Source organism: Malaclemys terrapin, chromosome 1, assembly GCF_027887155.1.
Source record: "Malaclemys terrapin pileata isolate rMalTer1 chromosome 1, rMalTer1.hap1, whole genome shotgun sequence".
Classification (NCBI taxonomy): Eukaryota; Metazoa; Chordata; order Testudines; family Emydidae; genus Malaclemys; species Malaclemys terrapin.
Genome location: NC_071505.1, coordinates 261226251 through 261292304, shown reverse-complemented (window position 1 = coordinate 261292304; position 66054 = coordinate 261226251). Strand labels below are relative to the sequence as shown.

At 44.1% G+C, this 66054-nt stretch overlaps 1 protein-coding gene across 1 annotated transcript; it reads left to right on the top strand.

Annotated features, from left to right (window-relative positions):
- Positions 1 to 20303: 20303 nt before the first annotated feature.
- Positions 20304 to 50607, top strand: DCT (dopachrome tautomerase). The gene is made up of 8 exons (XM_054008195.1): positions 20304 to 20781; positions 27797 to 28096; positions 32657 to 32757; positions 33452 to 33618; positions 37560 to 37739; positions 37856 to 37991; positions 48325 to 48526; positions 49699 to 50607. The coding sequence occupies exons 1-8, from the start codon at positions 20469 to 20471 to the stop codon at positions 49878 to 49880; spliced, it is 1581 nt and encodes a 526-aa protein (XP_053864170.1). The 5' UTR covers positions 20304 to 20468; the 3' UTR covers positions 49881 to 50607.
- The last annotated feature ends 15447 nt before the right edge of the window (positions 50608 to 66054 follow it).

Sequence of the window (66054 nt, the reverse complement as noted above, 5' to 3'; positions counted from 1 at the left end):
CTGAGGAAGCCATAACTTTAGCTAATGAACCTAGTACACTAACAGTCATGTTTATACAGAAATCTGTTTCAGAAATAAAAGATTCTATATGTGAAACAATGATAACATTTATAAGTGTGACCGTGAAAAGAATAATTTTGTTGGCAGTAGTACAACTTTGCCTGCTAGCAATGCTACTTTAAAGGACGTAGTTTATAGGAAAGCTGACCCGCATATAATTTTGCATTTAATAACCCTATGACAAGTGTACTTGAGTTTTTTATACCAGAAAGGCATTTGTGGAAATACTCTATTCTATATAGTATCTTATACCACAGTCATCACCATACAGTCTGAGCACTTTTCAGTAGAGCATTAAGCAATATCACTATATATCTGTTGTGACGGGATCCCCTGGGTGCAACCTGGGACTGTGGAACTGCTGTGCCCCTTTTCTCACTATCTTGGGTTGTCTCTCACACTGCCTTACTGGTGGGAAGCAACAAATGCCTCCAGATGCCGTTTCCACTCAGTTCAACTGCATGTGGAGCCCCACACCCAGCTAGATTGCATGTTTGCTCCCAGAACCACTCACGAATCACACAGAGAAAGACACCAGCCAAATCCCCCCAGCTCCCAGCCTTGTACCCTATGAATATACCATTTTGCATTGTTTAAGACCCTTTCTTGAGCAATGCAAGTTTAATTGGTTCACCACTTAGTCAATGGAAAGTGGATATATACCAGCCTTTGTAACCTAAGCAGATTTACCAGTCACTTAAGTTATACTCAGTGGTAAAGATAAACATTAAAATAAGTTCATTGTTTACAAAAATATAGATTTTAAGTGATTGACTTTTTGCCTGTGTTAGTTATCAAAAGAAAATAAAACATAGGCACACAGTCTAAACATTCAACCCTATTAGACAGGGCAACATCTAGATTAAGCAGTTTTTCTCACCCCAGTGGATATTGCAGTTCATAATACACAGCTTTCACCCTTGAAACTTAGGCAAGTCTCCTCTGTTGTAGTCTTCAGTCTTCTGAGCATTCTTGTTGCTTGCAGTGTGTGTGGGGGGAAGAGGAGAAAAGGCCAAGCATGGGGCCCATGTGTTCTGTTTTATATCTTGAGTCCATGTATTTGGAGAACACAAGTCCAGTCCTGAGACCCCCCACCCCGCAGCTGAAGCCCTGAATGGGGTGTGTGTGTGTGTGTGGAGGGTGCTGGAAAATAGTCTGAGAATTTAAGTTCTGGAGAGGACTGATCTTTGTGGGAGTCCACCAATGAGGAGTCTAGTGGTGAAGGTGCAGAAACTGTCCTATCACTACTTGTTGGGTGCATCCCTGCAGGAAGGACTCAAACCATTTTAGCACTTTATCTTGGATTCCTGCCGCCTTCTCAGGCAAGACAGTAGTGTCTTTTGGTCAGCCATACCGATCATTTGCTCAAATTTCTGTTTCCAAATTTTCAAAAAGTGACCAGTGCTGCTTCTGGCTGTGTGCAGGGACTGCTGCTTCCCGCTGTGCTGAGTGCCTGCTGTGAGGAGGGAGGAGCAGGGACCCAACCCCTCTAAAGCCTTATGAGCCTTATGATCTGATCCTTCACTGATCTGATCCCTCACTCAAGTGAAACTCCAGTTGGGGTCAAGTATTTATATGAAGACTTTTACTTAGCCATACTGAATTCAGGCATTTATATGTTGCTTATCACTATGCTCTCTGGGTGCACAATAAGTCATTTAAATTAAAACAATGGCATTTTCCAGATATACCCTCCTGTCAGCATATAGCCTTTAAAAGGACAGCAATGAGGAACTCTTCCTAGAAGACTAAACAATGTAGCCAGCAGTTATTAAAAAGCATGAAATTATATTCTGCCATCTTAGGTTAAAACTTCCCCAAGGCACAAATTCCTTTCCTTGTCCTTGCTGCCACCACCAAGTGATTTACACAAAAATTCATGGAAGGGTCACTTGGAATCCCCCCAAGTCCCTTCACCCCCTTTCCTGGCAAATCTTGAGAATAATATACCAACCAATTTCCTTAGCAATGTAAGCACAGACCAGACCCTTTGTCTTCAGGACACTGAAATCAATAAGGTTCTTAAAAGAAGACCTTATTTATAAAGAAAAAGTAAAAGAATCACACCTGCAAAATCAGAATGGAAGGTAACTTTACAGGGTAATAAAAAGATTTAAAAACACAGAGGATTCACCCCTGGGCTCAGATTCACAGTACAAAAAACAGGAATAAAACTACCTCTGTAGCATAGAAAAATTCACAAGCCAAAACAAAAGATAACCTAACACATTTCCTTGCCCTACTTACAATTTCTGTGGTTTTAGATGGATTATTCCAAGTATATTTTCAGGAGATGTTGTATGTGCTTTGTTTCTCTCTGCCGGAGAGGGAACAACAAAGAGAGAGCATAAATAAAATCTTCCCCCCTCCTCCCCAAGATCTGAAAGTATCTTTTCCTCATTGGTCCTTCTGGTCAGATGCCAACTAGGTTATTTGAACTACTTAACACCTTACAGGTAAGGCAATTTAGTACATTTAGTACGGCTGCCAAGGAGGGATTTTATGCTACCCTTCTCTCTATATTTATGACACCCCAAAACTATAATTAGATTTCACCAACCGAGTAACAGGGGTGAACTTCTAAAGCACTATAACAGTCTTATCATGGAGTTACAGACAGTCCCCTGGGGCATTCCAGTCTATCTTGCCACCCAGTGATAGATGGTTGCTATACACTAAAGATCACTAGATATTCAGGATACTCCCAGCCCCAAAGGACCAGTCACTTACCCCAGGTCAACTTGTACCTTAGATATCACACCAAAGACAATGCTTGTAGTCAATTCAATAGTAAACTATGTAAGGATTTATTAACTAAGAAAAGAAATGAGAGAGTTATTACAAGGTTAAAGCAGGCAAGCATATATATACACAAATGAGTTACAGCCTATGATTTTAAAAGGTGACAGAACTGTAGTAATCTGTCAGTTCTGAATGTCTTTTAGGGTTAACCCAGGCGGACCCTGGGGATCTTGTCTTCTGTTTTGTAGCTCCGACTTGTGAGAGCCCAAACAGCAAAAGAAATGAAAAATTTTCTTGTTGGCTATTTTTTTATTTCCTTCTTTCAGAATGCAAGCTGATGGGATGAGCCCTTTTGTGCTAGCCCTTTTGAGCTCTTCATGGCTGCAAGGGCGGCAATTAAAAAAGATTGTATTGTGATGTCCCCCAATGGCCCAATTAGTTTTGGTAGGCCTTCTTGATGGGTAGATCCCTTCTGACAGGGTTCACAGTTTCAGAGCAAACATTTTTTCCAGTTACAAAGCAAAAACTTAATTACCTTATAGCAGCTGATAAAGAAATTCTAAGTGAGATTAATGAATGCAGCAATTTACAAGCATTTCATAAAGTCTAAACACTACACACATTGTTATAAGTCCAGAACCCATCTTAACCATACTAACACAAAGGTGAAACAGATTCATGTCCAGCAATGAATTTGTCAGTGGTCAGCTGAGGCCTAACGCCTTGCCAAGAGCTGGCACCTGGTCTGCCAGCATCAATCATACACACCAATAGGGTTATGTTAATAAATAATGCTGTTTGTGATGGGACATACAGGGCTCATACTGGCAGGGGAGGGGGTTAATGAGAGCCTGTGGACTCAATTGGCCCTGCCCTGCCACGCCTGTAGCAGATGTCAGGTGTGGAGACAGGAGTTAAAAGGAAGAGGCCCAGCTCAGTTTGGGGCTGATCAGGCAGTAGATCAGAGCTCTGGTTCTTCCTTGGTGAGGGAAGCCTGTTGTCAGCCAATGGCGTGAGACAGTTTGCTGCCTGGATGAGCCTCCTGGGCCTAGGAGGACTGACTAAAAGTAATGGCTACATGAAGACAAGCCCTAAGTAGGTACGTGGGGTCCCACTGAAGACTCCTTAGATGACCCTAGTTTTGAGTTCATAGTAATCCTTATTTTTGGACTTTAATACCTGGAAAGGGTGTAACTCATGTGTACCTTAGCCAGGGGTCAACGAACATACCTTTAAGTATAAGCCCCATCAAAGATAAAAGGAGTGTGAATATGCCCCAGAGGTGAGTATTTTGGGTGGCGTGAGAGACAGAACACAAAGAAATTGAGAACAGACAAGACTGGGTGAGATACAACCAAAAGGAGCAAATGAAAGCACAGTGACTGACCCTGGAAGAATCCTAGAGAGGTTTATGGATTGGGGTGCAGGCCTGAAAGGGTGTCCTTGATGCTGTGAATTAAAGAAGCTGTTTCCTGCTATTTGAGTACTTCTGCATTCAGAGATATAGGACTGTGCATTCTTTGTAAATAAACAAAACTACATCAAAGAAATACCTGACTGACACCAATTTCTACTGCCAACTGGAACGTTCATTGGGCCTCAAACCTTGACAAAACTTTGGTCAAAAAGGGCATAAGAGGCAACTTGATCATGGTCTACAAGCACAGGGAGAAGATACTAAATGGCTCTTTAATCTAGCAGGCAAATACAGAACAAGATTTAATGACCGAAAACTGAAACTGGAAAAATTCAAACTGTAAATAAAATGCACATTTTTAAAAATATTATAGTAATTTAACAGTTTACCAAGCAATTTGAGATATTCCTCATCACTTGGAATCTTTCAATGAAGATTGGATGTCTTCCTGAAAGACATATTCTAGTTCAGCTACAAGTTATTAAACTCGTTGTAGGATGCGAGTAGAAACATAGGGTACGTCTACACTTACCTCCAGGTCCGGCGGCAGGCAATCGATGTTCTGGAATCGATTTATCGCGTCTGGTCTAGATGCAATAAATCGATCCCGGAAGTGCTCGCTGTCGACGCCGGTACTCCAGCTCGGCGAGAGGAGTACACGGCATCGACGGGGGAGCCTCCCTGCCGAGTCTGGACCCACGGTAAATTCGGACTAAGGTACTTCGAATTCAGCTACGTTATTAACGTAGCTGAATTTGTGTACCTTAGTCCGAAGTGGGGGGTTAGTGTGGACCAGGCCATAGGAACAGCCATATTGGGTCAGAGTCATGGTCCATTTAGTCCAGTTTTCTGTCTCCAAATGACTCATACCAGATGCATAAGAGGAAGGTGCAAGAAAATCCACAGTAAGCAGATATGGAGTAATCTGAGCCCCATAAAAATCTCATCCTAATCCCTAATAATTAGAGCAGGAGTGGGCAAACTATGGCCTGTGGGCCGGATCCGGCCCATCAGGGCTTTGGATCCGGCCTGCAGGATTGCCACCCCCGTGGCGCTGTGGGCCCCGCGCCACTCTCGGAAGTGGCTGGCACCATGTCCCTGTGGCCCCTGGGGGGAAAGGGGGAGGGAAGAGGGTTCTGTGCACTGCCCTCACCTGCAGGCACTGCCCCTCCCCCTCGCAGCTCCCATTGGCCACAGTTCCCCATTCCTGGCCAATGGGAGCTTTGGGGGAGGTATCCACAAGCAAGGCAGTGCACGGAGCCCTCTTCCCCTCCTCCCCAGGGGCCGCCGGGATGTGGTGCCAGCCATTTCCGGGAGTGGTGCAGGGCCAGGACAGGCAGGCAGGAAGCCTGCCCTGACCCCGCTGCATGCCGCTGCCACCCCGGAGTCGCTCCAGGTAAGCGGCGCCAGGCCGGAGCCCACACCCCGAACTCCTCCTGTGCCCCTATCCCAAGCCCCTCCCCTAAGCCCTCTGCCGCACCCTGCCTGCACCCCAACCCTCTGCCACACCCCACACCCCTCCTGCACCTCAACCCCCTGCCATACCCCACAACCCTCCTGAACCCCAATTCCCTGCCCTGAGCCCCATCCCACACCCCTCATGCACCTCAACCCCCTTCCCTGAGCCCCCTTGTACACCCTGCACCCCTCCTCTGCCCCAATCCCTTGCCCTGAGACCCCTTCCTGCACCCCAACCCCCTGCCTCAGCCCTACATTCATGGCCCTGCATGCAATTTCCCCACCCAGATGTGGCCCTCAGGCAAAAGGTTTGCCCACCCCTGAGTTAGGATCAACCACTGGCTCTTCTCTCCTTCCCCCTCAAAGTTTAGATGCGTATTGTGATCACATTTTAAAAAGGAAAATTATTGCATGGAGAAGGAGTGTGTTCGGAATGTCTTTATCAGTGTGGCATGGGGAAAAAACCCTCCTCCCTCCCTCAACACTACCAGCCATGTTCTCTCTTCTTCTCTCCTCCCCTGCCATTCCCTCCTAAACTTAAAAATGAAAAATCAGAACACTTTACAATAAAGGGTGTGTTGGCTGAGAGGAACAGTAATTTCCACTCAGTGGCCCTCTACTGGGTTCTCCTAACTCAGGGGTGGCAAACTTTTTGTGCCAAGGGCCACAGCTGGGTGAGGAAATTGTATGCAAGGCTGGGGTAGAGGGTTTGGGTGTGGGAGGGAGTACAGGGTGTGGGAGGGGGTGCAGGAAGGGGCTCAGGGCAAGGGATTGGGTCAGAGGAGGGGTGCATGAGGGGGCTCAGGGAAGGGGGTTGGGGTGCAGGAGGGGTGCGGGGTATACAAAGGGGCTCAGGGCAGGGAGTTGGGGTGCAGGAGGGGTGTGAGGTGCAGGCAGGGGGCTTAGGGAAGGGAGTTGGGGGGTGGGGTGCAGGAGGAGTTTGGGCTCCAGCCTGGCGCCGCTTACCTAAAGCGGCTCTGGGATGGCAGTAGTGTGCACCAGGGCCAGGGCAGGCTCCCTGCATGCCTGCCCTGTCCCCGGCCCCACGCCATTCCAGGAAGCACTGTGGCTCCTGGGGGAGCAGGGCTCCGCGTGCTCTGCCCTTGCTGCGCCTCCAGGTACCTCCCCCGAAGCTCCCATTGGCCGCAGTTCCCCATTCCTGGCCAATTGGAGCTGTGGGGGGCAGTGCCTGGAGGCAAGGGCAATGCCCAGAGCCCTCTGCCCTCCTGCCCGGGGGCCACAGGGATGTGGTGCCGGCTGCTTCTGAGAGCGGCACAGGGCCCACGGCGCCACAGGGGGCAATCCTGAGGGCCGGATCCAAAGCCCTGAGGGTCTGGATCCGGCCCATGGGACGTAGTTTGCCCACCCCTGTCCTAACTGGACCTTGTAAGGCTTGCTCATCATAACTTTCTGTGATTTATTTTGCACAATTATGAGTTGTCTCATTAAATTAAAATATAATCTATTTAGTGCCAAAACCAGAGAAAATAAAACTTGATCTCATCGTCAAACCACCTTTAGGGCAGGACACTATGAATACAGCATAAACAAACCACTCTGCTCTTATGTACTATTGTATTACAATAATGCATGATGGGAGGAAAGCAGGCTGATTTGCCCTAGTAAGTTATTTGACGTTTAACCAAATAATAAGGCTTAATTTATTGTCATGACGTAGCCTGTCGTGAAAACAAAAAACCTATACAAAACAAATCCTTGCTTTCATGAAACTTTTAGGACTGTTCTTCTTAGCCTCATAGTTTCTCGACTTCATTGTAGTCATTGCCATGGGAATGGATTAATTTTGTCATTACCCTTTCTCACTTTCCTTCTTTGATCAGAAAAAAAGAGAGTAAATTATGTGCCAGTTCTCAAGACAGCCAGACATCAGCATTTTAATTCTTGATATATTGTGAACTGGAAGTAGTTAATTAAGACCTACAGATTAGAGAAGGGTTTGGGGTTTTTTGGTCAAGAGCTTGTTCTGGGATGTTAAACTGTGAGGGGAAAAAATGGTCTTTTCCTTTTTTTAACTGCTTAAAGAAAAACAATTTCCTGAATTAAAGTCTTGAACATATGTATATTTCTAGGATGTGATCCATATAGTATATTTGAAATGTTGCTGTATGCATCCTGACAGCATCACAAGCTCTTGAGGACAATTTAAGTTGCTGTCATGGATGGGTGTTAATAAATAAACTCAGGACGTGAAGGCTGAGACTTCCTTACTGCTATAAAATGTTTTATTATTTATATTGCAGTAGAGCCTAACATAACTTAGTCATGGACCAAGGCCTCATTGTGCTAAGCACTGTACAAACATAGAACATGAAGATGATCCCTGCCCCAGGCGCTTACAATCAACTATAAGACAAGCAACAACAAGTGGATGCAGATAGGCAGAAAGGGGGAGCCTCAGGAAACACTCAGAAAATGAACTTTTGAAAGTCATTCAGGAGCTATTTTCATGCTTTGTGTGGGTGTTCATACTGTTTATCTCTCTAAATGTACTGAGTCTAAATCTTCCTTGCAACCCCAGTGACTTCACTTTCATGGGTGTAGCTGAAGGGAGAATTTGCCCTTCAGAATTCAAGTAACCTAAAGGATGCTAATTACTGCAGAATCTGGCCACCTCATAGACGAAACAAACACCATATATCAAACACAAAAATGATCTAAGTGCTGAAATATCCTGAGGTGCAGGCAGCTTACATATCAGTTGGCATCAGACCGATGTCCATGGATGCCTAGCTCCATCCCTAAATATGTCATTTTTTGTTGGAGCATCTGAGCCTTGGTTGGGCTAATGATGAACCCAGTCTCCTGCACCTTCTTTAATACATCATTCAGGACTTTCAGGTTCTCTCTGGTTACTGTGGCTATTAAAATATCATCCATGTAACTTATGATCATTTTGCTGTTGTTGAAGCGCTCTCACATTCTAGACATGCACTTGTGGCACAACAATGGCATGTTGTGGTACCCCTGGGGTACCCAACTGAACATGAGCTGACGGTTGTCGTAGGTGAACGTGAATTTGTACCAGGCACTAGAGTATAGAGGAATTGAAGAGAAGGCATTTAACAGCTCAAGAATGGTAAACCATTGTGCATCTGCAGCAATGGCCACCATGATCTCTTGGAACTTTGCCCCTACTGGAGTTAACCTTGGTGTAACATGGTTCACTTCTTGGTAGTCAGCTGTTAGTCTCCAGGTGGTCTTACCTGCCTTCAATACAGGCCTGATAGGCGAGTTACAGGTGTTTGCTGTTTCAACCAGCACTTCTTGTTCCAGGAGGAAGTTGATGGTATCCCGGATCCCCTCCTTGGCTTCCGAGAGTACTGATTCTGTTTCTGTGTTTTGGGACTCTCAACCATCAGCTCCACTTTAATTTTCCCACATCGGAGTGTGTTATTGGCAAAAGCTCTTGGGTACTGGCTGCTGGTTATCTGTACAACTGCTTCCTCCCATCTAGGTGTTTCCATTCTCTCCAGGGCCTTCAGGGCTGCAACTCTAAGCAATGCAGGTACAGCGAAGCCACCTTCTTTACCTTCAGATTTGATCAGCATTCGGTTAGGTAAGTTGACCACTAAATCCAATTTCTTTAATATGTCCATTCCGATGATGCCATGTCCGTCTAATGCTTGCATCCTGAATGTGGCTTCTGTAATCTGTGTGCCTATTATGCATGAGATAGGCTTCAGAAAGGGGACTGCACTCTCCTTTCCATTCTGCCCCTCCAGTATCCTAACCTCTTGGACAGGAAGTCTTTTAATCTCTGGAGCTGCTTTAGTACATATTAATGACATAGTGGCACCTGTCACTTGTTTAATTTCTCCAAACTCTCCCCTTAGGATGGTTTCAGTTGCTGGCCTCCCCTGTACATCATTCTCAATGAGTGCCACAAAGGAGGGAGGTGGGAGAGCCTGGCGTCCTCAGAGCAGGCTTTCTTGTTGCTCTTGCAGCTCTGGCTGCCTCGATGAAGCTGCCGCTGAAGAACTGCCATGTCCATCTTCGTACCTAGCCAGCATTCTAAACAGTTCCTCTGTAGGAAGATGATCGATCTGATCCCTTTTCTTGTATTTGAGCAGTCTTTTCCATAATACTGATCAAAATCCCCTCATTTCAGCTGCAGTACCGTTGTACTCCCGATTTCTGGCTGGCGGGGAAGGCTCCTTTCAGCTGCTGCTGCTTGATTTTTTGCTTTCAAAGCAGCTTCCTTTTCCCTTCAGCTCTCTGGCTTTACACTGTTTGCATACTTTGCAGCAGCAATTTTCTTCTTGTTCCAGTGGCTTGGGAAAGCCTCACGCTGCAGCTCGAATGCATCTCGGATCCTGTCCTCCAGCTCTCGAAGTGTGACAGTTTTAGGGTTGACTGGCCCCAAGGTGATTTTCAAAGTGGGGGATAGTCCTTGCACAAAAGCTTCTTTACATTCCTGTGTCTTGCAAGTTGCCATCCCATGGATGGTCGGGGACTCGGGAACATACCAGACAGACAGTATAATAGGCTCTTTCTAGCTAAGAACCTGTCAGGCCTTTCTCCTGACCTCTGTCTTTTGGAATAGAATTTTCCCCAAATATTTTCATGTGGGAAGTAAATCTTAAATACTGCACCATATATCGCTGCCATCTCTCCCATATTGGCTACTTGTACTTCACCCAGCAGACCCCCAAAGTCTTCCCATTCATACACTCTTAGGAGAGCCAGTGTCTCCCTTACTAATCGCAGCCATGCTGCTGATCTTGGCTAGCCAATCCAAGGCAGTCTCTTTATTGAGGGGTACCAGATTTTTCCTTATTGCCCTGGCCTGGTCAGGTCCATATGGCCTGGTCTCGTACGGTGTCTCTGTTGGCCTATTAGGGCCATAGTTCACCACGGTTGTGATGACTGGTGCCACTGGGATGTGTTGCTGTATCCCCTCCTCCCTTAGATCAGATCCCACTAACTCTTGAGGAGCAGAATGTTGAGTCTGTAGCATTGTTTCTTCCCATAGATTCAAACCATCATCTAATTCTTCTCCTTCAGAATCAGAACCTTTAGACTCATACATCCTTAAGGGGTCCATGTTCAGGGCACTAACCATTCCTTGGATTTCTTAACTTTTCTTTTAAAACATTGATTTTATAATTAACAGAAGAGTGATTCCCAGAATCTTCATTTGTATTTTGACCAGTTCCCTAACAGCAGTCTGGGAATCTTCCATTTTCTTTACTAAAATAAAGTTGTCTTTATCTCTCTTTGTTAAATCCATATTGAATTCTTTAATTTGCTGCTCTAATTGATTTATCTGTATGGACTGGTTTAATACCTGGGCTGATAATTTCTCAATTTCAGCCTCTCTGCTACCCACCCACGCTTTTACTTGGGAAACAGCTTTTACTAGGCCATAGATGAGAGCTTGCTTTCTCATCTTTTATTTGGGGTAGGCTTAGCTGTCACAAAGTTTTTCCAACTACTGCACAGTTTTTCCAAAGCATTTTGTCCCAAAAACAAATCGGCCCTGTAATGGGATGCACTCACATCTTGTGAGCACCCCCTTGGCTGAGTGCATGTGCCTGTAGTCTCTTTCTCAGTTTATTCCTGCTCCAGGATATAGCAGTGCCCCAGGGCTCCCTCCCTCCCTCCCTGGAGACAATGTCTTTGCCTTCTTGGGCTTTCTGGCTTCAGCTCTCAGCCTGGCCACTATAGTTCAGTTCCCCCTCTGGGGTGCCTCAACATCCAGGCCACTTCCCCCCAATGGCTAATGGGGGACTGGGAGTGACCCAGGCCCACCCATTACTCCTGGTCCCAGTCCAGGGACCCTGTAGATTGCAGCCACCTGCTGTGTCACTTTAACTATGTCACACAGCTTCTCTAATTCTCTGGGCCACTTCCCCACGCCGACTTCACCCTTACCTGAAGGGCCTTGTCCTAATGGAGTCCCAGCAAACAGCTCAGGGCTCCTTCTCGCTCTCCCTGGCTTCTGGCATCGCTGCCCTGTCCAGGGTTCTGCAGCTCCATCAGCCAGCCACATACCAACCACCCTCCTACAGCTCCAGCAAGGAACTGAACTCCCTCTGGCCCTGCAGCTCTTCTTATACTAGGCTGCTGGGTCCTGATTGGCTGTGTCTGATAGGCAGCTTGGAGGACCCTCTCCACTGCCCTTTTTGGTGTAGGAGACCTCAGAGGGCCTGGTATACTCCATCACAGGCCCATGGATTTTTGCCTTTACCAAATAAATTCATGCTGTGTTCTAGTGAATTTTTATTGATCTACTCGTCCTATCTATTGATTCCAAATGTCCTAACAGCCATCTTTTCTTTAAGTTATAGGTGCCTGGTCCACACAGACACATAACTGCTTTGCAGCGCTTACAGCAGTGCCCACCAGACCTTTTTTTAAAAGTCGGGACTGACAGTACTCAACAAGTTGTGCCGGCCTGCCACAGAGCTACTTAAAGTTCCCTGAATCTCAAGCAGCACCCCAATGCCTTTAAAGCTGGAGCCTGCTCGCACTAACCAGACAGTCACAGCTGGAATGCTAATACAGCAGTGCTCAGTGTTAGTGTTGGCCTACTGTGCCCACAGGGCTTTCCTTGAGACCAGAGTTGACAACACTTACTGGGCCTGCAGGCCCAGAGCTTGCCGATGCTCACTGGTTCTGCTAAGCCAGTGTTTTCTGCGCCCACTGGGCCTTTTGGCCGGAGCGATAACCAAACTCACTGTGCCTTTCTGCCGGAGCCAGAACACAGAGCCACTTCTCCACAGCTCAAGTAGCACACCTCTTTGGTGTCTGCCACTGATCTAGCTTCAGTCCCAGTAGAGAAATCAACTGAACACTGTAGTAAGATGAGGCCCTGAAACATAAACCCTTGATATCAGAGGCCTGGTATGAGGCCTGAGGCCTGAACTAAAGTAATGGTCCAGATTTTGCTAACATAAAGCAAAGTTAAGCTGTGAGCCAGAGACAGGCCTGCTCACAAAAATTGGCAAGAAGAAGGCTGCTAATCGGACGTATACACATATCTAAAGGGTATCAAGCACTAATATGATAAACATGGACCAGGATGGCACCAGAACAGTCTGGTACGAACACATTCCACAGAGACAATGAGGAACAGGCTGACCCATCCTAAAAGTCAGGGTCAAAAGGATAATATGATGGATAGACTTGTTTGTTCAAACCATGTATCAGGAGAAAGACAGCACCCCAACGCGCAGAGGGGTTGTACCTTGCTACATAGAGGGGTTGCATCTCAATATGTCAAGAGTGATGTGTAATTTGTTTGTACCTGTGTATAAGAATGCACACCTGAGGAGTTGTCTTTGTCCAGCCTAGGGGGAAGTGGAGTGTCCCGCCATTGACTGAGCTGTGTCCATTGTCAGGAAGCACATATGTACTAGCAGAACTGTAGACATCTGATCCGGGGAGCTAGAGACTGTGTTTCATTTGGCAATACACCTGGCCGGGTGCCTTCATATCTTATTGGAGTCTGTGGTCATTGGGGGTTCTCTTGGGGTCTACTGTGTTGGCGATCTGCAGAGCTGGAGGGAACACACGCACACAGCCGACTGTTATCAACATTGGATAGAGCAGAACACCACACCACTAGCGTCTGACAACAAACACTATCAGTGCTTCCCACCCACCAGGTCAGGGGACCTTTCAACAAACCTTAAACTGAGCAAATAATAATAAAATCAAAGCAGGAGAGAATACTGCAACCACCCAGAGTCCTGCCGTGGTCGCCACAACTGGTACCAGAAGAAACTAAAGGGAGATGTTTAAAGACCCCTATTTCCAAATCAAGCTAGATTTCCCTGAATTAGGGTCTATCACCTATTAGTCACAGTAAAGGAAAACTTAAGCACCTTTAAAGGATAAACCAAGAAAGGGTTTTAACAGGGAAGGTAAACAGATATAAAACAGCTTGGTAGTTTTACCAAACACACTGAGCAGGAAGCCCAGACCCAACTAGAATAAATGAGCTAACAAACAAACAGTCTTAACATTACAGTTAGATGACCATAAGCTGGATGGACTCAGCTCACTTCTGTCTCTCTCGCAGGCAAAGGGAACCAGGACCAGGGAATTCTGAGGACCATGACACCAGGGATCAGGAACCGCAGATGTCTGGAGCAGGTAACCATCACCATATGGATTGCAGGTAGGTGGTTGATGTTCTTTCGAAGAACCACTTGACCTGAACGCAGGAACACAGGCTGCCTCCTGGGAGGACAGCAACTTGTCAGGCTGTGTCAGTCCCTTATATCAGTGGTTCTCAAACTATTGTACTGGTGACCCCTTTCACATAGCAAGCCTCTGAGTGCGACCCTCCCCCTTATATATTAAAAATACTTGTTTATATATTTAACACCATTATAAATGATGGAGGCAAAGCAGGGTTTGGGGTGGAGGCTGACAGCTCGCAACCACTCATGTAATAAGCTCCCAACTCCCTGAGGGGTCCCGACCCCCAGTTTGAGAACTCTTGCCTTATATCATGTCCTGTTACCAGGCAGATTACTTAGGATCATGTGACCCTTTCCCACTCTTTTGTTTGCGTTTCCTGCCTTTGCTCAGTTGCTGGGCAGGATTACATAAACATTAATCAAACAAAAATTAGACACCACAAAAAGGGCGCCAAACCAAATATAAAGACAGTGCACCAAAATGGAAGGTAAAAGACAGTGACAAATCAAAATGGCTAAACCCCCGAACAACGTTACATTCTGTTCAACCCCACTGACTTCACGCTTGTCTGAATGCACAATATATGACTCATTTTGTTCTGAACATCTCCCAAGAACAGGCTTTTTCAGGAGAATTCCAGTAGTTCTTGCTTTCAGAGGGGTTGGAAATATGGAAAAAGCTATGCTCAGGGTCTTTCCACTTTCTGACCTAGATGAAACTAGGAAGCTCAGAAGTGCATGAAAATATAGTTTACCAGTGGTTTTGAACCTCAGTAAAAGTTTGGGTTCTATGTGAATTTTGGATGAAAGTTTGCACTGGTTCTTTTTCATTTGATTCATTCTGCGTAATGCTAATTTCTTGTTATGTACACCTCTACCTCGATATAACGCTGTCCTCGGGAGCCAAAAAATCTTACCGCGTTATAGGTGAAACCATGTTAGATTGAACTTGCTTTGATCCACCGGAGTGCGCAGCCCTCCCCCCCCCCCCCCCGAGCACTGCTTTACTACGTTATAGCTGAATTCGTGTTATATCAGGTCACGTTATATCGAGGTAGCGGTGTATATGGAAGGGGTACAGTATAAGATTTTTAAATATATGAAAAATGCACTAAATTAGCATAAATTTGAGTTTTTTATTAATGGATAAGCCTGTGGCCAGCCTTAAAGTATTACTACACAGGGCCAGATTCTTCATTCTCTCCGACCAGCTTTACCCTGATGTAATGACACTCAAGCCACTGGATACCTGGGGTTGAAAACAGTTGTAACAGAATGGAGAAGTAGACTCAATTTTAATTTTAAACAATGGCCCAAATTTCCAAAAGCATCCATCATTTCTGAGTGTCCAACTTGAGACACCTCTGACCTGATTGTAGTGAGCGAGTTTATTTCCCATAATATTAACCCCTCTTGCCCTGTTTTCTCTTGGTGTTTTCAAAACCTTTATTTTTTTGTCTCTAGTGCACACAGTTGTCTCTGTTCTCCCTGATAGTCTGTTTTCCTTGAACTTTAACCTCTATTCTCCCTGCACTCCCCTCTTCTTTTCCACGTGGGAGAATCTTTCTTCTTTTATTTTCATCCATGATTATTGCTTTCAATTCTGCCCCATCACCTGGTCTTGTCTTCTATTTATATATTGATTTTCACTTAAATGTATGCATGGAATATCCTGTCTGTATATTCCACTTGTCCAAAAACCTAAATACATCCCATATGAATCACTTTTCCAGCTTAGTATTTATCTGTCCTTGAGTATGGTAGAGGGAATATATAAAACAATATTGTCTTTGGGAAACTCCTCTTGAGCCTGCTGTCTTCTTGTTTCTCAACATACCTTCAGGAGGATTTCAGATGCAGGAATTCTATGGTTCCCCCTGTGAATCCTGATCACTGATACTTTGCCTGCCTCTGCCAAGAATTCTGTATCCTCCCCCACCTTGCTAAAAATGGTATTTAATCCGGTGTGTTTAATTTACACTATTTTTTATACTGGTGTTTTCCTGACTGTGAGGATGAAAGGCCCCCTTCATCCAGCCCTAGCAAAATATCAGCACTGTTCTTTTTGGTTTTTTTCTGCCAGAAATGTCATCACAAGTATTTGTTTTATTGTTCAATGTCCTGTGAGAGACTGTGCGTCCAGGCCTTTCAGTTTGAAACTGATGTGGTACTGGCAGAACTGGAAATAGACAATTAATCAATGCGACAACTTCACGAACACTGTAGTCCCCACATTTAGAGAGACAGTCTTTCAATTAGTTCTGGGTCTGTGATGTGGCAGCAGATATAAAACTAAGCTACGTGGTGTAGTGATTAAAAAAAAAATCACCTTTCATCTCTATGACCTAGAGTCAGTATTAGCACGCATGTTATGACACTGCTATGAAAGGAGTTTGTCTCAACTGATACCCTCGCAAGTTCATTTCATCCTTAGGGGAGATTCTGTCCCCACATCTGGACTGTTACTGTCCAACCAGTTTGCAAAATTGGACCAAAATGTACCAGGAATGCACAGGAACTCAAATGCCACAGCTGGTGAATCGGATACATGCCAGTTGTGCTTCTTTGCTGACAGTTGAGGAAGGAGCAAGCTCACAAGCTTGATAGAGTGGGTTAATTGGGGGTATGGGCAGAGGCTCTATGGCAGTTGGGTGACTGTGTTAATATTAGAATATTTATCTTGAATATGATCTTGAAACACACAAAGAACCATGGGTATGAGATTGGCAATATGAAGTCAAAATAAATGAACAAATTGATTGAATAAAATTCCAGATCGAATCATCTACCTCCAGTAACTAGAAGCCGTTTACCCAGGTGGTGGCGTAGCCCACTGGTGAATGTATGTTACAGGGTCCCCTCTGTGCCCAGTCCACAGAGGATATGAGTTGTTAGCTTATGCTTTTAGCTCTGGATGTCCCTGATTCAACTGTCTGCCAGAGGGGTGACCATCACATGGGTACAAATGATTTGTTCAAACCCTCTGGTGGTTGGATGTCAGTAGTTTCTCATATCCTGGAACCTGTCACTTGAAAAGTGCTTTGATCCAGAATGGAAAACTACTAACAATAAGGCAAACACCCACCTAGACATGTTAAAAACAAAATCAGAGTTTTGAGAGGGACAGAAAAAAAAATAATACAAATCTTGCTTTCTGAGAGTCTGAAAAGTCATTAGGTTTCAGTGGTAGCCGTGTTAGTCTGTAACAGCAAAAAAACACAAGGAGTCCTTGTGGCACCTTAGAGACTAACATTTATTTGGGCATAAACTTTCATGGACTAGAACCCACTTCATCAGATATTGAGCAGCTACAATAATTGTCCCTTTCTAGGATTCTAATGACTAGGGGTTGTATGAGGATGCCATTGCACTGCTAGCAAAGGCTGACGTTTTATCCAAGTTTAGTCCACTTCCTTCTGCAGTTGTTGTTCAGATTCTCACACAAGTTGTTGTTACATTAAGCCTAAAGAGATCCAAAAAGAAAAAGCAGGGCAAGGGTGGGAGAAAATGTGTGCAAACTGGAAAGAGGAATGCAGAGACAGAGAAGGAGAGACACTGAAGCAATGAAATAGAATTCACTTCCAGAATCATTTGCAGTGGCTGCTCTGGTACCTCTTCTGAAGAATGGCTAAAGCCAGTGCAAAGGCTGCTGGGAACAGCTGAAGGAGTGGTGGGGTGGGAGGCATTACATTTCATCTTTATTTAGTGGGGCAATGCACTTTGGGCCAGCCCTGGTTGGGCAGAGTGGTGTCTAAGAAATGATGGAGTAAAACAAAGGTTGGAGAAGCAAGAAGGGATTAAAGTCCTGATTTAACCAGAAACATAAGCACTGCCTAACTTCAAGGATTTTCAGTAGGCCTACTCTTGTGCCTAAAGCTCAGTACATGCTTAACCCAAGTGGGGAAGAAGATTGGAAAGCAATGAAGGAAGGTGAGGAAAAGACCGAAAAAGGCAGGGAAACTAAAAAGAGAGGGAAACAGATTGGGGGGGCGGGGGGGAGGGGAAAAAAAAGAGGAAAATGTAGGCACCTGTTGTGCAGTGCATGAGGATGGAGGAATGGATAGTCTTCATGGAAGCAAGGTCAGAGAGTAGAGAGGGGAGAAAGGGTAGGAGATGAGTCAATGAATTGTGGGGAAGGTGGAGAAGGGAAACTGCAAAGAGAAGGGCAGTGGGACACAGATAAGTCATTTTAATTTAAACTTTTAAAACTGCACATTTAAAACTACTGTAATGTTAGAGAGATGAAATACCTACAGAATTAATCTCTAACAAATAGAAATGACATTTAATACATTACACATAACAAAAGATCACTGATTTTTATCTATATATATAATTTTAAACATTCACAGCTAAATGCTATCCAAGTATTGCTAAAGCTTTTTAATGCAATATTTTTGGAGGAGCATTTCATACAATTCATTTCAGACCCTATCTAATCAACATAAGTGGACCTGAGTTGGTAGATGCAGGGAGTGGAGCTGCAGAATAGAGAGCCAGCACTTTCCCCTCACACTTCAACTCCTGGTACAACAACTGCTCCAAACCTTTTCACAACTGCTTTCAGAGTAATTTGTTCTAATATTCCAAATGCAACAGCTCCCCAGCTCCTTCTGCTTTTCCCCAGCACTGCTCCACCTCAGGTACCCTTCTCAGCTCCTAGGAAGCCTAATCCTTCTCTCTCAAAAAGCTAGAGAGAGAATGTCCTTTCATCAGGCCCACTGCCCTCTTATAAGGGCCAGCTGGGCCCTGCTAGCCACAGCTGTGGCTGCTTTCTCCATCAGACTACCTTTTCCCAGGTGCGACCGTGTCCAGGGCTGCTTTAGCCCCTTCAGGGTCAGAGTGGGTGACCACCCCGCTACAAGTACCTAATATTTAACAGATACCTAAATATCTCAAGTTATTGTTGATGTACATGTAACTTTGCTAAGTTATAAAAGATGTGTAAATATAATATGCAGATAGCTAGGTATGTACTGCATATATGTTCAACAGAGGAAAAATTGGGCATAGATCAAGGGCTTGTATAATCATCTTAAAAGTGATGGCATTTCAGGACACATTGTTCTAAAAATGGGCAAAATTATACAGAGAAAATTAGAGCCGGCAGAAAGGTAGGTCTTGATCCTGCAAAGTCTTACTCATCTGGAAGTACTTCGGTGAGTTTGAATTTGCATGAAGATAAGATGCATCCATGTTCAGAATGTCTCCTCCCATCCGGGTAACAAATGTTCAGGTGTGATTCTTCCATCTTGATCCCTCCTGAGATTTTAGCAATCATGTCACCCAATGATAGTTTATAGTGTAAGAGCAAATCCTGGGGTGGAAAGGAGTTGGTAGGAGACAATACTATATCCCTTCTTAAAATTGCGAAGTAGTTCAATATTTCTGTGAAGAGGATAGAAGAAACAGGGATGCCTTCTCCATTCCCCACTTAAATACAGTAGAACCTCAGAGTTACGAACACCAGAGTTACAAACTGACTGGTCAACCACTCTCATCATTTTTAGGTGTATGCACTCAGGCAGCAGAGACAAAAAAAAAGAAAGAAAAAAAGAAAAGAAAAGAATGTTCAGTACAGTACTGCATTAAATGAAAACTACTAAAAAAATAAAGAAGTTAAATAAAAAGATTTGACAAGGCAAGGAAACTGTTTCTGTGTTTGTTTCATTTAAATTAAGAGGTTAAAAGCAGCATTTCATTTCTGCATAGTAAAGTTTCAAAGCTGTATTAAGTCAATGTTCAGTTGTAAACTTTTGAAAGAATAACCATAACGTTTTGTTCACAGTTACAAACATTTCAGAGTTACGAACGTTTCAGAGTTACGAATAGCCTCCCTTCCTGAGGCGTTTGTAATTCTGGTGTTCTACTGTATTTACAATTCAAGCCCTCGATACTCTACAGTCATTATCAACAGGATACAGTCCTTTGCTCTAGCTGTTATGAGTGGTTTTGTTATTTTTTTGTTAATTTTGCAACTGTATGGTAAGTGTCTGTGTCTGCTTCATTTTTCTTTGCCTCCAAGGCTCCAAACTGATCCTTTATTGAAGATGCCACAACCTGCCAGTGAATAAACATTTAAAAATCCAGAAAGTTGTTTCACTTCTAATATGTTTATAGGATTTTGATTTAAAAAACAACGGACAAACAAAAAAGCCCTGTATCCCCAACTACCCCAGGCACAATCTGAGGTCAGCAGTTTGGCAAAGCACATGAGACAGACAAGACAAAGAGAAGTAAATCCAAGAATGTGCCTCCTTCACAGAGTTCCAAAGCCCCTAAGGACTCCCCCCCCCCCCAGCTTCTTTTCACCCTTGAAGTCATGTGCTGAACACGAGGATTTAGGCTGTGCTAATCCTCCTAATGAGAGCTTCTCCCACCCTCTATATAAATCTTGGCAAGCACCAAAGAGCAAAGGACATTCATGGCAGTTAGAGTCAAGGATTAAACAAAAAGCCAAATGCCAACTTCATAAGCAGTGAGGGAAATTATCTCAGTCTGCTGAGAATCTGGGAAAAAGTGCGGTCCTCCTCTTGTCCAGAGGCTGTTCATGAAACACCCTCACTCCTGTCATTGATTGCTGGAAGCCAAACCCGGCACAGAGCGTGGTCCCTGCAGCAATGACCTCCCAGCTGCAGTGGGTGAGATGGCTCTGCTCTGCTCTCCTGGGCTACCTGAGCTGCTGCTGCGCTCCGCAGGCTGAGGCGCAGTTCCCCCGTGTCTGCATGACAGTAGAGGCGCTGCTGGCCAAGCGCTGCTGCCCAGCCTTGGGGCAAGAGCCAGGCAATGTGTGTGGCTCCCAGCAGGGCAGGGGATCATGCAGGGAGGTGCAGGTGGACACCAGGCCATGGAGCGGCCCGTACACCCTCCGCAACGTGGATGACCGGGAACGATGGCCCCTGAAGTTCTTCAATCAGAGCTGCCAGTGCACAGGTGAGAAGAGGAGGAAAGGGATGGACTAACTCTGCTCCAGAGAAGAGCAAATCCCTGATTGTAGAAAAGGGATCAGGAAGGGTGATCCCTCCCAGCTGTACTACAAATATGGCCAAGCCGTACTCTACCGGTGAGAGAGGAACATGAACTGGCCTAGACACCAAACAGGTTTAGAGCATGGTTTTCTCTCATGCTTAAATTTTGTTTTTTCCCTCTGTACTCACAGGTCAGGAACTCCCTGCCCAGCGCCCCCCATTATTGGTACATGGTTTGGCCATGAGGCTGTTCCATCCCACCTCTACCCATATTTAAATCTGTTTTGTTAGGTAGGATAGACAGGGTTTGTGACTGTAGAAATGTGTATGGATGAAGCCAGGGCTTTGGAGCAGAGCCCGGAGTTGGAGCTGGAGCGTGGAGCAGCTCCGGAGCAGTGGAGCTGCAGGTTTTTGCCTGGAGCTGGAGCAGAGCCCGAGCATAGCTCCAAAGCCCTGGATGAAGCTGTACACCTATATCAGCACATGTTGAGTTGGGATTAATTACTACCAGAGTAATATTTTGCACTGTCTGCCCTGAAAATTTTATGGATGTCAGGGATCCCAACTGGTAAACTTAGTCCTGCTTTGCAGTGCTGACAGGACCTAATGTTAAGAATTGTGCTAAAGCCAACAGGACTTAGTAGTGCTTTAATAATAGTGCTAAAATTTGGACACATGCCGGGATTTAGTACAATGCTTACAAGATAACTGAGTCCCATCAGCATTGCAAAATAGAACAGTGGTTTTAACTTTGTGGAGAGAAAACTGCTTTGTAGCAGCCGCCAATGCAGTTGAATTTGCAGTGCAGACAGAACCTTAGATAAGGAGTCCCATTGACTTCAAGTCCTGAGTACACTATGTGAACATCAAACCCTCAATATCCTATAGCACACTGACTTCAACGGGATGATTCACCTGACAAAGGAGTGCAGAATTAAGCCTTAATCCTGCAAACACATATACATGTGCCTAACTAACTGTATGTGCATGCATAAGCTTTTAGAAGACTGGGGCATTTGATCGTGAACTCTTGTCTTTTTTCTGTGCTATTATATAGAACTATGTATAAAAGATAATGTTAACAGAACACTATTCAGGTTGAAAAGTCAGACACTCGAAAGTTAGGAAAATGCCAGAATTAAGTCTGCCTGTGCAAACTTAATTTGTCCCCCTCCCTTGTGCGTATGCTTTATGATACAGTCTTTAATTACATGATCACATACTAATTTTTCCACAGGACCCCTGCATCATTCAGTGCACAGGATAGACAGTGCTCACTGAATGAGCAGCTAGTCAATATGTTGGTATATCCTTGTTGTTCAATGTGTGGTCCTAGACCTTATTTACTATACATTATTCAAACCCTTCACTGAAGACAGAATTATTACTTTCCTCATGGGCATGTCTATGGCACTCATCACTGTAGTATCTGAGTGCTTCATAAACATTAATTAAGGTTTCTCCCTAACACCCCTGTGAGGTGTGGGGGTGGTATTATCCCTATTTTACAGATTGGGAACTGAGGCCCAGATCCCAAAAGGTACTTAGGCACCTATGTCTGACTTTTAGGCTTTGCCGTGATCCACCAAACCCCTGCTCAGTTGCTGCCTAACCTCACTTGTGGACTAAATTTCTACTGTTGAAATTCCTTAGTTGCCTAAATTTATGCCGCTGAGCACATGCACTGCTGCCTCACTTGTATGTGGATGCCTATTTCCCACCTAAGCTCCAGTGAAGTCCACAAACTGGGGGAAGATAAGCAGAGGAGTGCCTATGTCACCTGTGGGGCTCAATGTGGTAGGTATGCTCAGAGGCTGCCTACTGGACCAGGTTCCATTCAAAATCCAGCCAGTGGAGCGGGTGCCCCCTCCCTGTAACTTTTAGCTCACTGGTTAGACTGCTTGCCCAGAATGTGGGAGACCCAGGTTTAATTCCCCCTGTGACTGATGAGGAGAAAAGCTTTGAAGAGGGGTAACCACTTCTCAGGAGAGTACTTTAACCACGGAACTATGGGAGATTCTGATGTTTGGGTCTCTCATCTCCTGGTGAAGTTGTTCCACTGTAGAAAAATGATTAACAAGTTATTGGAGCAGGGAGATTGGCTCCAGGTCTCCCTCCTCTTAGGTGAGTACCCTAACCACCAGGCTACAGAGTCATTCTTTCTCTGGCTCCTTTGTTGAGCCAGGCCAGAGAGATTAAGGTTAAAAGTATCCACTAAGTTTGGGTGCCCAGTTTGAGATAATTGGGACCTGATTATTCAGAGTATTTGCATTATGTAGCACTTTATATTTCCAAAGCATAGCTCCCACTGACTTCAGTTGGAGCTGTCTGTGCTCAGTGCTCCTGAGGTCTCACACCCCAGGGTCTCATCTCAGGCATCCAGAAAATGGAATACACAGTTAGTGACCACCTGTGAACTGTCTGGTTTCAGACTTGCCCAGCATTATCCAGGAACTCTGTGACAGAGGCAGAGATAGACTCCAGTTCTCCAGCACAGCATTCAACTGCCTTAACCATGAGCCTGTCCTTTCTCTTTTTTTTTTTTTGATTCGCTGCCTTATTCCCTGCACACCTTCTACCTGCTGCAACAAATGAGACAGAGGTCCAACAAACAACAGCTTCCTTAACTACACAGCCCTGCTCCTTCCCCAGAGCCGGTCCATCCTGCACACTGAATCAGGCAGGAGTACTATGGAAAAAATAGTCTGTGATCATGTTTATAAAGTCTGTATCATAATACCCATGCACAGGCAACCTTAACTCTGGCGTTTCCTAACTTTGGAGAGTTTGACTTTGCAACCTTAATAATGTTCTTTTAATGTTGATTTTGGCTAGACTGATAATATTAATCCAAGTATCGGAGGGTAACCATGTTAGTCTGTATCCACAAAAACAACAAGGAGTCCGGTGGCACCTTAAAGACTAACAGATTTATTTGGGCATAAGCTTTCGTGGGTAAAAAATCTCATTTCTTCAGATGCATATTAATCCAGCATTTCATATTTTCCAAACACTTTACAAATAATAAAATAATAATAAAAAATTACATTACTATCTCTCTTTTTATTTTGGAAGATCCCCAGAAGTTTAGCAAACTAAATTCAGGTATCACAGAGAGCCATTTGGATCGTTATTCAGGCAAGCACTTGGGCATGTGTTTGAGTTTAAGCAAGTGCTTAATACTTTTCTGTACAGGTAGGCTTTCCTGGATAAGGCCCTGGTGCACAGCATGCTTAATTATATTCAATGTGGGGGGTGCACATGGGCAAATGTGAGAGATGGTGTGTGTCTGTGTGTCTGTGTGTGTGTGAGAGAGAGAGAGAGAGAGAGAGAAAGAGAGAATTCTGGCCAAGAATAGCTTTACCAATCTGACTCTTATTGCAAATACCATGGGATTTTAAATGTGCTTTCAGAACAGAGAAGATCTTGTTTTCTAAGATCTCATCCAAATTACCGCTATATAATGATTTATCTGCTGTGGTTAGGAGCTTTGTCTTATATAAGCAATTATATCCCCCTGAAAAAAAAGTCCCGATTGTTCACACTTGCTATTTGGTCACCCTAGTTGTGGTAGAATATCTAAGTTGATTGAAACCTTTAATTCTAAAGAATTTAAGTATTCGAAACCTGATGCTTTAAAGTTTAAGGAATCAAGTCCCCAATCCTACTCATATGCTTAACATTACTCATACGAGAAGCCCCATTGAAGTCAAATCCAGTTGATGTTGGACTACATATGGAAGTAGGGTTACGAGATAGCAGCTGTGAAAAAACGGGACAGGGAGCGGGGGGTAATCGGTTCCTATATAAGAAAAGGTCTCCAAAAACGGGACTGTCCCTTTAAAAATGGGACATGTGGTCACCCTATATGGAAGTAAAGTTAAGCATATGAGTAAGTGTTTACAGGTTTGCGTCCTAAGCTAGCTGACTTATTGTTTAATCCTTTGTTCTTTCTTTGGAGCAGTCATTTTCCTCACATCTTTACATCCAGCTTTTCTCTTTGCCTTCATTAGCGCACGATTTTTCCTCTCTTTTATCTTAGGTTCCTTTATACTCCTCCTCTTTACAGTTTCTATTCTATAAATACAGCAGTGATCAAACACAAAACCAGGAGCAACATTTGCTACTCAAGAGATGACTTTAAGAGAAGTCATCTGGACTCTATTTAGATTCAACCAGATTGATGCTGAATGCAGCAGCTCTTCCAGTGGAATGTTAAAAGATCTGTGCTGACTCAGGAGTCGGATTGGTTTTAATAGTTTCCGCACAGTGATTGTTGGTTGCTGTGTGCATGCTTTTCTTTCATTCTGCAAATTGGTCCAGTTGCTGAGTGTCCAAGTTTGAACATTTTTGGTGGGCAACATTTTGTGTTGTCTTCATCAAGTCTCTTAGGTAGCTAGGGTGTAACTCCATTTGCTGTGTAGATGATTGTATTGGGCTAGAATATGCCCGTTAGGCACAGCACATCATTAGTGGCAATTTGTAAGCAACACTGATGAAAGATTCTCTAAGAGGCAGTGGCCAAGATTTTCAATATCCATACAAAGGTCTTGTCTTTAATACACGCTAGAGTGGTGTACATTGTAGAGCTCTCTAAAGTATTGTGCTCTAACTGCTCTGTGTAGACCCTGCTGCTGACACAGTAAAAGACTCCTAGTGTGTAGTAATGTAGTACTGTTTCAAACGGAACTGCAGCAATATGCACTAGATCCCTTGTAGAGTGCATCTGCAAGATCTCCGCTGGGCAATTAGAGTGCAGCACTTTAGACCACTGTACAGTTTACACCCCTCTGGTGTGCTTTTCTTCACAGTATAGACAAGCCCTTATGTATCCAGATAAATTGCTTGATTTTACTAATTGCTGAGTACCCAATGGCTCCCACTGTGGTCACTTTTGGAAATTTGGCCACATCTTTTAGTTGCCTATTGGGGAGTTGAACTCTTTTGAAAGTATAACAGTTTTGAGAGGTCCAGGATAAGTAATCTAATAGTTTTCTGAAGTTTGATTGAATTTTTTTTGTTGAATCATGCACTTTACTTAAACATATTTTTCTTTACTCATTTTAGTTCTAAGCAGATATAATGCTTTGGTTCTACTTTGTTTAATATGATACTAAACTGTGATCAGTGAAACCCAATGCCTTTCCCCCTTCTTTCCAAAGAGAGTTGTGGTCAAAGAACTTATTGAAAAGCTGCTTTCACAACCTTGCTTTCTGTAAAGGATTGACTTAATATGCTGGTAGATGCAAAAATATCAACTCTTTAAAATGGATGTCAAGTACATTTTGGCGTAAGTCTAATTGAAAGATAACATACAAACATTAGTTATTTTCAGATGTAAACTTTGCATCTGTTGCATGCTTTTTCCAGTTCATTTAAGTGCACCTACTGTACCTATCGTTCGACTCAGTTTTTGCAAATTCTTATAATGGAAAGGAGTGATTGCAATTCTTGAGACAGTTCCTCCATACCAGAGGGGGGAAAGAAGCTCATTCTTATTTGAATAAGCTGTGTATTTTGAATTAGACAAAGCACTTTGCAAGCATGATTTATGAATGGATGCATTAATATGTGGCCCCTGTAAATGGCAATTCACACTAATTATACTTACACTTCAGTTCAAATGAGAAGGGTTTTGTATTTGGGCTAGATTCTGATCTCAGCTACATAAGTGTAAAGCTGAAGTAATTGACAGCAGAATCTGTTATATGATTGTTTAGCCACTAAAAGGGATTATTGTTAAGCGATCACAGCAGTTTCTGGCACAGATCGTGACAGTGGTTGGATAAGGAAGTACTTCAGAATCACTGAAAAGCTATAAGGAGTTATCAGCATTCATTGCTCTTGCCTCTTTTTCAGTTTTCTAAGTTAAATTTCTGTATTTTGAATGTGTGCTGAACTTCTACCCCCAAGTACAATACAGTAAAGTTCAATCCAGGTCTGAAATTAATCACATTATTTTACCATTACAGTTTTCAAAGAAAAGCGGATGGGCTAGTTCATTTGGTGGAAAGAATAATGTTGACATTAACCTGTGGAAGTACAATTGATAATCAGGCTGAGAAAACAGAGCAAGATTTAAATCCCATTATTTAAGTAATTCTAAAAGTATCTAATAAAGCTTAGTAACTGACAGGATTGCCCAGTAGCAATCCTAAAAGCCCTTATGAAGTTGTTGTAGAATAAATTTGCACGTTGTTGTTATAAGGTTATTTGGCTCTAGATTATGTGGCAGTGCTAAAACTGAGCCATATGGGATGACTGTGCTTCCCTATACCATGTATTCCAGAGATCTTCATAATACTGTAAAAACCTGAGTAGACAGCACAGAAAGTACTTGTCAACAGAGGGATGCCTGCCTGTTTTAGAAATAAGGCAATGGGGTGAGAAAAGACCTTTACACATAGTACAATACAATTTTTCATACTTTTACATAGTATCACTGCACCATTGAATGATACCTCAGTGTGCCACCAGCAGTAGCCCTGTGGTTTGTTATTTTAAAAATACTTTTAAAGAGCAGGAGTCTTTGTCAGACATCCTGTCTTTGGGCTTGGTCCTGTACGATGCTGCATACTCTGGGCCCAGTCTAGTAAAGCACTTTATTATCTGCTTAACCTAGGCAGGTGAGTAGTCACATTAAGTTCAATGAGACTATGGGCATATTTAAATGCTTTGCTGGATCAGGGCCAGAGTTCTTAGTACCTTGCAGGATCAAGCCCTTTATCTGGCACTTTATCTTGATAACCAGCCTTCTATGAATCTTGGCCCTGCTGTGTTTCTGGGAAATGAGCCATCATTTTAGTTAAGCAATTGACAAAGCTGCCAATATTCTCAGCTGTTGAACCTTGCCAGAATAGAAATCTCTAGGGAAAAGACAGACTAACCAACTCAATTCCTTTGCATTTCAGTCTCAGTTTCTTTTGTGTATTGATTAATATAGACACATTTTCCTAAACCCAAACTCTTTCTTAATATAGGAAACTTTGCTGGCTATAACTGTGGTGACTGCAAGTTTGGCTGGACTGGCCCCAGCTGTGATGAAAGGAAGCCACTTCTTGTCCGGAAAAATGTCCATGCGTTGACTGCAGCGGAGAAAGAGCAGTTCTTAGATGCTTTAGACCGTGCAAAGAATACCACTCACCCAGACTATGTGATTGCTACACAGCACTGGCTGAGTCTCCTTGGGCCCAATGGAACTGAACCACAAGTTACAAACTGCAGTATTTATAACTGCTTTGTGTGGCTTCATTACTACTCAGTCAGGGACACCCTATTAGGTTGGTACTTTTCTTTACTAAGGCATTTAGAATGTAAAGAAGGTGGTAAAAATGTAATCATTGAACAAAGGTAAGTAAGTTGAAAAGTGATCAAGTCACGGTGAAAGGAAGGATGGTCCAGTGGTTAGGGTGCTAGGGCTTATCTACACTGGCAAGTTTTGTCACCAAAAACTGGCTTTTGGTGACTAAACAGCGATAGCGTACACGCTGCAAGGTCACTTTTTTCGGAGAAAAAAACAATCTCCTAGTTTTGGTGACAAAAAGCTTCCACCCTTACGAGAGACTTTTGTCTTTTCCCCTCCCTTTATTGTTGACAAACAGCCAGGTTTTTTTCCGATTTTATTGGCCTCCAGAAAGTATCCTACAATTCCCATGCTGCCGCTCTGGTCAGCGGTTTGAACTGCGCTGCCCTGCAGCCAACCCGCCCCTCCCTCTTGCAAGCCCCAGGAATTTTAAATCTCATTTCCTGCTTGCTGGCTTCCCAGAGGAGCTTCCCAGGTGGCTTCCCAGGTAAGCATGGCTGGCTATCGCACCAAACATGCTCCTGCTTGGACCATTGCTGAGTTGTTGGATCTGATCAGTATATGGGGAGAGGAGTCTGTTCAGTCGCAGCTGCGAGTGACCCGTAGGGATTGGGACACATATGGGCAAATTTCTCAAGGCTTGTGCGAAAAGGGCTATGATCGGCCCACGCAACAGTGCAGAGCGAAGATAAAGGAGCTGAGGCAGGCATACTATAAGACATGGGAGGCGAAACAACGCTCTGATGGTGCACTTAAGACCTGCCACTTCTATAAGGAGCTGAATGCTATCCTCGGTGGTCACCCCACCTCCATTGCCAATTGCCCCGTGGATACTTCACATGCAGCTGAAAAAGGGGGTAACCCAGAGGCTGAAATTGTGGATGAAGAAGACAAGCTAGAAGAGGTTGTGGTGCTCCTAGCAGGGTCACCCGGTGGGGCAGGCAGCCAGGAACTTTTCTCCACTCCAGAAGTGCTCAATGGGGAGCAGGAAGCAGATGAGACTCCAGGTAAGTTGCTGTGGCTTGTGTAGAGAATAGAAAAGTGGAAGGCAGGTAGTGTTTTCTTTGAGCTGGACATTGCCCTGTGTAGCTAATCTGCAAGGCCAAGCAGGGTGTCGATGGACATCAAGACCTGCAGGGAATCCTCCAGAGAGAGGCTCTGGAAAGTTTCCAAGAGTTACTTGTTAATCCTCTGCCACAGATTCCAAGGGATTGCAGCCTTGTTAGTTCCCCCATTGTAGGAAACTGTACCGTGCCATTTAGCAATCACTGGAGCTGGGACCAAAGCGGTACATAGCTGAGCTGCATATAGCCCGGGGTGGAAGCTGCAAGCTTTCAGCAGCTGAGCCCTGGTTTCTCTGGTCACCTGCAGCAGCGAGATGTCAGCCAGCAAGTTGGCCGCCTGTGAAAAAGTGTGGGATAATTTTAGAATGAATTCCCTGCAAAGCTGCCCTGCAAGCCATGACCTTTTTGTCCATATTGACAACCGCCTTCCCCCCACTCCCGAAACTCACCATTATTGGGGTGTTCGCGGAGCTGTGTGCCTCCTTAGAATCTCAGAGAGAAAGTGATTTATACTAGCAAAATGCCCTTTTTATTAAAATGTTTCAATCGTTTGCTGGAATGTAACAATCCCTCTTCTGTTTAGTACAGACCGTGAAGAACACATCACACACCCCCGCGGACTGGCTGCGGCAGATAAGAAAAAAACCTGGGCACAGCAAAGAAGACATGTTCCGTGAGGTGCTGCAGCGCGATGAGAGACAGACCAGGAGGCAGAGAGTGCTGGGAAGCTGAAAGGCAGGACAGAAAAGAGAATGCTGCTTTTGCTAGGCAAGCAACAGAGCGGATGATAAAAGTTATGGAGGATCAGACAGAGATGCTCAAGTCTCTGATACAGCTGCAGACTGAGCCGATCCGAGTTCGAGCGCCACTGCAGCAGATGCACAATTCCTTGTCAACCCCACCCCCCTCTATGCCCACACATTACTTTTCACTTCACAGCACTCCTGAGTTTCCCTATCACTCCACCCCCTCTCACATCTTGCACAGTGATAGCTGGAGCTACACACCGTTGTGAGGTTTTCCCCTTTTTAACAACAAATAAAGCCTAAGGTGTTTAATGGTACAGCGTTTTTATTCTGTGTTCTACAAAGCGTATAGCAATCAATTCACTCTCGGGAACAGGCTTCTAAAGCATTGTGTTGCACGGATCTTGGGCCCCAAAATTGTACATGGATGTACCAGGAAAGCAACTCCAAAGCAAACGTGTTACTGCCCCTCATTGTCAAATGGTTCCCCAAAGCCTCTCTGATGTTAATAGCAACCTTCTGGGCTCCTCTGACAGCTCTAGCATCTGGCTGTTCAAACTGTGCAGCCAAGCACTCTGCCTCAGTGCTCCACACCTGAGCAAACATTTCACCCTTAGAGTCACACAGATTATGCAAAGTGCAGCACATGGCTATGACCATGGGAATATTATCATTGGTAAGGTCTAGCCTGCCATTTAAACACCTCCAGTGAGCTTTCAAACAGCCAAAGGCCCATTCAACTACCACACGGCACCTGCTCAGCCTGTTGTTAAAACGTTCCATGCTGCTGTCCAGATGCCCTGTGTAAGGTTTCATGAGCCAGGACTGTAAGGGGTAAGCCGGGTCTCCCAGGATTATTATGGGCATTTCCACATCCCCCACTGTGAATTTGTGACCTGGAAAGAAATTCCCTGCCTGCAGCTTTCTGTACAGGCCACTGTTCCTGAAGATGTGTGCGTCATGCACCTTTCCAGATCAGCCTGCATTGTTGTCCGTGAAACACCCCCGGTGATCCACAAGTGCCTGCAACACCATGGAGAAGTATCCCTTCCTCTTGATGTATTCAGAGGCAAGGTGGTCTGGAGCTAAAATTGGAATGTGTGTGCCATCAATCACCCCACCACAGTTAGGGAAACCCACCTCTGCAAAGCATCCACTATTTCATGCACATTTCCCATAGTCACGATCCTATGTAGCAGGATGCGATTTATTGCCCTGCACACTTGGAGTAATACAGCCCCAATAGTGGACTTTCCTACTCCAAATTGATTTGCAACTGACCAGTAGCAGTCTGGATTCGCCAGTGATTGCAACATGCTTCTCTACCGAAAGGGCAGCTCTCAATCTGGTGTCCTGGTGCCGCAGGTCAGGGCCAGCTCAGCACATAGCTCCATGAAGGTTGTTTTACGCATCCTAAAGTTCTGGACCCATGGGTCGTCATCCCACACCTGCATGACAATGCAGTCCCACCAATTGGTGCTTGTTTCCCTAGCCCAAAAGCGACGGTCTACCATATGCAGCTGCTCTGTGAATGCACAAAGCACTGATAAGTTGCTGCCGTCCTTATCACACTCGGGTGCCTGTGATTCATCCTTTGCTAACTTTGCGAGTAACTCTGAGAGTAACTGTGCTGCCATGAGCGATGTCCTCATGACAGCTAACTGCGCATAGAAGAGAAATGCGGGATCCATTCTCTCTCACTGCAGATGCTGGCACGCACTACAAAAGAATGACAGTTGGAAAACAGCGCAAAAGGAAGCCAGAGACCTTTGGAGGGGTGGGACACAAAGTGGTGCATGATGATACATTTTGCACATCCCAGAATGTGCCACACTCCGTTTCTGCATTCCCACAACACCTAGCAATGGATGGTGTCGCCAGGCTGTTGACAAAGGTGCCCCGAATGCGGACACAATCTATCGACACAGGGAGCAAATGCAGACACCCTTTGGTGACTTTGTTTTTGTCAATTTTTCCTTGCTGACATTAGTTTCATCGAAAAAACTTGCCAGTGTAGACAAGCCCTTGATATCTGGATTCAAGTCCTTACTCTGCCATAGATTTCCTCTGTGGCCTTGTGTAAGTCACTTAGTTCCAGATCCTCATAGGTATTTAGGCATCTAACTCCCATTGGCTTAATTAATTTAATTTCAGTGGGAGTTAGGCACCTAAACATTTTGGAGGCTCTAGGCCCGTGGTGGGCAACCTGCAGTCCATGGGCTGCAGGTGGCATATCAGGGTAATCCTCTGGTGGGTTGCCAGACAGTTTGTTTACATTTGCATGGCCGCGCACAGCTCCCAGTAGCTGCGGTTCACCGTTCCCAGCCAATGGGAGCTGCGGGAAGCAGCACTATGTTACCATTGAATAACAGAGTGATGCCATGTTGTACATACGCGACAATAACTATGATTTATGACACAATGAAGATTAATGAAGGGATTCCTTTCAAATTATAGCTGGTCAAACACGGGGAAAATGTGCAAAATGTTGTCTAACTGCCCCCCTTTTTTGGAATGTGAAATTTTGGTGAAAATTTTAATCAATTTAAAAATTTAAAAAAATTCCCACCAACCCTTTTAAAATGTTTATATTTCTGATGGATACCATTCTAGCATGAACTCCATTTAATAAAGCTTTAAACTCATAAAGCCAGTTATGTAAAGTACTCTTTGTCTATTTAACATTAATTGGATGCTATAGTTCTTACTGTGCCTTCCTTTTTGTAGGACCTGACCGCCCATTCACCGCTATAGATTTCTCCCACCAAGGACCTGCCTTTGTTACTTGGCATAGGTACCATTTGCTGCTGCTGGAAAGAGATCTCCAGGTTAGCAACACGTTCTATCTTGGCACATTCAAAGATGCTCACATGACTCTTACTATTGTGATTTTCCCATATTACTTTGAATCTCTATTATGCCAACACAGAGTTCCCTGGCATAACTGAATGTCTGGGCTACATTCCTTAGACAATGACATTTCAGGAATGGTCATTCACTAACCCTGTTTTAAAAGTGAATTTAGCGCTCAGGAGGTCCTGATTGGTTTGAAGACTCCAGTCTTCTATCCCCTGTCCCTCACCCCCTTTAAAAAAAAAACAGGTATTACAAAAGCAGGTGCAATATAATATTTTTACATAGCCAGCATGCCTCAGAGTTCATCAGAAGGTGGTTCAGCCTCTACATTTATTCAGGGTATTTCTGTCGTCATGCTGGGCCGCTCTGTGCCCTTGGTCTCTTTGCCGACTCCCAAGAATGTCAGAATCACCACTTTTTGGGCCATCAGCACTTTCAGTAGGAATCAGAACTAGGAACCACTTAACATACGAGGCCATCAGATGGTACAGTGTATAGTTAAGGTACCGATTTGAATCAGTGACCTTAGGAAGTTGAAACAGTATTCTGAGAAAACTGCAGCGTGGTTTCAAATATTAAAATATAGATGAGCCAGGTATCAGTAACCTCTCTCTCTTTCTCTTTTTAAAGAATGATTTCTTGCTAATAAGTTTCTTTTCATTATAGAGACTGATTGGCAATGAATCCTTTGCATTGCCCTATTGGAATTTTGCCACAGGTAGAAATGAGTGCGATGTGTGCACAGATCAGCTTTTTGGAGCATCAAGACCAGAAGATCCAAGCCTAATAAGTCAGAATTCAAGGTTCTCACGCTGGGCAATAGTGTGCAATAGGTAATAGAATGTGTAGGGGAAACCAGCATTCTAACTAACACTTGTTTTCATTAGCCACTAACAGCATGAACTGCTCTTTCAATTTGCATGAACTGCAAGAAAAAGAACCTAGATTTTCTTGTAAAAATTGTGAAACTTAGTGGATGGGCTAAAGGTGGGGGGTCAATCAAGATTTCCTCAGATATAGTCTGCATTTTTATACTGTTTATTTTTTTTTTATTTGATACAGGACTTTACTTAAAGACAGTAATTTGAAGACTGACTGAGTATTAGACGTGTTTGCCATACTAGAGACTCATTATTTAGAGGAGCAATACTAGTATGTTAGCTCACTTTGCCAACCAAAAGCTCTTGAAAATTCTATCAATAGGAATTTTCCTGTGTGTTTAATAGTGAGCTCGTATTAAACTGAAAAATCTGTGCCTCTTCAGTTGGACTGGAAAATACCAGACATGAGATTCTAGCCCTATTGCAATCAGTGGGAATTTTTGCATTAACTTTAATGAGGCCAGGATGTCACCTCAGATTTAGAAATAGTTTTTAAAAAATGAGATTGAACTGGTTTCTTGCAAAATAAGGCTCTGATCTTGCAATTGACTATAATTAGGCATTTCCCATTTGGTGTCAATGGGGCTTTGTGTGAGTGCAGGGATTCGACTGTGGATTCACATGCAGGATTGGGACTTTAAGATGGACAAGTGGACATTCAGTAACACAGGAAAATATAATACTCCTGTAGCACTTTTCATCCAAGCTTGGAGCGGCATGAAGGCCTTGGGAGCTGCTCAAAACAGGGGCGACAGATTCTTCCTAAAAGTGGGGTTGCCATGAGGCCCCACTCTGTCTGTGGCCCTACCCCATCCCCCGTCTCTGCTCCATGAAGCCCTGCCCCTGACCAAGTTGGAAGCCGGAGCTGGACTGGGGAGCCCGGGCCCCTCCACCTGCCCAGAGTTGCCCACATGGCTCTTACCTGACTCTGGCTTCTGGCCTGGCCAGGAGGCGGGGCCTTGGAGGCTGAAGAGTTGCCTGGACAGCTATGAGGAGCTGTGTACCCTCCATCTGCCCTAGGCAGGAGGCCGGGGGTGGGGGGAGACATGGGCCGGGGACTGATCTCAGGCCCCCCACCCCAGGCAGGTGGACAATCCACAGCTCCCCACAGCTGCTTGGGCTCCCTGGACCACTCTTATCCAGGCCGGGCTTCAGCTTCCGGCCTGGCCGGGAGCGGAGCTTTGCGGGGAAGAGGAGGGGCAGGGGGCCAGGCCCATGGCAAAAAGTGGAAGGGCTAGAAATCAGGCCACTTATATGAGTACCTAAATATCTACTCCGAAGCCTAACTTTAGGCACTGATTTTTTGAAAATCTTGGCCTTTTCATATAGCTGCTGCCCTCATCTTGTCAGTAACATGAAGACTGGGATGGGTTTTTTCCCGAATACTGAAATTTCTAAACTCTTCCTTCACCAGTGTTACAGGAGAGCAATTTTTACTTTTTTATTTCAGTAGACTGTGTATATGCATTTTAATTTAAAATTAAATAGAATCGTCTGGATTCTTTGCAACTGTCATATGAGACTTGTGCTTCACTTCACATCTCCCATGGGGCAGGGGTCACTTGCAGGTTTAAACTAGTGTAAATGGTGAATTCTCTGTAACTTGAAGTCTTTAAATCAGGATTTTAGGACTTTAGTAACTCAACCAGAGGTTAGGGGGTCTATTGCAGGTTCTGTGGCCTGCAATGTGGAGGAGGTCAGACTAGATGATCACAATGGTTCCTTCTGACCCGTAAGTCTATGAGTCTCTTCACCACTTCTATCCCTGGCGTTACAGGACTCCTCACACTAATTGATATATAAACAACACCTGATGCTAGCGGATAACAGCATGCCTGATAAAATAGGATGCAATGCGGTTCATATTCCATCTCTCTCCAAGTAAAAAGGGTGAAGTCTGGAAAACTGAATAACTGTTTACCCGTCAGCTAGTTCCTGCATTTCCACAGCCCACCACCATCCTTACTGCATTGCTCTGGGCCAAGGGCGCAAAGTGAGACCTTATCTATTTTAAGGAAATTTTCGCCAGTGTAAAGATGTAGTTACATTGGTGCAACCCCTGATGTTTATGTGCTGCACCCGTGCAAAGCAGGGCTTATATCAGTGCATTACCAGCATCAGCATAACCCTTGCTTTGCACAGTGCAGTGCTTCTGCATTAGGGGTTTACACTAGTGTAACTACGGTCTATATCAGGGGTCGGCAACGTTTGGCATGCGGCTCACCAGGGTAAGCACCCTGGCGGGCCGGGCCACTTTATTTACCTGCTGACGTGGCAGGTTTGACCGATCGCGGCCTCCACTGGCCGCGGTTCACCATCCTGGGCCAATGGGGGCGGTGGCAAGCCGCGGCCAGCACATCCCTCACCCGCGCCGCTTCTCGCCGCCCTCATTGGCCCGGGACGGCAAACCGCGGTGAGTGGGGGCCGCGATCGGCGGAACCTGCAGTGTCAGCAGGTAAATAAACTGGCCCGTCCCGTCAGGGTGCTTTCCCTGGTGAGCCACGTGCCAAACGTTGCTGACCCCTGGTCTATATAGTCAGGCTGCTGTGATATTTCAGCCCAAACGATTATGGTAAATTTGCAGATGTATCTAAGCCACTGAAAATCAAGCCATAATGGAAGCCCTGCTGTAACTGCCGTATAGCAGGTGGAAGACAGAGCCTCCTCAGGGCAAGTCTGTGAAGTCTGCAAGAGGGAAGAGCTTTGTAAGCTCATCTACTGGAACTTAAAAACTCTGGATTTTCCTTTTAACTTCTTGGGAAGAAAACAAGGAAATCAAAATACAAAAACGTATGTACACTTAATGGAAAAGCTATACATTAAAACCTCAAATGACACGAAATGAGAAAGCTAAGGTTGAACATGTGACCATAAGACGGCCCTGTGAATAATATGGTCTTTAATTACATGATCACACATGTGTCAAAGAATACAATATCATAGATTATCCTCTAAATCTTTACCACATCCATGTGGCAGCTGGTAATATAGTTTTCATTTTTGATGTACATAAACAATACGTTTGTCATATATTAGCGAAAGACCCAATCCTGCGTCTGACTTCATGTGGACAGACACCTGCCTCTGCCTGGAGTCCACTGCAGTTTTAGATTAAGTGTTTGGGGCTTTGTGAAGGTGCAGGTATCCACACACATGGAATCCCGTTGCCTTTGAAATGAATGGAAGTTTTGCCATTGACTTCAATGGGAGCAGAATAGTCTCATATCTAATGGCCTGTTGATGGGGCCACCAGTTGGGGTACAGTGTGGGAGAAACAAGCACAAATACTGTCCCAAGCTTGAGCTGAACAGTGAACAAAGAAAGAAGTGGTGCATAATTAAAGACTCTGGCTTGTACTACAATAAGTCTCTCCATCCCTGCCAAATAGCAGGTGAGGAAGTGTAGAAGGGGCTGCTATGACATGGGCCAGGAGTAATTGTTTTTGGTTGGGCAGCTATGCTACATGTCAGCTAAGGAAGCATACTTGACAGTAAATTAGTGGAACCATTGACATTTAATTAGCCACATTATCCTGTTGAAAGATGTGGCACCCACTTGCTAACATCCATATCAATCTCCTTCATGAGATTTTTAAAGGCGGAAATGTGAAAGTTGGAGCCAGTTCAAAGATGATTCATTTACAAGCAGATTTACGATTCCAGCTCAGATTAGCAGTATGACCATTTTCTTTTCTGGTACAAAACTTCTCAAACCATCTGAGGTTCTGATCCTGCAAACACTTGCATGTGTGTTTAACATCAGGGACATGAGCCATCCCAGTGGTTGTGGTGGGGGACTGAGTGTATAGTGTCTATTGACTCTGTCAGAGTGAACCCCCTCACCCTCTAACATCCTATTCTAATTGTTCCACTCAACTTTGATTTTAATCTAAGCTTGGATGATTACAACCGTCTGGTTACACTGTGTAATGGGACTAATGAAGGGATTCTACGGAGGAACCCACAAGGGAAGTCTGGCGAGCAGCTGCCAACCATGGAAGATATCCAGAACTGCCTTTCACTTCAAGAGTTTGATAATCCTCCTTTTTTCCGGAATTCTAATTTCAGCTTCAGGTTTGTGCCCCAACTCCTATAACTTGTGCAGCCCAAAGATAGCCTTTTATACATACATTTGGAGGTAGTGCTGGTCAATAGATGGTTACTTAACTCTTGTCTTATCGCACACACAGGAATTCCCTGGAAGGGTTTGGTAAACCAGATGGAACTTTTGTCTCCCCAGTGGTGAGCCTGCATAACTTGGTTCACTCTTTCCTGAATGGAACCAGCGCTTCCCCTCATGCTGCAGCCAATGATCCAATTTTTGTGGTATGTCATTTTCCTAATGTTATTGCAACTGAATATGCCTCTGTTGTGTTAATTTAGATGGAATATATGCCTCTGTTGTGTTAATTTAGATGGAATATATGGGCCAATGGTGTTCACATAACCCAGTCAGTGTCCAACATTAAACAGCTTAAACAAGGCCTGGGGTTTGGCATACAGAGATCCCATGGCAAATAAACCATTAAAAATCCTTCCAACCTTTTATTAAAGATATAGAAAAGAAGGAAAACAGTGATAGCCTTTGCAATGTTAAGTATTAAGTAAACCTCTAATTTTAACAATGCCCCTTGTTCCTTTGCATTGTTAACTGGAGAGAGTTTTCAGAAGGAAAAACCCCCATGTGTGAGTGCCTGTTAGATGGTGTCAAAGATGGTAATATTGGTCTTTTTGGGGAAAAGAGAAGTTAGTTGAGATGGGCTGGAGATGTTGTGTTGCTGCTGTCTGATCCAGTTTCATCCCAGATGGTGTTTGGGATTCAGCTGGAGCCGTAGAGGTGGCAGTGTCATCTGGATCCCCCCTCCAGAGATGTCATCTCTGGCCCGGACATCTCTGAGGATCAGGAGGATGAAGGCTAAATGCCCCAGGAGATGGTGGGGGTGGCAGCCATGATGATGAAGCTTTGCTCCAATAGCCAATTTTTCTCCCTAAAGTCTATTTCTTTAAGGACCTATAAAGAGAATGGTGGGTCATCCCCTCATTACTATGTCCACCAATTAGGTCTAGTTTATGACACACCAATGTTGGTTCATTGATTTTTAGTCCCACATTTTATATGTTTACCAAGCATGATCTTAACACCGCCCTTGAAATAAATCAGTAGGTCATTTTGTTTTGACTAATCCAGTCTTTCTGTCACACTTTTGCATCTTGTCCCATCAACATTTATTGTTACAGGTTATGGTGACATCTTATGAACTTATACTCACTTTTTACAGCTGAACTCACAATTAGGGTAAATTTGAAGGCCCAATTGTCACAACACCTCTAAGGCAGTTTTCTCACCAAGAATTTGGAGGATAGAAGTAGTGAAGTTCCTAGATTAAAAATGACTACTTCAAATACAAAATAAAAGTTTTTCCTCTTGTATTTTATATTGCCACATCTACTAGTAATTAAATAAAGTGGGACAAATTGTCAAGACAGTTAGTGCAATCCAAAGTCATAGAATCATAGAATATTAGGGTTGAAAGAGACCTCAAGAGGTCATCTAGTCCAATCCCCTGCTCAAAGCAGGACCAACACCAACTAAATCATCCCAGCCAGGGCTTTGTCAAGCTGGGCCTTAAAAACCTCTAAGAATGGAGATTCCACCACCTCCCTAGGTAACCCATTCCAGTGCTTCACCACCCTCCTAGTGAAATAGTGTTTCCTAATATCCAACCTAGACCTCCCCTACTGCAACTTGAGACCATTGCTTCTTGTTCTGTCATCTGCCACCACTGAGAACAGCCAAACTCCATCCTCTTTGGAACCCTCCTTCAGGTATTTGAAGGCTGCTATCAAATCCCCCCCCACTCTTCTCTTCTGCAGCCTAAATAACCCCAGTTCCCTCAGCTTCGCCTCATAAGTCATGTGCCCCAGCCCCCTAATAATTTTTGTTGCCCTCCGCTGGACTCTCTCCAATTTTTCCACATCCCTTTTGTAGTTGGGGCACCAAAACTGGACACAATACTCCAGGTGTGGCCTCATCAGTGCCGAATAGAGGGGAATAGTCACTTCCCTTGATCTGCTGGCAATGCTCCTACTAATGCAGTCCAATATGCTGTTAGCCTTCTTGGCAACAAGGGCACACTGCTGACTCATATCCAGCTTCTCGTCCACTGTAATCCCCAGGTCCTTTTCTGCAGAACTGCTAAGTCATCTTTTAGGGAAGAACAGCAGCCCTTCAAAGTGGAAGAGTTGCTGGTCTGACACAGCTTGAATTTTAATTTTACATTTAGCTCATCTTATTCTTGTCAATATCTCAGCAGAAGGAGATTTTGAGAGTAGGACTGTATATTTTAGAATACGAAGCCCAGATCCTCAGCAGTAGTTACACACCTAACTTTCACTGAAATCAGACTTAGTCTGGGTTTGTGTCAGTAGTTTATTTGTTTATTTAAAAGTCAGCTCACTGGGATAGGCTGAGGAGCTACATCTCATTTTTGGAGTGTTCTGGGGGATAAAAATCATATAATTTTACTGGTACTTCAGTAGAACACAGAACTTTAAAAATGAATCAGACAGCAATGAGCAAATGTAATTTCAGTAGCTGAGCCTGTTATACATTTCTGTCTCCACACAGCTTCTTGCCAAATTCACTGAGAAGCTTTTTAATATTACGTGTTTCTAGAGCTAGCTGCCTTTGGTAGATGAAGCCATAATTATTGTGTGTAGGTATTAGCCTAAATGACCATGTAGTAGCTCTCCGATTTATTTCCCTCAGAGTTTTTATATCCCTCAGTGACGTTCACATCTTACTCCTAAGCCTCTTTTTGAAAACACATTTAGATTTTTAATGAACGAGGGTCAGCAGTGAGCTGTGATTGCTAGTTCAGATACCGGCTGAAATGAGATGCCTGCTGGGTAGCTGTGTTTTAAAATAAAAGAAACACAATTTTAAAAAATTGAAACAGGAAAAATCTTTATTTCATGATATTATTATTTTATACAGTGGCTTACTTTTCATCAGGTGGTTTGCGGATCAAAGTTTTCTAGTGTGGCTATTGAAGACAATAATTACACCAGTAATGAATTTGGCCCCCTGTCTTGGTACTGGATAGTTGTCTGAAATGGACTTAGCTACAACTTTTTCTAGCAGGTGCTTTGTAGTACGAACAGCACTATTCTGGAAAACTCTGGACCAAATTCAGGGGTGCCGTGGCATGGTGTAAATGGTCTGTTATCAGGTGGATGGAAAGGAGTTTAATTTGGTGTAGTATGCTGTACACAGTAAGGGGGGTGGAAGAGAATGGTGTATAGACAAGAGTTAGACCCTGATCCTGCAATCTCAGGGTGACCTCAGAGGAGCTTCATGTGAGTGAAGGGACCTGCCCTCTCCAATCCAATTGCGAGATCAGAATCTTAAGTTCATGAGGAGAGGCAAAATGGAGGGGGGGCCTCCATCCTATTTTATATGGTATATGACTTATATAGTGATGAGGGATATTTGTATGTAACCCTTCTGCCCATCTAAGTTGGCAGCAACAAGGGCCGGGTTCTGTATCTAGGGGTTCCGTTTCAATAACGCAATGCAAAACCGGCTCGAGCCCCCACCCAGTGACCTGGGACAATTACATACCACCCCCTGGGTGCCTCTAAGAGGCAATACTTCCCCTCTCGCAAGCACGAAGTCTGAGTGTAACAGAAAATGTTTAATAACATGAGGTAAACGACATCAGCATTAAATTGGAAAAACACCACAAACAGGATTCATAACACAAACCATGAGCAAAAAAAAACCCACCCCAGCAAGTTGGGCTGTGTCCTTTCCCTTGGGTTCTTGAAACCAGCAACCCAAGGATCACCAAAGTCCCAAAAAGAAGAACAGGAGTACTTGTGGCACCTTAGAGACTAACAAATTTATTAGAGCATAAGCTTTCGTGGACTACAGCCCACTTCTTCGGATGCATATAGAATGGAACATATATTGAGGAGATATATATACACACATACAGAGAGCATAAACAGGTGGGAGTTGTCTTACCAACTCTGAGAGGCCAATTAAGGCAGACTGCTGAGCTAGAATTGATATGCAAACTAGACACAATCAACTCCGGTTTGAATAAGGACTGGGAATGGCTGAGCCATTACAAACATTGACTATCTCCCCTTGTAAGTATTCTCACACTCTTTAACTGTCTGTACTGGGCTAGCTTGATTATCACTTCAAAAGTTTTTTTCTCTTAATTAATTGGCCTCTCAGAGTTGGTAAGACAACTCCCACCTGTTTATGCTCTCTGTATGTGTGTATATATATCTCCTCAATATATGTTCCATTCTATATGCATCCGAAGAAGTGGGCTGTAGTCCACGAAAGCTTATGCTCTAATAAATTTGTTAGTCTCTAAGGTGCCACAAGTACTCCTGTTCTTCTTTTTGCGGATACAGACTAACACGGCTGCTACTCTGAAACAAAGTCCCAAAAGTCCAACAACCCCCCCCCCCCAAGTCTCTGTCCCTGGTCAGTGCAGCCCCAGAGTTCGGGGAGGGGTCACGCAGGGTGTTAAGGGGCACCTTACATGATCCGAGGCCAACGGGGTTCCGCCGCAGCCTTCACCACGAGCTGCTCCACTCCACCAGCTGTCCCGTGGGCCGCTCCCACAAGGCTCCGCTCTGCTCGCTGCTCCTCCAGCCGCTCCGCTCCCCGACCTGTGAGTTGCTCAGCTCCACTCCAACCGTCCCGCAAGGCTCCACTCTGCTAGCTGCTCCACCAGCCGCTTAGCAATATAGCTTCAGGCTCCCCCACTAGTTAACACAGCCTCAGTGATCTGAGCTCTTTTGTGATTTCAGCTCTTAGTAGGGGAGCCCCAGTGCTAGTGCACCATTGGCCCAAAGTGAATTCAGCTCAGCAGTCTGTAACTAGACTTCTAATGGAATCAAAGTTAGCTCTGACATTCAACAGTGGAGAGAGGAGGTAGTGCAATTGGTGTTTCAACCCCTCAGCAAGGGGGCCCATACCATCAGATGCAAATACCTGTCCCCATCCTCTCTCAATTCACTGGGTTTTGTAACCCATGCCCCTTGACAAGCAAATGCTACTTAGGTAATGGTGGAGGACTCACTCAGTCCTTCTGTCATACAACAGTTCCACTGGCCTTGATTCACAGAATCAGGGTAACAAAACTTTATTCTTCCTGCCCCAATAACAGAGAAACTGGGGATCCCACACCAGCCAAAGTAACCACTTTGAGTTGCTGTTGTTTCATGCCAGGCGAGTAGGTGTGCCTATGCAAACAAGATCAGCCCCTGGAGTTCTTTTCCACACTCGCCATAATTCACCACCAGATGTCAGGGTAGAGCTCATCCTGACTCTGCTTACATGTACAAACATGGTTAAACCTTATTATGGTATTTGGATGCTATCTGCACCTTTACACTGCTTGTAACATTGTAAAGAATAAAGAGCAGCAAGGATATTCTTTTCAGCAGGGATTGTGCTCCTCTCTGTTTGGAAAGCACCAATTACCTTTTGGGCCCTATCACAGTCCAAATAATATTTTTCTTTAATTTTGATTTAAAAAGACTCCCCACACCATCCCAATCCTCTGGGCACTTTTTCAGATATTTAAAATATATAGGTGCCGATTCCATGGGTGCTCTGGGGCTGGAACAGTGACCCAAGGAGCAGAGCCTCCCCCTCCCACCCAACCCTCCTGCGCACCATGGATCAGCTGTTCCGCAGCATGGAGGAGGTGCTGGGGGGGGAGAGGAACGGGGGGAGGAAGAAGTGGGGGAGGGAGCAGAAAGAGATGGGCAAGGGCAGGAGCGGGAGGGCAGGAAGAGGTGGGGGGGCGTGGCTTGGAGGAAGGGGTGGAGTGGGGGCCGGGCCTGGGCAGAGTGGGGGTTGAGCTCCTCCCGGCAACTCAGTAAGTTGGCACCTATGACAAAATCAATGAACTCTTTCCCACACCATGTTGCTTAACCCAACCCACCACAGAAGCCTAAGATAATAGCTGAGGCTTGCAGGTTCTTTTGGACCAATGAGAGAAATGAGTTCCAGAGTCAAAGAGCTTATTGGAAAATGTGCTGCCATTCTCTGTCCTTCTAATCCTGTGAGCTGACTGTAACTGTGGCAGAGGGGATAGAGACTGCCTCTCAGCCATTTTGGTCCTAAACCACTTAGGGCTTTATAAACCAAACCCAACATCTTACACATCACTGGACAATGGCACTGAAGCACTAGTGCAACATTCTCTCAGCGTGAAGCACGGCTCAACGGGTGGGGAGTCGAATTCTGAACTAATTTAAGGTTTTGAATGATAAAGGGAAACCCCATATAGATCACAGTATAATAGTCTAACCTTGAGAAGACACAAGCATGGATAACTGTAGCAAGGGCTTCATCTGTAAGAGGTGCTGGGGGGAGGTAGGGAACGGGGGGAAGAAGAGGCTCGATTCACACAGAAAGTTAGGAGTGGTGACACTTAGGTGCCTAGAAAATCACTGGGATTCACAAAGCCTGAGTTTGGCATCGAGGCTCCCTATACAACGAATGGGGTTCACAACAGCCAGCATGCTAGGTGGCTCCTCACGTAAGCTAGCCACTGGGCGATGCTAAGCCAAGGGGTGTGTGCTAAGCCCTGCCCTCTCTCAGAGATAGGTGCCCAAGTCTAGGGTGTAGGAAGGCAGCTCCCTCTGCTTAGCATTCTCAGCTGCAAACCCTCTCTTGGCATTAGGCAGGGGTGGGAGGAGGAGCAGGAGCTCCCTCATAACTTTCAGCCCAGTGGTGAGGGTATTCACCTGGGATGTGAGACACCACTCCTCCCCCCGCCCCAGTTAAAGTCCCCTCTACATATGAGGGGAAAAGGCATTTCAACAAGGATCTGTTACCTCACAGGTGAGTGCACTAGCCACTGGGCTATGGGATAGTCTGACGTGAAGCTCCCCAAGTCTCTCCTGGTGATGCTTTGGATAACTAATTTTAAAAAGCAACAAAGAGTCCTGTGGCACCTTAAAGACTAGCAGATGTATTGGAGCATAAGCTTTCATGGGTGAATACATCATGCGTCTGATGAAGTGGGTATTCACCCATGCAAGCTTATGCTCCAATACATCTGCTAGTCTTTAAGGTGCCACAGGACTCTTTGTTGCTTTTTACAAATCCAGACTAACATGGCTACCCCTCTGATACTTAATTTTAAAAAGTCATTACAGGAGGGGGCTGGAACCTGGGCCTCCCAGGTGAGTGTGCTAATCACCAGACTACAGAGTCATTCTCCCACTTGCTCTTTCTGTCCTGATGTTGAAGCGGTTCCACTGTGGATAAATAATGGAAGAATCATGGGGCCAGCAAGTGAGAGAGAGAGAGAGAGCAAGTGCGAGAAGGACTCTGTTGCCAATTGGCTATAACACTCACCTGGGAGACCAAGGGATCAGGCCCCCTGCTCCCATTGCTCTTTCATGATTTAGCCAAAGTAGAGCAGCTTCAAAAGGAGAAGGCTGAGGGAGAATCAAATTGGAATATCCCATAGCTCAGTAGTTACAGCACTTCCTGAGAGGAGGCAGAGGTGAGGTCAAATTCCTGTTCCCCTCAGGTGAAGTGGGGACACCCCAGATTAATACCCTAACCACTGGGCTAAAAGTTAAGAGGGAAGGTGTCTTCCTCCACAGGGCCCTGATCTGGTAGGTGAGCTTTGAGCATGCTTACTTGATTGGGCCCTGCAGGCAAAATAAGTGGATGAGCTAATCTGCCCCTTGTTACTGCACTGTCTGGGGCGTAGGCAGGCCCTCTCAGAGGTCCAGAGAGGCCCGGACCACTTCCAGCTTTGAGGCCCCTAGCCATAATAAAAATTAAAAATGATAACACATGAAAACAAAATAAGGCACCAAAAAGAGTGAGACATAATTTGAATACTTTTTTATTTAACAAATGCTTTTCTGGTCCAATAGGGATGCACATAAAAACAAGTTGTGAAACTTATCAAATGTCAAAAAATTAACAAGTGTCTAAAATTGAGGCCCCCTTTGAGCTTCAGGCCCAGGCCAAATGGCCTTCCTGCCCTCTCCCACACCCCCCAACTGGCCTTGGTCTTAGGCATGCAGATGACAGGTGTGGGGCTGCAGTGCTCAGAGCCGGAACCATGGTGTTTAAGGAACTTTAATTACAAAAATAGGGGTGCTTGCAGACTTTGGGGGCAGCCGAGTCAGGCCTTTGTGAATTCCAGTGAGGCCCAATTCTGGGACACCTAAGTCCTTTTGTGAATCTAGCCCAGGGGTTGGCAACCTTTCAGAAGTGGTGTGCTGAGTCTTCATTTATTCACTGTAATTTAAGGTTTCGCGTGTCAGTAATACATTTTAATGTTTTTAGAAGGTCTCTTTCTAGAAGTCTATAATATATACCTAAACTACTGTTGTATGTAAAGTAAATAAGGTTTTAAAAATGTTTAAGAAGCCTCATTGAAAATTAAATTAAAATGCAGAGCCCCCCAGACCGGTGGCCAGGATCCGGGCAGTGTGAGTGCCACTGAAAATCAGCTCGTGTGCCGCCTTCGGCATGCGTGCCATAGGTTGCCTACTCCTGGTCTAGCCCAAAGAGTCTTGCTACCGTTGCTATCTGAACATGCCGGAACAGCCAAGGATGAAATACTTCTCTATTAGTAGCTCAGCTTAAGGAAACTCAGAATTGTCATTATGCTGAAAAGGATTGGATGTTGTAAACGTTTCTGTAAACTTTGTTCTAAACCCTTCTTCCTCCCTGCTATATGTCCATTTTGAGAGTCTCTCTTTCTCTGGAGTGTATGGGCTCCCTCTGGTGGCTAACCAAAAACTTACTCTCTGAAGAAATACTTGCATTTGAAAGGCTGAGCTCAGCCCGTTTTAACCCAAAGTCATAAACTCCTAGGCCAAGCTTTGCAAAAGTGAGTGCCTAGATTTAAGGTTTTTAGGCACCTAAATAAGTGGCCTGATTTTCAAATGTGCTGAGCACTCAGAGAGAAAATTAGTGAGGAGGGAAAACAAGAAAAGAGAATGGAAAACTATGCATTTCAAAAATTGCAGTGAGGAGAAAATAGCTCACATTAAACAACCCTGGACAACGCTGTTCTTCCCTGGCAGCTCCTGAATCTTTTGTACCATAGCTGAAGTGTTTTGAACTTGGCATTATTGATTTGACAGACCACTTTCCAGATCTTCTTCTTGCCCACATACAGAGATCACCTAAGCTCTTTTCCAGTTCATCGGGACCTTCTGTTTCCAGAGAATTTTTTTTAAAGTGCAGAATAATTTGTTTTTTGTGTCTTTGCTGCATCAGAGTTCTGGGAGGGTTAGCAATGCTAATTGGAAGACTGTTTCCTGAAGACTAAAACCTAAAGAGTGAGGACTCCTATGGCCAAATTCATAATTTGTAATTACACCCTCATTGGCCCCTAAAACATGTATGTTACACCCACTTAGACTTCATAGAGACTCTCCTAGACTTGGTTTTTAGACTCATATCCACTTACCAAGGTGTAACTGGCACCCTCCACCCTTTACACATCTCCTCGGAATTTGGTCCACTTAGTATGAGTCGCAGAAAGCCTAGGAGTACGTCTACATTTGAGCTGAAAGGTTTGATTCCCAGCTTGTGGAGACGTAGCCATGCTAGCGCTACTTGAGCTAGTGCCTAAAAGTAGCAGCATGGCTGCCGCAAGACAGTTGGCAGCTCAGGGTATCTGCCTGACTATGTACTCAGGGGGCCGGGTGGGATTATACTTGGAGTGGCCAGGCTGAGCAGCCACCTGTGCCACTACGGATACATTTTGAAATGCAGAGCTAGCTCGGCTATGTCGGCGTGAGCTGGGAATCACACCTTCCAGACGCACCCTAAGATTGTCCAGTTTGGTGTAACTCAGACTTCCAGGGTCAGAGGGAGCAGTGTAGCAAGAAACACACCTGTGTATAATAAAACAGCCCCCGTTCTACTTCAATTGACATCTTGGTAATACCTTTTACTGGCTCCGTGGCATGTAAACCAGACCAACTTAGCTTCCCTGCCCTTACCAGTGAAAGGCTGATCCAGTGGGCTGGAAAGTCTGGCCCTCATTTCTCTTTAATCTTTGTCTTAGATTAGGGCTCAATTTTAAACTGTTTTATGAGCCCATGTAGGGGAATATACATCCCCTGCTCAATGAATGGCCTACTTGCATTGCAGGTTACATTATATGGAGCTAACAGTCGCCACCAGGTTGCTACTCTACAGCCGGCACAGGTGGGCAGGGAGTGGGCTGTCATGGTGAGGGAGCCAGCAGAACCAAGGCTCTGCTCTCTCAGTACACTGGTCAACACGGCTGCCCCACCACCTTGGGGAAAGTAGGTGCATGAGGAGAAGAAACGGCCAAGCTTCCTTCCCCGGTGGGACTAAATTGTGACACTTGGTGAGTCGTAGCTTGGGCCTTGCTGGGCTCCTGAGGCAGCGCAGCAAAGTGAAGGGCAGATGACAAGGGGCCAATCCAGCTTCTAGGGAGTTCAGCACTCTTCAGTGCGACAGCATCCGCACGCCTAATTTGTGATATTTACTGATATTTCCTACTTCCAAACCGATTGTGTCCTGGGGATTCTTTTAAAAGCACAAAATGTTGGAAGCTGTTGGAACCAGAAAGGTGTTTATGTGTGTGTGTGTGTATTGAATTGACAGGTCCTTCATTCTTTTACGGATGCCATCTTTGATGAGTGGATGAAACAATTTAACCCCTCTGACAATGCTTGGCCTCTAGAGCTGGCCCCTATTGGGCACAACAGGATGTTCAACATGGTCCCTTTCTTCCCTCCTGTGACCAACGCTCAACTCTTTCGAGCTGCAGAACAACTTGGCTACAGCTATGCCATTGACCTGCCAGGTAACTAACAGAAGTGCTAAAGGAATTGCAGAGTAAGAGACTGGGCCACTCAACTTTTCACATAAAGATCTTCAGATAACTGAGCATTAAGAGCAACATTTTCATAAGCACCTAAGTCACATTTTTCAAAAAGGGCTTAAGGAACCAGGGGGCCCAAGTCTCACTGAAAGTCAGTGTAGGGAGAAGATGGCAGTAACTGACATCAGGAATACATAGGGTAAAATTGTCAGAAATGCATAAGTGACTTAGAAGTCTAAGTGCCCATTTTCAAAAGAGACGTAGTCACTTTTGAAAATGAGACTTAGGGTACAGCTACACTGCAAAAAAATCAACCCCCCAAAAACAGGAGCAGCAAGTCTCAGAGCATGGGTCAGGCTCACACCGTAGGGGATAAAACTAGCAGTGTAGCTATTCGGGCTTAGACTAGAGCCCAGATTCTGAAACCTAGGGAGTTGGGAGGGTCCTAGAGGCTGGACTCCAGCCTGAGCCCAAATATCTACACTGCTATTTTTAGCCCCACAGCAGAGCCCCGCAAGGCCGAGTCAGATGACCCGGGTTCTGCGACTTGCTGCTGCAGGTCTTTTTCTGCTGTATAGACATACTCTTTGGCTTCTAAATCACTGAGATGCTTCTGAATATTTTACCCAAAATAATCTTCTGAAAGGGACAGTGAAAAGACCAGGTAAAGATGTTCTGCCGTGTGGGGGTGGGATGGACGGATTGATAAGAACATATTGTGTTCTAGCACTTCACACTAGTGAGTATTGCTGAAATCATTCATTTTTCCTTATTTATCTCAAAGCTACCTAAATAAATAAAATCCTGACCCGAAACTTGCAAATTGTCCATCGCGAGGCTTTTTAACTATGTGCTCCTCTCCCTCTTTCCATTGTCCTTCCTGTCTCATTCCTTTCATTTGTTACACTCGCTTCTCGTATCTAGTTTTACATTAGATTATAAACGCTTGCAGCAAGGATTGTGTTTTATTGTATGTTTGCACATTGCCTACACAATGGAGCCCTGACCCTCACTGCGGCCTTTGGGTGCTATGGCAATACAAGTAATAATAGTCCTACTGTTGTTAAAGTCTAATATTTGCTCCTCCTCCTTTGTGATTTTACAAGCAAAATTATTCCCATTCTATAACTCAGACATTGTTTCTGTATTTACAGATTCACTTGAAGAAACACATGCTTGGGCTATTACGGTTGGATCCACTATTGGAGGAGCACTGATAGCTTCAGTTGTACTAATTATGCTGCTTGCACTCTTTCAGCACAGAAGAAACAGAAAAGGTTTTGAACCACTGATGAATGCAAGATTCAGCAAAAAAAAATATACAGAAGAGGCCTAGTGCTGTAGCATTGCGTCATCAGATTTACCTGTAGGAAACTAACCTGATTAGTTGTTCAACTCTTAGCCAAGTGCTGAACTAACAACTTGACCCACATTCCTTTGCTAGACAGCTAGCTACATTGTTCTCACCTCAGTGGCCCTGTACTTTTCCTGTCATTTGGGATCATCAGTCTCATGTCTTCAAACATTTTGAAACAACATACGAGGTACATGTGCAGCCTAAGACAGGATAGAGTTTTCCTGTTGCCAAAGATTGTTTGTAGTTTGTGATGCCCAGGTTTGGATCACATCATCGGAGAATCCTGAAGCCAGAAAAAAAAAAAAACAAAGACAAATGCAAATATTTTTCCTAAATATTTTTCTAAACTAACAGTACTGTGATAGGCAGAATTTCATTGACTATATATCTTTGGATAGTAGATTTATATACAGGAATAAAACAATATTGCAAGTAAGTGATGTTGCTTTAAAAAAAGGACTCAAATATTCCACGTACGATTCTGCAAATGCTCTTCTGGGGGTGTGGCTAGATGGTATATTTTAAGGAATATGTGGGGACAGTTTAAGCCACAGAATGAGCTCTTAATTTAAATTGCATAAGAACTAAAATAAACACCAGGAAACTCCCTAATTCAAATTCCCCATGTCCAAGTAAGTAATGAGCAGGAATTCATTTCTAACTAAACAGACACACCAGGGGCCTGTGGCAGAGCCTGAATCCTGCACCTGTCCTTCTGCACATGGAAACTTCTCAGACTATGCTGAGAGGAAAGAGGTGTGTGTGTGGGGGGGTGGGGGGGTGTCAGACACAGCTGAAATGGTTGAGGATTTTCAGGAAATTGTCAGGAGATGGCAGTGTTATGAGTACCAGAGAAGCAGGAGTGAATGTGTGTTTGTGTATGGATGGCAGAAATTAGATCATAGATATGTAGGACCCCATGTGGTCCTTCCCAAATGGCCTCACAGAACTGTTAAGGCCAATCCCAGCAGACAGAGGCGACACATGGGGGGGGGGGGGGGAGACGCAGGATCCCATCCCCACCCCAGATTTGCTGCTTAGCTTTTACTGAGCATGCTCACTAGGGTTGCCAACTATCTAATCGCACAAAACTGAACACCCTTGCTCCACCTTGCCCCACCCTTTCCCCAAAGTCCCACCCCTGCTCCACTCCACGTCCCCCCATCGCTCACTCTCCCTCATCCTCACTTGCTCATTTTTACAGGCTGGAGCAGGGAATTGGGGGGCAGGAGGGGGTGAGGGCTCCGGCTGGGGGTGCGGGCTCTGGGATGGGTCCAGAAATGAGTGGTTCAGGATGTGGGAGGTGGTTCTGAGCTGGGACAGGGGGTTGGTGCATAGGAGAGGGTTCGGGGTGTGGGCTCAGGGTGGCGCTTACTTCAGGTGGCTCCCCAGAAGCAGCGACATGTCTCTCGGCTCCGAGGCAGAGGTACAGTCAGGCAGCGCAGTGCAGTGCACACTGCTTCTGCACACAGGCACCACTCCTGCAGCTCCCATTGGATGTGGTTCCTGGCCAATGGACACTGCGGAGACGGCGCTCGGGGTGGGGGCAGTGCACAGAGTCACCCCTGCTGTGCCTCTGCCTAGAAACCAAGGGACATGTCATCACGTCCTAGGAGCTGAGCGGAGCCATGTAGGGAGCCTACCTTAGTCCTGCTGCGCTGCCAAATGGACTTTTAATGGCCTGGTCAGCAGAGCTGACCGGAGCCGCCAGGGTCCCTTTTCGACCGGATGTTCCAGTCAAAAACCAGACATCTGGCAACCCTAATGCTCACATGGACTGAACATGCTCAGGTTTCAGAGTAGCAGCCATGTTAGTTTGTATCCGCAAAAAGAACAGGAGTACTTGTGGCACCTTAAAGACTAACTAATTTATTCTGTTCTTTTTGAACATGCTCAGTTACACTGCTGAAGCTGGCTGCCCTCACTCTGCCCCCCTACCCCCCATTGGCAGGCATAGGTCCTCTCTACAGGCAGCAGTAGAGAGCAAAAACATTTTCAGTCTTTTGTTACTCCAGCTGCTGCCCTTCCCTACCCGTGTAATATTGGCACATGTCACTGGCACTTTATATATTCATTCACATTATGGAATAGCATGTTATTTTACAGCCTCAACAGCTAAATCCTCACACCAGGAAGAATTTAGCTCTAGTATGTTCTCTCATAGGCTTCCTCTACTGAACAATGTCAGCTAGAGAAGGAGTCCGGTATTTCAAATTTCCCTCTAAATTTTGTAGTCTCTTTTCATTTCAACCTATACAGATTCTCCTGCATTAGTGACTTGAAAAAATGTTACTCTTGAGTATTGAACAAATTAGTCCTAAAACATTTTTCAAAGTGTAGGATGCAGAAATTAAGCCCCTCACCTGGAATGACTGAAATGCTCTTTAGTTTTCCAAGCCTCTGGGTATGGGAGGAGGATTAAAATAGGATTTGGTATTCCCCACTCTTGCCTCTTGCTTTCTTCACTAGCCTGTAAGTAGCTTGGCTTAATATTGCATTTGTATCAGGGTTTTGCCATATGTTCTTGAGATCACCTCTGTTCCCATAATTTATTAAGTCCTGGATGGATCTTGTAGGCTTCAGTGGATAGTACGTTATATTGTTGGAACTACTCACTGCTATGCTTTACCTATGGTATCTTTTATGGTACAATTTACTGTGTTGATTTCTAGAAAAATTAATCTCTGTTTTAACTAGCTGAATAAACATTTGGCATGTTAAAGGACTTAGTATTTTGACAGTGGTAGTATAAATCTAACTGTAAAGCACACTAATCATGGAAGATATGTGCAAATCTTGTTATATACTTAGCTTTCTTTGCATACATATGTCCTTATTGTAATTTCTGCTAAGTGCAAAATTTGTTCCTAAAATACTGACTTTGAGGATGTGGGGATGTTGTATATGCTACATTAAATATATGTCATTATATGCAATGAGTCATATTTTAAAGTATATCAGCTTTGATTACATAAGCAAAATATCCTAACTCAACATACATCATTCAGTCACATGATGCATTGTAAATGTGGGGGGTTTTTTGGCTCTCCAATAGCTCTTGTGCTCTGACTTACTATTACATTTTTCTTAATCAGTATATATAGCATTCCAACTTTCATTGAAAGTTCTCATGTGCTGGAGTGTCTGTAGTAAAAAATACAAAGTTGTTGGTAGATTGTTTATTACCTATCTCTGCATCATTTAATGTGAAGTACAACTATCCTCACAAACAGGGCAAAGAGAAACCAATGTTGCAATGAGAGTTGAGCCAAACTAAATTTGTGAACCATTCAGTTGTACTTTCATAGGTTAGACTTAGATTCCATTTCTCTGTAAGGACCTCTTGCTGATTTGTTTTAAATTCCTGGTGTGCTGAATGGAGTTTAAGTGTTGATGCTACAGCGTATGCAATCATCAGCACCAGCACAGGTCAGTGATTAACATATTCTAGCTGCTGTGGACTCAAAAAAAGTAGTGAACATGAAACTCCAGCAACCAATTGACCTACCTTTACTGGAAACTAAATACCCAGGAGTGGAGAACATTAAGGGCAACATTTCGTCCACTCCTGTGAAAGGATTTCTTTGGATGGAGCACTTTTTTCTCTTTCTTCCTTGCTGTCCAACCACTGGGGCTGAATTCTGGCTGGTGCTGTGCATAAACCTACAGCAAAAAAAACTACCATCAGGAATTCAGGTTGGAGTCTGGCACCTCTGAAACATGATGAAGAGACTATCTGCCCCGTGACAGGAACTGTGGATGGTCATTCTGGGGCATGGCCTAAGTGCCAATGGGATGGTCCATGTGCTTTATGTAGATACACGCCCTGATCTGGCAATGATCTATATACACAGCCTCTCAGCCAAATTATTCCTATTCTTAATGGGATTTAAGCCCAAATTGGGGAGGTTGATGCCATCACCCATTCTTTGCTTTTCTACTGTATGGGGAGCAACTTTAATTGCTGCTAAGTATTTCACAGACGCCCTGACTTCATAGGAGACTGCTAGAGGGAGTGCACTCAATCAGTGCGCTCTCTGGCTACTTTCAATTCTCAGCTAAGGCCACCAGTTCTTGAGCTGTGAGCTTGCTACCCACAGTCACTTTATAGCACCACCCTTGTTTCCCACCTGCAGCCTTTTTACTCCCACAGGCCTCTGTAAGTTCTAGACTGGCAGAATGCTGAGAATGCTGTCCCACGATGGAATGTGCTACCTCCTGTCACCTGTGCGAGATGGATTCTAAGGTGCATGAGCAGCAATCTCACACTGGTGGTGAGATGGGGAGCTACTTTCAAATTAAAATGCCATTTTCTCTCCTGGAAGCAGGCCACTCAGCTTACAAGATAGTGCCTTCCCACTGTGCTAACCTGGTGGGCTTTCTAATAGCACAAGCTGAAAAAAAAAATGCCACAAGCATTCACTCCCATTCTGCTTTTCTTCCTAGCAGCCTGCGGCTGGACTGAAGGCAGTGATAGGATGCAGTCAGGAAAAGGGCTAAAAATGTGACACTAGAAAAGTTTTTTAGAAGAGGCCTTCACTAAGGGCAAAGAAGTACATCTGGCAAATGTCTGTGCTCATTCAGTCCTTGTCTGTCTGCTGAGAGAACCCACTGTGATGGTGTTTTCTGTGATCTGGACTGTAGTCTCTCAGGAGTGCAATTAATGCATAAGACTTAAGTTCTGCCCATTAAATAATAATAATAATAAAAAAAAACCAACCCTATGCCAAGCAATCCAGTTTCAATCCCTCTTTGCCTATGTCCTTGGCATCATAGCTGCAGCTTTAAAGATGTCCTTATTGTTGCAGTTACTCATACTAATAGTGAAAGCATGGCATAATCTGCTGTACATAAAAGCACTACATGCCCTCTTGTGGCTTACTTGAAAACCACCTGGAGACATTGTAAAGTTCTCTGCCTCATTTTTCTTTAAAGTAGTTTTCCAGTATAGCAGCTGAGGAAGGATTGTAAGGCAGTGGCTCTCAACCTTTTCAGACTACAGTACCCCTTTCAGGCATCTGATTTGTCTTGCATATCCCCAAATTACACCTCACTTAAAATCAGACATAAAAATACAAAATCAGACATAAAAATACAAGTGTCACAACACACTATTACTGAAAAATTGCTTACTTTCTCATTTTTACCATATAATTATCAAATTAATCAATTGGAATATAAATATTGTGTTTACATTTCAGTGTATAGTCTATAGAGCTGTATAAACAAGTCATTGCCTGTATGAATGTTTAGTGTGTACTGATTTCAGGCTACATAAAAAGCACAAGTGTTGTAAAACTAGGTAGCTATTTAGATGAGTTGATGTACCACCTGGAAGACCTCTGCGTACCCCCACTTGAGAACCACTGTTGTAAGGAATAACATTGCATTTGGCTCAGGAACAGGGCTGTATTGGATTCAAAAATTTGAACCAACAAAATTTACATGAAGCTCTTTCAGGAACAAAGCACAATTCATATGCAAATAAACAAGTGATGCAGTGAGTCGGTAACCATTTTGATTTTCGTGCACGGTTGAGCGGGTTTAACTTGATGGCTAGATCAAACTGTAAAAAGAGAGAAGAACATTTTATGCCACAAGACACAAATATTGGCAAATGTCTATAGGTTTTCCTAGTTAATGATGGCATAATTACCTTGCAGCTCCAAGTGGCTAAATCCTTCTGTAGGAAAGTTGACAGTGAAAATGGAAGCTCTTGAAAGAATCTGTGAGAACCTGCCCGGTAAATTAACCCCCGACCCACTAGGTGGATAGGAATGGTCAGGGTTCTATTGGGACGTTCTGGGAAAGCAGCAGCAGCCAGGGAGCAGCGCCACTTCAGAACGTTAGTTATGACATTGACGAGAAGTTGCAAAACAATTCTCAACCACCTGCTTTCGTTAACGTCTGCTGAATTTTCTTTGGGGCAGAGGTTTTCCAGCCACTACAGGGATGGAACCAAATGAGGAGGGGGAGAGACACACACACACACACATGGGCCATTCCTCTCTGTTGACAGGTGATTGTTTAAATGGAAAAATGTGATTAAAATCCATGTAACTATTTTTGAGTTATGCCAGGCTGAAAAATACCTTCCTTACTTAAAAAAAAAGGGGCCATGTTCTTATTATCCATTTAGTTTACCAAGTGACACAGCACGCTGGCAATTTTCAGAAAGACAGAAAGGCAACAGCCCTGCCCTGAAGAGCTAAGGCCTTGCAATGAGCTTCACACAGGTAGGCTGCTGAACGTACGTGGAACTCATTGCAAAGTCAGGGCGACAGAGCTCAATCTTGCAAACAGTTCCTCCTGTGAATACTGTTACCAACATGCAGTCATATTATGCCAATGGGAATTCCCAGGGAACCAGCAAACCTTTACTGGACAGCACACAGTCAGAGAAGGAGAATGGTGAAAGCAATGGGCTCGAGTGGTGGTATTAAGCAGATATTTTTATTAATTTCATGACTGTATGTTGTGAGCACATACATCTAATTCAATAGGCTGTACAAAGACTTGCTATTTCTCCAATGCTCTCAACCACGGTAACGTACAAGTAGAATTAATAAAAGCCAAGAAAACAAACTAACTTATTCTTTCCTTTGCATTTCCCAGAGAATTCCTCTTTTCCCTGACAATGTCTTTTAGAACTGGGATTTGCAAACTTGTCATCCCGGCGGGGGGGGGGGGGGGGGAAGAAGGAGAGGAGGGGAGGCATCTAAAGAGAGAAATGCTCTCACAGAGACTGCCCCTGCAATTCGCAAGCATACAGACTATTTCCCTCTCACACATGACTGTGTCATATTGCTGTGGCAGGTACAGCAATTATTTACATTCAAAAGTCAGATGGGGAAACGATTTAGGCCTTTTTAGCTGCTTTTAATGCAGTACTCAGACAGCTACCAGAACAACTGGAAACCAGGAGAGCTGGAATCATCTGATCTGCAAGACCTCTGCATAACCTGGCTGAAGGGCAACCAGCCAGCCTGTGGTGAGAAGTATCTAAGTTTGTAAGGGCACTGAAAGTGTTGAGATCAGCTTAGAATATGTTTTGCTTTTATTTCATTTGACCAAATCTGACTTGTTGTGCTTTGACTTATAATCAGTTAAAATCTATCTTTGTAGTTAATAAATTTGTTTGTTTATTCTACCTGAAGCAGTTGGTTTGAAGTGTGTCAGAGACTCTCCTTGGGATAACAAGCCTGGTACATATCAATTTCTTTGTTAAATTGACATACTCATATAAGCTTGCAGCATCCAGTGGGCATAACTGGACACTGCAAGACGGAGTGTCCTAGGGTTGTGTCTGGGACTGGAGATATTGGCTCGTGTCATTCAGTTGCACAATCCAACCAGTGGTTGGCCAAAAGTGCTCACTCACGTATCTGGGAGCAGCTTACATGCTAGAGGCTGTGCATGAACAGCCCAAGAGCGGGCGTTCTCACAGCAGAGCAGGGTAAGACTGGCTCCCAGAGTCAAGGATTGGAGTGACCTAGCAGATCACCGGTCCAGATAACACCAGGGGAACGTCACAACCAGCTTTTCTGGAAACAAGAAAATGTGGGATTTTTAACAGAATGACAATTTATCCTTTCATTAAGACCAAATGGATCTTCTCTTCCTTATGGTGAAATGCAATCTCAGGAAGACAAACCTCACAATTCTGCAAATAAATATCTCATTTTATGGATTTTCCATTTTTAGAACTCATCATTTTTCAAATGCCACATTCCAATTAAAACAATCTGAGCTGGGGCATATGCAGAGAGATAACATAACTCAAATGTTCAGTTGCACTATCTCTTATCTGCTGGCAGGGAGGAACTGTCCCCCGGGGGGCTGGACTGCAATAGAAGAGCAGAGAAAGAGAAGTACATTTCTATTAAAAACTAGAAAGAAACTTCCTGGAAGAAAAAAAGATGTTTTTTTTCCACCCTTGCCCCTTCCCTGCCCTATTATAACAGGTCTGCAGATTGACTACATCCTGTTTAGATGTATGCCTCATACTGTTATCCTGGCAGGTGAAACTGACTAGCTTTCAGTCAACACCTTTATACTGTCTGCCTACTACTTCACTCATTGGTGTTTCTGCCTCACTGGCCATCAGTCATTTGACAGCAGCCTAGCTCCTATCGATATAATCCATTTCAGTGTAGCAGCATACAAAAACATGCTCTCTGCTTCTCTTTAATATTACACAATTCATTTTACACAGAAGCAAAGTAGGGTCAGGTTGTACTGAGCATTATGAATGTGCATGTTATTGTATAAACAAAATAACTACTCAAAATCCTGACTGACAAATTGCTGTAAACTCACCTGGCAGTCAGGAAACAGCAAGCTTCTTTCCCCCTCCTCCTGCCCGCCAGTCAATTCTGCAGAACAGAAATCTGTTTGTTTTTGTTGTGGCTGTCACACAGATAAGGACATTTTAAATTGTTGGATTCTTCTGGAACAGTTCAGTGCACTGTAATGTACATCAGCCAATTATTATTTGGTGGGGAAACAAAGACTTCACAGAAATCAGAGAAGGAAAAGGCCTATTAGAACTTCGAGTACATCTCCCTCTCAAGGCAGAACTGTTTCAACAATACATTTTCTAGTGCTTTAGCCAGACTAGTTTGAAAAGTACCCCATGATTATGATTCTACAACTTCCCATGTAGACTGATCTACAGCTTTGTGTGTTTCACTGGCAGAAAATGTTTACTGCAAGTCAGCCCAAATGTCCCCTCTTTGTTTCATGCTGTTAGACCTAATTAGACCCTCCCTTCTCCAGCCCTGCATAGCATGAAATAATTCCTCTCTATAATATTTACAAGTATCAAATATTTGTAGATTTTCTCCCTCTCAGTGAGTCCTTCACCAAGCTATTCAGAATTTACTCTCTTTATTTTTTCCTCATAAATCAGTCACTGCAGCCCTCAGGTCATTTTTGTTGATCTTGCCTGAACTCTCTCCAATTTGTCAATAGCCTTGTGGTAACATCATGCCCAGAACTGAAAAACGATATGCCCGGTGCAGCCCATCGCCCTGCTTGATGTTGACCCAGGCTAGCACATTAGACTGGGGTCTGGTCTATACTACCCGCCTGAATCGGCGGGTAGAAATCGACCTCTCGGGGATCGATTTATCGCGTCCCGTTGGGACGCAACAATCGATCCCCGAATCGGCGCTCTAACTCCACCAGCGGAGGTGGTAGTAAGCGCCGCCGACAAAAAGCGGCAGAAGTCGATTTTGCCGCCGTCCTCACAACGGGGTAAGTCGGCTGCAATACGTCTAATTCAGTATTCACGTAGCTGAATTTGCGTATCTTAAATCGACTCCCCGCTGTAGTGTAGATGTACCCTGAGTGTTCTAAAAGGGTTTGTATTTAACTGAAACCCATGTAGGCCAAGGTCCAGTGTGCTTCAGCAGCAGCCATGGGAACTACAAGTTGTGGACCCCAAACTGCTCCATGCTGGGAGATCTGCTTGGTTCCTGCCAGGAAGTAGCCTCTCCCTGAGGCCCAGCAGGAAGTTTCAGCACTGAAGGTGGGAGTCTGAGGCAGGCAGCGAGGAGGCTGCTGGACTGTAAACCTGGTCTATATTTCCTTATAGAATACAACTTTGTTCCTCATGGTTTGGCCAAGGGGGTCTACTCTGAGGTGAATCCGCACTGGTGCACAATGAAGAGCACACTGAGGAACCTCAATCCCAGTCCCCCAATGTTGCAGGAAAAATCACAAGGCAGCAGGGGTGCCATTTAGGGAGGGTGGGGAGGCACCAGCCTCCCCCAAGTTTCATACAGGAGGGTTGCTCACAGGACTCTAACCAGCAGTGCCGCACAGCCAGGCCCCCTTCTCCAGGAGTCGGGGTTTTCTTGTGGTCAGTTTCCTCTGCTGCACTAGCTCACCCACCCTGCTCCCTTGTCTGCCTCCACCAGTCATTTGCCTCTGGGGGCGGGCCAGGGAAGGAATCAGTCAGGGTGGGAGGAGGGAGCACAGAGTCCCCAGTGACGGTGGTGGTGGGAGCACAGAGTACCCCGTTGGGTGTGTGTGTAAAGGACAGGGGAAGCACAGGGCTGCCAGTGGTGGAAGGGGTGTGTTGGAGTTGGGGGGGGGGAGAGCTGTGGGGGAAAAGGGGAGTCAATCTCCAGGGAAGGGAGAGGTGAGGGCATAGGGCTCTGCCCTGATGGAGGGGGCAGTGATTGTGGGAAGAGCAGCTGAGGGGGAACAGTCCCTGGGCAAGGATCCTGAGGGAGGGGGAACTGAAGAAGGGTGGGGCTAGGAGCAGGTAAGTGGATCTTGGGGCCCATTTGCCCTCACAGAACCAGGGAGTCCCCTCACCTCTGCCTGCAAAGAGACCAGGGACAGACCTTTCTGGTCCAGAGCCATCATGTTCACTAGCGGTTGCAGCTTCAAGGGCAGGTGGCAGGTGTGTCCGCGCTGTGCTGCAAACTCTGCCAGCAGGCGCTGAGCTCACAGGGGATGAGGGCTGTGCTGCTGGCCAAAACAGAGGTTCACCTATACTCCACCGACATCGCACCCACCATGTAAGTCCCCTTCAGCTACCACCAGCAGGCATCTCAACAGATGATGTCACAGTAGCGCCCAAAGACCTTAATCAGTAGGTGTCCCCCATTGTGCTAGGGCCCACACAAACAATTAAGAAGGCCCCACAGATCTCAATTCCACATGGCTGGCAGGGAAGTATTATTATTATTCCCATTTTGCAGCAATGGGAACTGAGGCACAAGCATGTAAACACAGAATGGTACATTATATATATATATTCTCACTAATAAACAAGACTCATTTTTCCCCCCTCAACTTTAAAATGTGGCATTTTCTTGGTGTTTGTTTTTAAATATTCTCCTGTGAGAACTGCAACTCAATCACTGTAGTGTTGTGTTTCAGAGCCTTCTGGAAAGTAATTAGCCTTTAAACAGAAGTGCAAGTGCAAGGCTTTAAACAGAAGTGACAGAAAATGTCACTTTCACTCCTGTTTAAAGTCAGTTTTCAGTCTACTATTATTTGTAGTAAGGTAACACCCCTAGAACCCCCAGCAGGTGCAGTATAAACCCACAGGGCCTTGTCCTAGTAAGATATTTCCAAAAGTTAAAGGATCTATTCCAAGCTTGGTGAACTGAAAAAACTAGGAAGCCTAAACAATAGAAAGTAATCTAGATTTTTCAACAATTATTTCAATTGTTGTACTCAAGAGTTAGTAACAAAGTAAGAATATACATTAAAATTTTAAACCTAACCAGTGTCACTTAAGTGACTTGCCACAAGATGTCAGAACATGTTTGTATTAGAGCTGGAAATGTATTGCAGCTCTGATCCCCATTCCGCTGCACTACCCTCAAGACTGCACATGTGCCTAGCTAATATCTTAGATGATTGGTAATGAGATTGTTAAATGGCATATCTTGTATGTACAGCCTGATAAAAATAAATGTTTTTCTTTAAAGTCCAGTTGTGGTCAGAAAATCAGCTCTGTAAAAATGTCACCACAATCAAATACACTCACTTTCTCTGTTTCAAGTCAGAGCTGTTTATTTTATGTATAGAAATATGCTTTTATTCTTAATGGTGCAGGAACCAACATCAGTCAAGGAAAGCAAGCTGTATTCTTTTTGGCCTCATACATCAACAGAATTGTTGAATTCATTACTGGTGAAGATGAAAGAAGCAGAAAGAACCCAATTTCACTTTCAGGGTTAAGCAAGGGCAGGACTTAAAAATCTTTCTTGTACATTGATCATATTTAATCTGGAGTCAGAGGATGAGTAACATGTGTTTCTGATATCTGTGTTAAAGCTCCAAAACTGATACCTCAAGGCTTGGGATTGGGAATATTTTGCTGTATTATCTCCTGATTGTTCTAAATTTACATATACATTTAAAATATGTCTTTAATTGGTGTTTGTATGTTTTTCTCTCTTTATATAGGTATTACATACATTGCGCCTATCAGCTAATTTCTAAGTTATCATCTGCCAAAATACAAGAGTTTTCAAGGGCCTAAGTAGCTCTTGGAATCATGGTTAAAGTTGACTCCCCCCAAAAGTCTGAAATGGTGCCCTAAGGCAGACATTTTCTACCTTGAGCAATTTCATTCTTAGGATTGCCAGTTTTGGTTGGATATATTTCTGATGGTTTAGTCACATGACATAATCTTTAATTAAAGATTCATCTCCTATTCCTGGATACTCCAGGACAATCCTGGAGGGTTGGCAACTACCAGGCAGGTGAACAAGATGGGGGGTGGTTACGCCTCAGAGTGATTTTATTGCTTTTTAAGAACCTTTCTTGACAGTTAATATTAGTCATGGTAGCAGAGTCATTAGCAATAGTGCAGGGCTTGCCTGCTGTGTCACAAAGTGTGTGACAGGAACATTTGTGAACAGTCCCTCGGCTCGGTCCTGTAATGATGTGGTGGACAGCATGCACTTTCAGCATATTCTTTGCACGTGAGGATTCAAAAATCTGGTTTGAAAACAGCTTCTCTAGGCAGTTTATGGCAGCCAAATTCATAGACAGATCGTGTGTAGACTTGTAACTACCTTACACTGGCCATTGGCGGCTGCTGAGAGTGCCTAAATGATGTGCTTGACTTTCTGGGCTGGGAAGCCAGGATTGCTGCTATTGGTAGTTGTAATACTTACAAAAAAGAACAGGAGTACTGAGCCATTACACACATTGACTCTATTTCCCCATGTTAAGTATCCTCACACCTTCTTGTCAAGCTGGCTTAAATGGGCCATCTTGATTATCACTACAAAAGTTTTTTTTCTCCTGCTGACAATAGCTCATCTTAATTAATTAGCCTGTTAGAGTTGGTAGGGGACCTCCCACCTTTTCATGTTCTCTGTAGGTATATATATATCCTCATTATATATGCCATTCTATGCATCCGATGAAGTGGGCTGTAGCCCACGAAAGCTTATGCTCAAATAAACTTGTTAGTCTCTAAGGTGCCACAAGTACGCCTGTTCTTTTTACTGATACAGACTAACACGGCTGCAACTCTGAAACCTGTAAGACTTACAGTCACATCCAGAGCACTTTATAGTATCTGCAAAGAATGTTTTCAAATAGTAATGAATTAATTAATTACTTCTTACAACCCCACTGTGAGGGAGAGGAGTGTGATTTGAGCTTGTTGATGCCATTCTACAGAACTGTGTTTTGTGTGATCCGCATTAAAACAAGATCCCTATAGGCTTCTGTAGTAATAGTGTTTTGGGCCTTGGGTGGAGCGTTAATGACCTAACAGTCAGAGGGATGCTTATGAATGCTATGTCAAATAAGGATGGACAAGGAAATGCACGTCTCTTACTCCCTTAGCCAAAGACTGGATATGATGATTGTGGCTAGTAGCAAAAAGGTTGTGAAGGCAGAAAAAATAAAAATGAGTCTTTCTTGAAAGGCAGTAGCTGTTATTATGTTAGAGTCAAATGCAGTAACTGAAATGGGGCAAAAAAGCAAAAGACCAGAATTTTGGACTATAATAGACTTTGCTTAATGGCCACATTCCCACATTCCTTAAAGAATCAAGCCCTAACTTACAATTAAAATTCTACTGTTGTTTTACTGTATGTACCCAGATATAAGCTGATGACCCATGTATAGTAGACACATGAACAAACTACCATACACTTGCCAAGACAGGTATTTATTAAATGGCACAAAAGACAAAATAAGGTATCAAAATGAGTCCTCAAATTCTCTGATTCAGAATGAAACTGGAAATCTTGTTTTTTGATGGTATCATTATAAAATTGTCTTCTTAGTTGTAGACACAGGCAGCTGTCTTCATTATTTTCAGTGGCACCAGTCCCTTGTAATAATCCCTTAAATAAGCGGAATCTGCAAATTCTGACTGAAATTTTAGACCTGATATCTTGGTTTATGTCAATATATATTGTGTACTTTGGAATGGGGGCATGGGGCATCAGGGCATCTCCATAGTTCTTCATTTCCCTAACATACTTTAGAGTAACATACCTTACTCATGAATATAACTCATCCATCGCAGAGAATACTGTAGAAGGAGAGCTTCATAAAGGATTTGGAAGATTTATCTTACCTCATCACTCTTCCAGTGGCACTGTAGAGAGCACCTTTCTTATTCAGCTAAGAAGAAACCACAAGACACAAGCCGCGTACTTACTTTAGATATTTATTGTAGTCCATCAGAGGGTATTGAAAGCCCTGTTTTCAACCCACCAGAATACATTTCCTTCATGGAGTAAAATGAAGGTGATAAGATGAAGAATGGGGAGAGCTGATGAACATGGACAGCTTTGTATTAAATAGAAATGAATAGGACAATTGTAATGTCAGAGCAGTTACAGTTTTATTTTTTTTATGGTAAAGCAATCTAACAAAACCATACCATAAAAATAGCTAGAATGAATAAGGCATGTCAAAGTCTTCACTGAGGTGTCAAGTATATATACATACAGTACTGAATATATTAGCAACAGTGTAAAAGATTGCCCCACACTTTAGTATTATTGTTATTAGAAGCTAATAAAATAAGCATCATATATGTAGTTCGGCAAATTGACACTAAGGAAATAAGCACAGAACTTGCTAGCATCAACTCACTGGGCCCACTTCTCCCCCCCTTGGAGTCAATTGCAAAATTCACATTGGCTTCAGTGGAAGCAGGACTGGAAGCCCATTCAGCTTCGCTAACAAAGATAGAAAAGGAAAGTGCATATTTCTTTATGAACCCACCATTTAACTGAAACTTCCACTGAGAGGTGGTGTCACAGGTTTTCTGATCCTCCACCACTTGGCAACCCCAGACTGGGAGCCCATTGTCTCCATTTCGGTAAATCATTTGGCCATGAATTGTAGCATTGTTTTCTAAAATGATCATCATGGCTGAAGGAGGGAGTTGCACAATGGGGTCCCAGTCAGCTGGTGGGGAATGGTTTCCCCTTGGTCTATGTCATCCTCATACCCCTAAAACCATCTCTGATCAGAGACTACTTCAATATTTGGAACTTATGCTGCCTTTTCCCAGTAAAGACTTTTCATAATAGCAATAAGGACTTTTCAGCTGACTTCCTGATAGCTCTGGATTTAGAGGTACTTAACCATGTATCCCACCTTTTAATGCTTTAGAGGTCTGATTATCTCAAGATAACATCACCCTCCACTGTATCTTATCACTTAAGTGAGAAAAGTCCCACAATTTCTCCTAATCAGATTCAGGCCAATTGGAAAAAAAATCTTTTTAAACATGTGCTAAAGTGTCTTTGTGGCAATACACTGCTAGAGAGTGTTTAGTATCTATTCTGAAATGTGCCCTCTCGGGTCTTATCACCAGAATTAAAATATGTTACTTAATGTTGTCTTCACAAAAGATAGGCCTCTGATAGTGGTCAGGTGATTATTGACTTGACTCTCCAACAAGTCATTACAAATGGTTATCCTTTAAAATATGGACACACATAAGCAGTAGAGTAAGACTATGACAGAAATAATTTTGCCTTACACTGTTGTCAATGAAAACACATATTCATGAATATATGTATAGTATGAAGCAGGAAAACTAACAAGGTATGATCTGTCTGACAAGCATTATACTGGCAAAGTTTGCAGGCAAAAGGCAGGGCAAATCAAATTATTCTTTGGGAATGGTAGTTATTGTCTCCAGCTGTTGCTGAATATTTGAATTGGACCTTAACTCTCAAACTGTGCTTTAAGCACTTCAAGGGGCTTTCCCAAAGGCAACAAAATAAAGTATTGGTTTTGCAAATAAAATGTGTAGCCTCTTCCAAATGCCTTTGTCTAACAACATGATATTGCACCAGGCTTGGCTGCCTTGCCTGGAAAGCAAGATCTAATAGTACATGCCTATATTTTAGGAAGATGCCCAGTTACTGACATGAATTTGTGTTAACAGGATGTTAATGTCAAGGTGCATGAAAAAACCAGGCTCAGCAAGAAAAATATAATGAATATAAATACACCTCCCCCCCCCCCCAAAGATCCCTGCAGTCAAACTCTTACTAATGGACAGGAGCACAGCATTTCAGGGTCTAGCTGCTTTGTGGTTCCCAAATATACTGGCTTTAACATATTTGACATGACAAATCATGAGACAAACAGGCTTGAGAAGCACAACATTAATAATACGCCTTGAGGGAAG

Coding starts and splice junctions, on each gene's coding strand:
- DCT (XM_054008195.1), top strand. CDS start 20,469: ATGACCTCCCAGCTGCAGTGGGTGAGATGGCTCTGCTCTGCTCTCCTG. Junction 28,097..32,656: donor AGTCAGGGACACCCTATTAG/GTTGGTACTTTT, acceptor TCCTTTTTGTAG/GACCTGACCGCCCATTCACC. Junction 48,527..49,698: donor CTATGCCATTGACCTGCCAG/GTAACTAACAGA, acceptor CTGTATTTACAG/ATTCACTTGAAGAAACACAT.